At 33.8% G+C, this 71,597-nt stretch overlaps 9 protein-coding genes across 11 annotated transcripts; 5 read left to right on the top strand and 4 right to left on the bottom strand.

Annotated features, from left to right (window-relative positions):
* Window positions 1–2,020: 2,020 nt before the first annotated feature.
* dup (chromatin licensing and DNA replication factor double parked) lies at window positions 2,021–5,750 on the top strand. Its single transcript, XM_073091196.1, has 3 exons — window positions 2,021–2,668; window positions 2,921–3,050; window positions 3,789–5,750. The coding sequence occupies exons 1-3, from the start codon at window positions 2,160–2,162 to the stop codon at window positions 4,965–4,967; spliced, it is 1,818 nt and encodes a 605-aa protein (XP_072947297.1). The 5' UTR covers window positions 2,021–2,159; the 3' UTR covers window positions 4,968–5,750.
* Window positions 5,751–5,888: 138 nt separating this feature from the next.
* On the bottom strand, window positions 5,889–8,307 carry LOC140755857 (pyrimidodiazepine synthase). Its single transcript, XM_083059029.1, is given in 6 exon segments — window positions 5,889–6,048; window positions 6,413–6,655; window positions 6,771–6,928; window positions 7,272–7,439; window positions 8,061–8,144; window positions 8,147–8,307. Coding segments are annotated over 6 exon segments (843 nt in total). The 5' UTR covers window positions 8,202–8,307; the 3' UTR covers window positions 5,889–5,913.
* Window positions 8,308–8,710: 403 nt separating this feature from the next.
* LOC140755759 (glutathione S-transferase omega-1-like) lies at window positions 8,711–12,262 on the bottom strand. 2 transcript variants are annotated; one of them, XM_073091071.1, is made up of 5 exons: window positions 12,127–12,262; window positions 10,580–10,747; window positions 10,060–10,217; window positions 9,481–9,723; window positions 8,711–8,884 (listed from the first exon to the last, which is right to left on the bottom strand). In XM_073091071.1, the coding sequence occupies exons 2-5, from the start codon at window positions 10,701–10,703 to the stop codon at window positions 8,750–8,752; spliced, it is 660 nt and encodes a 219-aa protein (XP_072947172.1). In that variant the 5' UTR covers window positions 10,704–10,747; window positions 12,127–12,262; the 3' UTR covers window positions 8,711–8,749. The 2 variants fall into 2 exon arrangements, with proteins under 2 accessions (XP_072947172.1, XP_072947171.1); XM_073091070.1 differs by lacking the exon at window positions 12,127–12,262 and adding an exon at window positions 11,832–12,120.
* A 313-nt stretch (window positions 12,263–12,575) lies between these two features.
* On the top strand, window positions 12,576–18,137 carry GSTo1 (glutathione S-transferase omega 1). The gene is made up of 5 exons (XM_073091072.1): window positions 12,576–12,877; window positions 13,090–13,257; window positions 14,971–15,128; window positions 17,077–17,322; window positions 17,861–18,137. Exons 1-5 carry the CDS (start codon window positions 12,853–12,855, stop codon window positions 18,026–18,028), a joined length of 765 nt encoding a protein of 254 aa, XP_072947173.1. The 5' UTR covers window positions 12,576–12,852; the 3' UTR covers window positions 18,029–18,137.
* A 2,648-nt stretch (window positions 18,138–20,785) lies between these two features.
* LOC140755913 (RAB11-binding protein RELCH) lies at window positions 20,786–32,996 on the bottom strand. 2 transcript variants are annotated; one of them, XM_073091268.1, is made up of 16 exons: window positions 32,511–32,996; window positions 31,549–31,719; window positions 31,030–31,190; window positions 30,335–30,559; window positions 29,737–30,056; window positions 29,104–29,274; window positions 28,273–28,435; window positions 27,479–27,644; window positions 26,696–27,067; window positions 26,025–26,373; window positions 25,250–25,534; window positions 24,588–24,706; window positions 24,068–24,221; window positions 23,410–23,615; window positions 22,924–23,050; window positions 20,786–21,813 (listed from the first exon to the last, which is right to left on the bottom strand). In XM_073091268.1, exons 1-16 carry the CDS (start codon window positions 32,737–32,739, stop codon window positions 21,588–21,590), a joined length of 3,444 nt encoding a protein of 1,147 aa, XP_072947369.1. In that variant the 5' UTR covers window positions 32,740–32,996; the 3' UTR covers window positions 20,786–21,587. The 2 variants fall into 2 exon arrangements, with proteins under 2 accessions (XP_072947369.1, XP_072947368.1); XM_073091267.1 differs by having other exon boundaries at window positions 29,104–29,277.
* Window positions 32,997–33,237: 241 nt separating this feature from the next.
* On the top strand, window positions 33,238–36,993 carry Cep135 (Centrosomal protein 135kDa). The gene is made up of 2 exons (XM_073091269.1): window positions 33,238–36,579; window positions 36,685–36,993. Exons 1-2 carry the CDS (start codon window positions 33,433–33,435, stop codon window positions 36,826–36,828), a joined length of 3,291 nt encoding a protein of 1,096 aa, XP_072947370.1. The 5' UTR covers window positions 33,238–33,432; the 3' UTR covers window positions 36,829–36,993.
* A 79-nt stretch (window positions 36,994–37,072) lies between these two features.
* Window positions 37,073–39,965, bottom strand: LOC140755916 (transmembrane protein 170A). The gene has a single exon (XM_073091271.1). The coding sequence runs from the start codon at window positions 39,707–39,709 to the stop codon at window positions 39,311–39,313; it is 399 nt and encodes a 132-aa protein (XP_072947372.1). The 5' UTR covers window positions 39,710–39,965; the 3' UTR covers window positions 37,073–39,310.
* Window positions 39,966–40,331: 366 nt separating this feature from the next.
* On the top strand, window positions 40,332–45,017 carry LOC140756139 (craniofacial development protein 1). The gene is made up of 4 exons (XM_073091579.1): window positions 40,332–40,401; window positions 42,823–43,330; window positions 43,598–43,775; window positions 44,924–45,017. Exons 2-4 carry the CDS (start codon window positions 42,823–42,825, stop codon window positions 45,015–45,017), a joined length of 780 nt encoding a protein of 259 aa, XP_072947680.1. The 5' UTR covers window positions 40,332–40,401.
* Window positions 40,449–42,690, top strand: Ns2 (nucleostemin 2). Its single transcript, XM_073091270.1, is given in 1 exon segment — window positions 40,449–42,690. A coding segment is annotated over 1 exon segment (2,067 nt). The 5' UTR covers window positions 40,449–40,590; the 3' UTR covers window positions 42,658–42,690.
* Window positions 45,018–71,597: the final 26,580 nt, after the last annotated feature.

Genomic DNA, 71,597 nt, shown 5'->3' on the forward strand with positions numbered 1-71,597 from the left:
TAAACATATTAATGACCATCATAGTTTTGAAAAGATTTCTGGACATGATTTGTTCAGACCTGCTCTACATGCTCAATTTGATCCTTTTGAAAATATTTCGGAAGGGTCGGCCGTATGGGCCAATGATGATCAATGAGATTTGCATGTAGTTTTGAGTAATACCGTGAGTACTGAACCGCACCAACGATTGTGTTGATAAATAAAATAATGATGTTGTTTGTTGTTCCTTACTAATATCCCCTTTACCCTATCCAAATATCCTATCCTTAAACACGAGGCTGGCCACCTTGTGTATCCTTTTCCCGGTCTTGGTTGGCTAAATCCCAGGATGGGTGATGCCTGTTATGGTTGGCTAGAGCCCAGGATGGGTGATGCCTGTTACGTTTGGCTAGATCCCGGGATGGGTGATGCCGGTTATTGTCAGCTTGATCCCAATATGGGTGATGGTTGTTATGGTTGGTTTGATTTGGATCCTGGGGTTACTGGTACCATATTGCAACACTGTTTATCTTATCTCTAATTTAATTTTACAAATATTTATGTTCAAAGAAATGTTTTATTGTTATTTTTAGTTTAAAATGTTTTATTATTTTGTTTTCTCTCTGTATATGTTCAAAGAAATGTTTTATTTTTGTTTTTAGTTTAAAATGTTTTTATTTTTTTTATGTTCAAAGAAATGTTATATTTTTGTTTTACATGTAAAATGTTTTATTGTTATTGATTCTCTTTTTTTAAGTTCACAAAAGAAATGTATTATTTTTATTTCATTTGTAATAAGCGCCGAGAGCGCGCTTGAGTCAGTTTGGCCGTATGGGCGCATGGGTATAATAGCGCCATCTAGTGGCAAGTTTTGTAAATTGTAAGTTTGCAAGTTTATCAATCTATGTCTTTTGGTTCCAAATATTATTATGGTAACTTAATATAATTATTTATATTAAAGTAAATTTTAATATAATTATTTATATTTAAAACAATGTTAAACGTTTTATAATTTAAAACTTAATAATTATAATTTCTTTGCCATCTATAAAATATCCTTGTTGCAATTTACGGATGCAATTTATATGAGACTCAATAAACATGTTATTATATGTAATTTGGATTGTTTCTGAATGTTTTATAATTCTAGAATTCATTTAAAACGTATTGCTAATTTTATATAACTTATTTAGAACATAATTCATTAGCAATAATTCTGTAATAAATATTAAATAATATATAAATAATACTGTTTTGATTTTGCACGTTTATCGTTGATAGATGGTGCTGATCAATAATGCATCCATTTTTATAAGTTAAATTAATATATCAGTAACTTACAAAAGCCTCTTTATGTTAAAAACTTATTTTGCTAATATTATATCTTATTCAATTGCTTACTGATTTTTATACGTTACTCTTCTTTAAAAACGTTCATAAAAGATTGTTAATCATATTATGGCGCCAATGTTCATATTTTTCACAGTATTTATAAATGATCAAACCTATAACTTAATTTATGCAAAAATGTAAACAAATTAGTTGATGACGTTTTAATGTTTTATATATTGCTAATTATTTTTATTGTAATAATTACTTTCATATGGGATTTGAACTTACTGTATTTTAAATTAATAAAAGCACTCTTGATTCATATTTTGGTTAAAAACGCTACTTCCTTTTTGAGAGGATATGATGATTGTAATAAAAAGGAGGGATTGTAATGTAGCATTATTAAAACGTAATTCTGGTGAACGGTGGTATTATTTTTAATTCCATAAATAATCAAGTTTTAAGTAAGTTGCATAAGTGTGAAATATGGATGAGAGCTCGGGAATCCCCGGCACTCCCAGGGGAGCGCCGATATATACCTAGGTAATGAATACTATACTTTTATGATTAAATTCAATTTAAAATTTATAATATCTAAAAACGAAGGCTAAAATACAAGAATCCAGGCATATCACCAACACAGATTATAGAATAAGCATTTAGTTTAAAAAAAAATACGAGTTTACACTTTACTTCGTCGCTTCCACCGTTTTTCGCGCGCATTTATAGTTTGTCACTGTCACTGGACGCTGATGTTCTGCTCGACCAAACCCAAGCTAAAAATTAACGTATTTTTAAAAAGGCATACTAATAAACTGCTTTTACACATATTGTGTTCGTAATTCAAAATGTCACAGACGACAATTACTACGTTTTTTAACAGCAGAAAAAGACCAGCTTCAGATGATATTGTAAGTTCAAAGAATAAGATTGCCCACATTGATCGTACTTCAGAAACTAAGTGTGGTTGGAAGATTCCGGCTCCAGTTGGCAATAAACTTAAGTTTACTCAAGCAAAAGCATTAAAGGCTGACATTTCGCGAGTTGCTGAAACGAAACCTGAATCATGTACAAAACAAGGTGCAGATGTGAACCAAAATGTAGGACCGTTTTCAAAGAAAATGAATGCTACAAACGTTGTAAAGAATAATGTAGCAACTAAAAGTGAAACAACAAACTCTGCCCGCAAGGAGTTGAGTCTTGGTGACATCAGAAAAAAGTTGGCCGGTAGTTCTAGGTTATCTGAATTGAGGGCTCGAGCAGAGCGTATCAGCAAGGGTATTCAAGAACTCAAGGAGACTTCCGAGAAGCGCAATCTCAAGGATTTCAAATCCATTGAAGTGGACGTACCACAAAGGTATATTTCTTTTTTTTCCTAATATTATGTTTTGCAATGTAAAGTAGCTAGTGATATAAAACATTGTCAACTTGTAATAGTTTCAATATCTTTCAATATAACTTTCAATAACATTTAACATACATGTTTTACTATTAAGAGAAATTTTACAATTAGCCATTCTTGCTTATAATAAGACTTGTTCTGTATTAGGAATCTAGTTATTGTATGTACTTATAAATGTAATAATTCTTAATTTCAATATTTTTTCAGTCCAAGTAAGACATCATCAATTGGTAATGAGTTGTTATCTCCAACTAAGCGACAGGAAAGCCAGGACAACCTTAGATCTCTGATCTCTCCAAGAAAAGTGGTAGTCAGCCCGGTTAAGAGCCCCAGTAAGGTAAGCAGTCTGAATTATATCAAATGTTCTTTATATAGCAGAAAAATGACATCCAATAAGATATTTTGATTTTCTTATATGCACAATTTTGGAAATTCTGAATTTTTGACTAGCATTCAAATCCTACTCATGAATTCAGAACCTTGGACCCCTTAAAAGAAGGGCAGAGTTTCAAGCACTAGACTTATATTATTGTATGTAATTGCATCCTAATGATGAATTTGTATATGGAGTATTACTGACAAAGATATACCCTGTTAGTTAATTAATGAAGTGCTTTAATGTAGTTATTTTTTATTGGAATTTTGAGTGGTCATTAACATAACATCATTAAATACCTTCTCACAAATACTTTAATCTATGTTTCTTAAATATCATCATTAGATTTATTGTAATTATCATAATATACTAATCATAATACACAATTGAATTCTTAATTAATGAAAATTAATTAATTATTCTTTTCATTACAGTTCATGTAACCATTAATTATTTATATACTGATTTAGTATGATTTTTCTAAAGACATAAATTCTTTGAACATGAGCAACTGGTGAAATCTAAAGCAGTGACTTCTATTTTTGCACTCATCACAATGTCTTTGTATGAATAATATTTATTAGGCCTCTAAATGTTATGAAGGTTTCACTTAGAAGAGCTTAAGTGTTTAAATCAATCTTATTGGTCTTATAAAATGATTATTTTGTCTTTTCGTACATGTAAACAATTATCTTGCAGGTACCAGCCTACATCAGACATGCTTCGCTGGCAGCATCACCGACTAGTCTACCTTTACCTCATCAGTACAGATTCCTTGCAGAGATTTTCCGTGGCATGGAAACAGTAGTCTCCCTATTATACAATAGGAATGAAAAAATAACCTTCAACAAACTGAAACCATCAGTGCAAGAGATGCTCAAGAGAAACTTCTCAGAAAAACACTTGGCACAAGTAAAACATTTGGTACCAGACTTCTACAATTTTGAGATTCAAAAAATCAAAAACTTTACAACATCTTCAAACAAAGAAGCGTATGAAATGGTCATCTCTCCCATATTGCCCAATGACATAAAAGTTATGAATCCTAGTGTGCTACTCGAGAGACGCAGATATTTCTATGATACCCTACTACACTTGGTAAAGAAGTATCATGCTCAATATTTATTGACATTGGATCCTCCCATTGAAATACCTGATGAGAAACTAGTTCGTTGGCATCCGGAATTTGAATTGGAAAAGGTGCCAGAGGTTGAGGGTGCTAAATTACCGGAGATGCCAAATGCAGAGAAATTCTCTTCAGCTCAAGATGTCCTTGCGAAGGCAAGAGAGCTATTTAAGTGCAACACAAAAATGGAGAGGGCTCTCGAAAGACTCGCGCAGGCTAAGGCTAGGGGACTGACAGAACAAGAAAAGATTGTAACAGGTATTCGAGAAAACAAAACTCCCTCATCCACCTCTTCGAGTGCAACACAAACAAGCCTGCCTGGAACCAGTGGAGTTACTATTCTGAATCCTGCATTAAGAAATTTGCCTGCATCATTACTAGAAAAAGTAAAGGCTAAACAGGCAGCCAAGGCACTGGAAGCAATGACCAGGTCTTCGGAAAATGAAGAAAAATATGCAGTTTATACCCGTCTGCCGGATCTCGCAAAAACTTTAAGAAACATATTTGTTACAGAGAGGAAGAATGTATTGGCTCTCAATGTCATCCTTTCAAAATTAGATAGTAGCTTCAAATCAAATGTGTCTTCTGGTCAGTTACAAAAAGATATAAAGTTATTGGCGAATGAAATTCCCGAGTGGATCAAATTGCATGAAATAAGAAGTACAACATATCTTAAATTAGACAAAAATGTTGACTTAAAACAAATTACATCTAAATTAGAGGCTGAAGCACAAAAATACAAGACTGATTAAGTTATTGTAAATGTTATATGACTGCTGCATTATTTAAGTATCAGTTAAACTATTAAGCCAAATATAACCTCAAATCATGTAATATGATTGTACAGAGATTGGGTAGTATAATGTTTTTGTTAGACTTTAAGTCCCTAGCAGATATGCTATTTTTAGCATTGGCGATTCTGCTGCGGCTACATCACATTTTGAGGACTTGGCGTATTCGGTCTTGGTATCGAAAACGGGCGTTTTACCGACTAGTAATGCTGCATCGTTTTCAGCGTTCAGTGGCGCAACGGCTCTGAAACGTGTGAGAGGTTTAGCGTTTAAACGCTGCATAGGAAAGCAGCTAAGTCGTCGACCTGCTGCTAAAAGTACCATGTCTGTTGGGGCCCTTAGATAAATTTTGACTTCATATTTTGATATGCAATAGTGTATTCTTTATGACATATACTATAATTATTGATTATTGAAGGTTCTTTTGACATTCTTTTTAATTTCTACTCATATTGTATGGACATAAAAAATATTGCTTAAAAGTATCCCAATGGACGTGATGTTATTCTGACATTTAGTTTGGTATATTAGTATCATGTAGTGATTTCCTACTTTTGTTTTTTATTTTAATTTTTAAATTAGTATTAATTTTAAGATATAAGATGTTTTGTGTGCCTGGTCTTGTGTTGTTTTGTAAATGAAATCAGGAAGAAAGTTTGTTTTGATTTTCATTTCGTAATTTACACAATAATCAACTTTTTGAAATGGTGTGTAAAACAGTTTATTAAAAAATAGTATTAAAAATGATTAATTCTATCATTTCATTCTCCAACAATAACTATAAATGGCCTTTAGAAAATAAGCACTAATTTTATGGCCACAATGCTGATAACTAAATAACAGAAGGGCTGAAAAATAAATTGAATGCAACATTGTAAAGAGTAAGCATTTATTTACAAATTTAATGTTAAGCTTTTAACAGCATACCATAATTAGGCGATTTTCCTTGTCTGTAGGTTTGGAGTAAGTCTATAATATTTTCGTCAGGCACCAAGTATTGGCTTACAGCGGGATCTTGGAACATATGGTTAAAGTACTCGAACTGAAAGCATAAAAAATAAATGAAAATATGTATTATCTACTCTTTCAAGTCTAAGGGTATGTAATGAGTGGTTTGTTACGCTGTTCCATTGCAGTATTGTACAAAATTGGTAGTATAACTCTGAAGTCTTCATCACATATTCCTGCTTTATATCAACCGCATTATATATTGTATCCTGGTCAGTAGGGTCTGATAAGGGATGTTTCCCTTAGGACACTAATACGAGGCATTCCATTTTATAGTTCCCTGGTAAACCTGGTGTTGATTGCAGATGTCTATAGAGAGCACTTGCCCCTTAGTATCAGGTGGACTGCTTGTTTGTTATATATAGATGCCATACATATATTAGGGAATTCTATTTTACCAATAATTTATATTTCTCTGGATCAATGATAGCCCTCTCGTCTGTTTTCTGTAACACCAGCATCTTCTCGAACCAAGGCCATATCATATAATCGACGTATCCAGGTTCGATTCCGGAAAGGAATTTAGTGCCGCGTTTCTTTAACTCTTCCTGGACAAAACCTAGAGCCAAATGGTACCCATCTATGTTTTCTTGAGTAATGGTTTCTGGAGTTTTCAGTACCTTCAAAAACATTGAGTAAATCTGAAAGAAGGAAATAATTTAGTGTTATATTACAAATTCGAAATAACCACCATTTTAAAAGATATATACTAGGAAGTTTAGAAGAAAACTAATTAAAATAGTCGAAAATACTGACTGGTGCACAAACTTCAACAATAATTTTGTCGAAAGCTCTTGCCACAGGATCTTTCGGTAGTAGAGGCTTTTGTGGGTAGGCTTCATCCAAATACTCTGCAGTCACCAAACTCTCGTAGATGCAAACGCCATCCTTCACTTCTAGTGATGGTACCTTACCTATATATGAAGAAAGAGTACGATAATGTTTCATATATTTTGATGTAATCAAGGTTTTAGATCCTTGCCGTAATTATACAACCCGACTGATATTATTCCCATATTTTTATAGGTATAGTTTGATATAAATATGTACATTGGCTAAATGAGCCACATGTAATTTAAAATTGATAGACAATCAATTTCATACTTCTTAATAAGTACGTAAGTATTGTAGTTCGGTTAAAGTTTATAAGATAAGACAGATACAGTGTAAACATTTCATACCTTATTCTGAGCAAATAAATGATTAAAAATATTTTATAATTTGAACTAACTATGGAAGTATTTTTACGTTTCTTACCAAAAGGACTTTTAATTGTTAACCATTCCGGTTTGTTCATCAAATCAATATTCACGACTTCAAAGTCTATTTGCTTAGCATTCAATACCAGAATAGTTCGTTGAGCGTAAGGGCAGTATCTCATGTTGTAAATGCGCAGTTTTCCATTGTACGGAGGCAATGGATCACCTGGAAAGTAGTTTTGTATTTTATTATAAGGCGAAATTCGTTTGTAATGTCGTCGCATTTATTGTATATCTATTTTGAGCAAAAGCCATAATATTGGGTGAAAAACCACAGTTACCTTCTTAGGGCGTAAAAAACTTAAATCAACAATGCTATGCTGTTAGATAGATATTCTCCGAAAATAGGTATCAAATATATTTAAATATTCTAGTACATCGTTTGCAGGCTAAACTTTAGTAAACAGAATTGAAGGATTTCAAATAGTATTTACCAAAATCTTTAAATACCTACCTACCTACCTACACAATACATGGTACAAAAATGCATTCGTCAACTTTATTTTGTAACTTGTACGTTCGTCAACAGGTTGTTAGGTTTTAGACTGGCTGTAGGTTTCTTGTTTTGGTCTATTAAATTTTATTCTCCTACTTTATATGGCTAAAAATCTATAGCACCTATAAGTACTTAAACAATTAACACGTTTCAATGTTACATCAACGTTCAATGAAAATAATTCCGAAGATCGGTTTTAAATCCTCTTATGAATCTATATATTAAATAGGTAGGTACAATTATTATGCTACAAAGTGTTAGGTTAGTTTACTTAAAAAAAAAACCACTTACCTTTGCATAAATGTTTTGTGTTGAAATTAATTTTCGACATTTTTTTAGGATACGGCAACACGTAAACTATTTGTACTACTGGCGTATTCTGAACACTGATACGAATATATGCACAGCTAAACTAAATATAGATGTTATCATTACTTTTTGTTTACTTATTTTTGGCAGCAAAACATTCAATTAATTAGGTACCTCTTAATTATAAAGATTGTTTCTCGTTATGAAGATACATTTAATAGGTTAAATAGGTAGGTAACACTGTTATTATACGATGGAGACAACACAAGCCATGCCTAAATCTTAGTATATTATGAACCTTAATATATCATTATTTTAAGAAATCCGAGGGAAATCGGGAGGTCCGAGGTTCGAACCTCGATACGATAATAATTAGGTATCACTGACTTAAATAATTATGAAAAACATCGTTAAATAATTATGGAAACATTCGTGGAACCCTCATGACTATATATTGTATAAAATACATACAATCTGTATTATGCAATGTGTGTTGCGTTTCGCAGTATTACCTACTTGTTGAAAACTAGTATAAAAGATAAAACCAATGATAACTTCGAGTGCCTAGTACCTACTAACGATTGATTAATATTCGACGATTCATTGTTAACACAATAAATGAAACAAGCAAATTGAAAATTTTATGTGAACATTTATTTCGTACACAAATATTATGCAGTAAGTAACTCGTCATAATTAACTGATTTTCCCTCTCTGTAGCTATCAAGTAAATTGAAGAAAGCTTGACTTGGCACCAGATACTGACTCACTGCAGGATCTTCCAACATGTTGTTTATGTATTCGACCTGAAATCATACAAAATAGGTACAAATATCATACCACACCATAAACGACTGAAAGTCATTGAGGTTAAGAACGATACAATTTTAATTTATTCTTAGGTTTTTTTCAGTCTTGGCGCCGATTTATTCACCTTGGATTATATCTCTTGTTATGAACGCTTAACTGTACAAAGTTGTAATTGGCTCCAAAAGATTGAGACATATTTGAAGTTATGGCTGTACTTTTAGCGTCTTTGGGGAAAATTGTGAGAGAATGTTTACAACAGCGACGTCTAAAATGGCTATTCCATAAATATCTGTAATCAACCTCAGACAATAATCCTACCGGAAAATGGGCCTCTGTTGTGATGCTACTTCCGAAGGCTAATTTAGAACCTTGCGTAAGTGTCATTTACAGCACCACTACTAAGATACTGCCATAGTTCAATTTCAAGAAATTAAGTGTGATATACAGCTATGGATAATAGATATAGTCCGCGCCAAACTGCTAGTCCGCTCTGAAGTTGTGCGAGGAGGTGTAGTCATAAAATTTGCTATGGCGACACGATTTATTTCTATATTCAGAGCCGACTAGCAATTTTAAGCGGACTATAACGTACCAACAACTTGTATTGTTTTGGGTCGATTGCACACTTGTCTTCAATTTTCTCGCACTCCCGCAACCTCTCGAACCACGGCCATATCATGTAGTCTGCGTATCCCGGTTCGCTGCCACCGAGGAATTTAGTGCCACGTTTTTTCAATTCATCCTGGATATTGTCTAGAGCTCCGTGGTACGCACTTATAATCTCAGGCGTAATAGTTTCGGGCTTGTAAAATATCTTCATAAACATAGTGTAGATCTGTAAAAACGTCATTTACCTACTTTTAATTTTGTATACCTCACAAATATGCCGTGATTTGAGCAGCTATTAGTTTGTTATGGGATGAGGTGAGGTGCCAAATTGGATTAATATGTTTAGTTAAAGATTTTTTTCTTAATTTCAATAAATAGAAAACCATAACAATAATCTTTCCTATTAGAAAGCTAGTCTATCTGCGTATGTACAAACAAATAGGTAGTTTTTTAGCAAGACAGACTCGTATTTATTTAGGTCTGTACATTGAAATAATAATTAATTACATTGGGAAGCAATATATAAAGCAATTACTGTAACCAATATATTAAAAATCCTTACTGGTGCAGAGACTTCTACGATAATTTTATCAAAAGCCTTCGCCACAGGATCTTTTGGTAATAGAGGTCTTTGTGGATAGGCCTCATCCAAATACTCAGCGGTGATCAAACTCTCGTAGATACAAACGCCTTCTTTCACTTCTATCGATGGAACCTTACCTGTGTATAAAATACGAAAATCAAAAAAAAATATCTTAAGTCATGAATACACAAAAAAGACGAGCACAAAAGCATCACTTTGTAACCCTTTTGATGTTCCACTGCACTCCCGTGCGTTGCACTTCACAAGCCACTCATGAAGCCTCTGACGAGGTTTGAATATTGCTTTTATTTTTTAAGGACACATGAAATTTAGCTCCTAGCGGCCACCCATACAACTCATTGCATCAAACATTGCCATTTAAACCCAGAACGAAGATTTAGATGCATCATACAAATGTCTTCCTGGCCGAGGACCAAACCTGGTACTCTCCACATTTTAAAACTAATGAACGTAAAAATCTTAATTTTCAAGGACTTACCCAAAGGGCTTTTACTTTTTAGCCATTCTGGCTTGTTCTTCAAATCAATGTTAACGACTTCATAGTCGATCTGCTTAGCATTCAATACCAGAATAGTTCGCTGTGCGAACGGGCAGTATCGCATATTATAGACCCGTAGTTTTCCATTGTAAGGAGGCAAAGGATCCCCTGTAAATAGGATTTTTATTTTATTATTATACAACAGCCTTCCGTTTCGGGCTCTAAACTTGTTACCAGCTCTGTGGTACACATGTTAGGCGATCGCTTTTTGTTTAAGTTTATCAATTCGATATTCTAAAATCTAGAAGAGGCTATATACTGGTCAGTCCTGCATTATTCGTTATTTTATGAAAGCTTTTTTTAAATAAGTTTGAAACTAATCGCAGCAATAAGCAATGGGTAAAGGTAAATAAAAATAATATGTTTAATTCATCGCAATTTAAATTATTTACACTTTATCCATCTTATCTGTTTCACTCTGATATCAGACTTTCAATTAGTACCTATACCTATATCGCTTTCAAGAAATGAGCTAAGCTGATTATCCTCTTTTAGACATAAATGATATACCTACGGATCAAAATGTTTTATATTTAACCATAGATATGTTAATGTTATGTGGATAATATAATATCTAATAATATCTATGTATTTAACCAATAGATATATTATCCTACTGACGTATATCTATGATTTAACCCATTATTACTCTCGTGCGCTATCGCTTCTCATGATTTGTTAATTGGTGATGTAGAATATTTGGACTTAGGTACTATGTACTAGTAACCAATATTTTACACAGTAAAAATTTTTCGATCGTAAAGCACTCTCTGATGCTTCGCATCATGAGTCGTGCAATACTACGTTACGAGTAAATATCAAACGATCTCGATATCTAAAACTATTGTATTATTGATAGGACTGAATACACAAAAAAAATCAATAGTGACAAGTTGACAACTGACAATACTATGTGACAAACTACTTTTTTCAATATCACATTATGATAAACAAAAATATATATATTTATCTGAGATTAGTCATGACTCACGTTAAATTGTAAAAATATGAACTACACTATTATAACAACTAATCAAACAAAAACGTATTTATATTGCTGCCGAATATAACACAGTAAATATTAAAGATTTTAAATAAGTACAACATAATTATTATGAAATCATTCACACCTCTGTTAAATTTTATCTTAATCGTGTTATTATTATAAAATCCGCATAGTTAACACACTTACCTTTCCCTAAATGTTTTGTGTTGAAATTAATTTTTCCTTCGATCGCTTTAGTAGCCATATTGCGATACGGTAACACGTATTCCAGTATTTGGGCGACTGGAGCTAATATTCTGTATGACGACATTAATATATGCACAGCGAAGCCTATCGTAGATGTTATCATACTGGTTTTTGTACGATATTTTCTTATATCAATTTAAAGGGGACTTTGTCTTTTCATTATCATGCGTGGGCAATGTTTTCTTTTATTATTGTAGATATGGGATAGGTTAAAACATTTATCATAGATACATACCTAACCTTTGAATTCAAGTAAATATATCCTAGCCTACGTACTTCTTTATAACCGGTTTTACGTACTTTTGGTAGAATAGTACTTAGTAGTACAGTAGTACATACTACATAATAGTAGTACTACGAAATACTACGAATACAGTACAACGTCGATACATATTGCGGCGATTGACAAATCCATACCATAGACAATAACTTACAAGTTTTAACAATATCTCTAGATGATAGGTTTTTAATTTTACTTTACTATAATATAATATACCTACAAACAGATTTTACTTACACAAATACTTTATTGGAATAGAGCAAATATTAGATATATGTTAGTGCCTATACACCAAGTTATTTTCTTAATGTATCTTTGCAAATATTTGTTGTACGTTTTTAGTATTCCATCTCAAGCCGTTTCTTTGCTGAAACGTAAGTCTTGATAGCTGGTACCAAAGGGTATAGTAATGGTACTAAAATAATGCGTAAATACACATCCCTAGAATGTCAAGGTCAACTGTCAAACTATCACTGTCACTATCGTCTGCTATTTCTATGTTCTAGAAGAGTACGATTTTTCGATAAACTTAATCAAATCCTAACAAGACTAGGCGACAAGCTACTGGTTGAAATTAGTTACCGTCGACGTCTTGGATTCGATATAAACGGAATATTCATTGTTTACTATCTAATTTTAGGTGCTAAAGCCTTTAAACGTTGATTTAATCTATCTATTAAAATGTCTGAAAAACATTTGCAAACCGGTAAGTTAAGTAACCTTATATTTACTTATAGTTTATTTTATTATATTTAATTTTCTATAAGTTTAATTATAACCTTGTAACTATTTAATTATTATTTCTTTTTAACCGACTTCAAAAAGGAGGTTATCAATTCGGCCGGTATCTTTTTTTTTTCTCTATGTTTATATTTTCTTTACAAATACTTCATTGATTTATTGACTATATAATTACAGGCGATGCTCTACCTCCATTCAGCGGGAAGCTTAGGCTTTTCGCTATGCGTTTCTGTCCTTACGCCGAACGATCCGTTCTTGTGTTGAATGCAAAGAAGATTGAGTACGACTTGGTGTTCATCAACTTGGATCATAAGCCGGAGTGGATATTTGACTTCAATCCTAAAGGTATAATAGAAATTTCAATAGAATTTTGATGCATAGATTAGTAAAGATTACTCTCTCCTAAGAAGAAAATGTACCCAGTTTTGAGAATTGAAATAGTTGCGGAAAAAAGTAAGTATGTAAATTACGCAGTATTAGTTATTTATTTGTATATTTTCTCTAAGAATGTTTTTATTTGTCAAAAATTCAAAAAAAGAACTTACTATAATAAGCCATTTACGGCTTCATTCAATTTCAAGACGGCGAAGTATCTTTACTAATCTATGGGTTGATGGTTGTGTAATTATGGGAATTTGTCATGTACTGCCGAAAAGTGCTTGAATATGTAGAGAATTATGATGTCATGGGTTACTATTTATATCATTTCAGAATACAAACCTTGATATATTATGAAATAAACTATGAATATTTTTTCTTATTTGTTATGTCACTGGTCTGCAGATGAATTTTGTGGGATATTGTTAGAAAATTTAATAGCAAATGTAACATGAATGATTCTTAAAAATGACTCAGTTTTAAAAAAAACGTTAAGATTTATTATATTTTCAATTAAATAAAAGTACTTATAAAATATTGCAGTCGGCCATCTTGTCTGAAACACTGAATTCGGGCGTGAATGATGTCATTTTTGAGTATGTCACTGAATTGCTTGAAATTTTGTAGGGCATGTTCTAACGTGACGTCACCAATGGACGCCTTGACACTTGCAAGCGTTTTTGCGCTTAATTCAAAATGGCTATAAACAAATGCTATTATTTCCTTTAATACTGAATGTATTAGCGAAATAATACGATTTTTGGAATCGGTAGACATGTACCTATGTTATAGAAGGGGTTTTCAAAATTAGTCATCATGCCTATTCTAAAACAATAAAAATATATCAGTAAAATCGCAAATCACAAATGTGGTACGACTATTGAGAATTACATTGGAAAACCTCTTATAAATATCTCTCTTATTACAATATTAAAATGAGTATACAGCAATGCTACACTATTGTTATAAGAGAGCTAAATGTGTCAGACTACTCTAACTAGACTCTAGAAGCTTCCAGAACTTTCTACTTCCAGAGGTCTTGGAAAAGAGTTCTACCATTTTTTAATTTTTCAAAAACTAACATTGCAAGATTTAACTTATATTTATAAGTGTAATATTGTGAAACATCTAAAAATTATCAGGACTCTAGTAGGTATTATCTTATCACCACCAAGTCTATCTGAACATACACATGAAAACACAATCATTATTTACACAATGTGTATATTTAAAATCACATTTATTTTATTATCAGAAGAAATATATCTAATTTATACATAATATTTCACTATGCTAAGCCATATGTACTTAATTATGAAAATAATAAACTTGTTTAAACAAATATTGGGCTAATGATATAAATTGTGGCCTGATCTTTACCATATTTAAGGCAAGAGGATAAATTTAAAATGTAGTCATTATTTAATATTTGAAGAAAAAATGAAATTGCATGTTTCCAAATTTTTTTATTGTATAAAGAAACTTTCTGTATAATTATTTTTTATCAATAACCCTATTCATAGATCATAGCTACTAAACAAAAAGAAAAGGTACTGAAGACTGAACTGTCTTGGCCTATTTATATATTTATAACTTTAATGATTCTTAATATCTATAATAAGCCTTTGCAAATATTTTTTTATCCCTTTATCGTACAACAATGGCAATGGTTCATTCTAGGTTCGGTGCCCATCCTCGAATATGAACAAGGCAAGGCTATCTTTGACAGCACCATAATAAATGTGTATCTTGATGAGAAGTACCCTGATGTGAAATTGCAGTCATCTGATCCTCTCCGCAGAGCACAGGACAAAATGCTTGTGGAGCTCTTTGCTGGTGTAAGATCTCTTAAATATCATTACTATGTTATACTTCATTTCATTTATCACAATTAATTTAGTTAGTCATTATTTTTGTTCTGGAAACAAATCATATCAAATCAATTTATTTATTTGTGAATAAGGTAATTGTTAGTTGTTACACATTTTTGTTACATAGTTGCTTAACAATTAACAAACAATTGATATTGAGAGAAACAACAAAAATCTTCACATTTTGCAAAGTCAATGTTTTTTGTCCCTCTTCTCTATGAGTGGTGTTGTCTTTTCTTGAAAAACAATGTGTAATTTTACTAATCAGACAATTTTATGAAAGAAATAGTATCATATTTAGTAGTCACTCATCCAAACCTGGATTGAGATTACTTTGAAAATTGGCGAATCTACACATACTATGATACTATGAATACTTCATTCGTTTTTCAAATTAGTATTATTCATTAAATAAAACGAAACCAAGTAAAAATATTGTCATCATTGATAGCATTGATTTCTTTAATTATTTATAGCTTAACATTTGATAACCTAATTGAATGTGCAGGTTTGTAATACCTATTAAGATAAGCTCAATAAAATTTTTGGGAACATTCATTTTAATATTAAATTTTAATTGGTTTTAATATAACTGCAATTAACTAATTATCATTGGTTGTAAAGTTTTAGGATGAATATTGCCCTAGGGATAAATGCTATTATAATTATTACAACCTGCTAGTATGTCAAAATAAATTTACAATAATTTATACTATTTTTTATTTTAATAAATGTAATAAAGTAAAAATAAAGATAATAAATGAGTAAAGTAATAAATGGCAATTTGCATAAGATTGATTCCTGGTCCCATAAATTTGGCGTCAGTGTCAATCCGACAAAATGCCAATCTATTATCATAGGGGGTTCGAGGCAATTAAATAAATTGGATATGTCGTCGGTCTCACCTGTCACGCTTGGAAACACTGTCATCCCTTTCTCATCTACAGTCAAAAATCTGGGTTTATACATCGACTCAACCTTAAGCTGGACTACGCAAGTTAACGAAATAAGCCGATCTGTCTTTGCAACGTTACGCTCCCTTAACCGGCTCAGGAACTTTTTACCTGTGGCTACTAAAAAATATTTAATTCAGACCCTAGTTCTCCCCATAATAGATTATGCTGATGTGTGCTACACTGACTTAAATGAGGATCTTCTCAATAAGCTAGAACGTCTTATCAACTATTCTATACGTTTCATTTTCTGTCTACGTAAATTCGACCACATTTCCTCTTATCGTCGCCAACTTAAATGGCTTCCAATTCGCGAGCGTAGACAGTCTCGTGTACTAAACTCTCTTTTTTCTATTCTTTTCGATCCAGTTTCTCCAGAATACCTGAATTGTAAATTCAGGTATCTCTCGGATTCCCATGAGCGGCAGCTCCGTTCCTCAGCTTCTCTTGTCCTTGCTTTTCCATTACACCGCTCTGGGTTTATATCAAACTCTTTCACGCTCCAGTCCATCCGTTTTTGGAACTCTCTCCCTGAGGCTATCAGAAGGATGAAATGCAGGACTTCTTTTAAAAAAGGAGTGCATGGTTACTATATGAATCAACTCTTGTATTAATTTTTCTAGTCTTTCCTTCTTATTTATATCTGTGTATGTATTTTAGAACCTTACGTCACTTTTCCTTTTCCTTCTCGTATTTCTTCTTTCTCTTACATATTGTTTCTTATGCTTTTATTTTATAACGTATTTTTGTTTTTCTTTTCTTTTATTGTTGTACCGCTTTTATTATTTTCTGCACAGCCCAAAGGTTGGCTGGGAGATAATGCTTTTAGCATTAAGCCCGCCTTTTGTTCCACAATTATGTTTTGGTTCAATAAAGCATAAATAAATAAACTATAACTTACAATGCAATATTACTTATCTTCTATTTACTTGTATAGTTGTATATAACTTGTTTATTTTCAGGCGCAATCAGCTTATTATACTGCGGCTTTCAACCCTCAAGGGGTTGAACCTAAGACAGTGGAGACTTACCACAAGGGGCTGGAGTTGTTGCAAAAGGAACTACAATCTCGTGGCACCAAGTTCCTCCATGGCGATGAACCGGGCTTCATTGATTACACTATTTGGCCCTTCTTGGAGCGTTTTGAAGCGCTTAAAGTTTTGGGCAAGGATGAATTTGTAATTGATAAAACTAAATATGAAGTGTTGGTAAGTAAATTCATTATTATTTCGATATGTTGTTTAATTAGAATTTTTGTAGTAATGTGATAGTGGAAGCAGTGACCATAGTGGTTAGAAATGTAGGCTTTCAATTAGGAGGTTTCAAATTTAAACCCCAGGTACATCAGATTTTTCATTCATAGTTGTATTAGATCATTTATAGTTGTATTTAATACAACCTTTATTATTAATAATGGTTTAATTAAATAGTGAACAGCCTACCAATTTAGCCTATAAATTTTGTATTTCTTAGACTTAAATTTATGTACATAACTTTTATATTTCACATTGTATTTTTTTTCTCTTTTGTATCTCTTATAATTACTATATGCCCGCTTGCGCCGGGAATATAGAGGCATATGACTGTTCATGTACCTAGCATACCTACATTCCATAATAAACGAATTTGATTTGATTTGATTTAAATATGCACATGGCCAGTACCATGGTTCCATGCACTCTTGTTCCCATAAATACAAAATTAAATTACACATTTATGTTATTTAATTGGTTCTAATTTTTACAGGCCAATTACATGGATGCTGTGCGCAACTCGCCTGCTGTGAAGTCTTATGCATTGGCGCCGGATACCCACGCTAAGTTCACAGAATCGAGAATCAAGGGTGATGCAGATTATAATATGCTGGACAGCAGCGCCGTTTGCTGCATGCGCCCAAGGAAGAAGAAGGAATAAATGTACTTAACGATAAAATGATATTACATTTTCATATAAAATGATATTACATTGTATTGAAAATATGTAAAGCTTTGGTTTAATAAAAGTACAATATTTTGCATTTCAACTGATATTTTTATTCAAGGGATGAATTTTGTGGTGACGGAATTTTGAAGTGGTACCATTGTTTCATGACGTAGAAAAGTGATAGAGCTATTATGGTTTGACCGGACATCTATATATACACGCTTCAAAATGACACTGTTTAAGCAGTGCCGTTAGAAGGTGGTAGGACCCTTTGTGGTTCGACTCTGGCTTCACCACCGCCATACCTATTTCTGCAGTAGTGGCGCTGCTGAGTTCTGGTTTGAAGGATGTGGATTAGGGAGACATACTTTCCGAGGCGTACCAGCTTAGTCCTCAGGGGTAGCGGTGCACCTGAGGTTGATTACAGATGGGCGGCAGTAGCTACTTACCATCAGGTGGATTGCATGCTTGCCTGCAACTCCTATATTTAAAAAAGTGCTATTTCTGTGGCATGATCAATGATCATCTAGCCTGGTAGGATATTCACCTCTGAACTAAGGGTAAATAAAAAAGATTGGATATTTTTCGTCTTTAATTGTAACTGTATTACATATGTAACGATTTTGTATTCCTTAAAAATATATATCATTCTTTCTGTTGTACACAATATAATTCATACAGCACATCCTCTGATACATAATGCCAAAAATATGTATTTTATATTTATGTAGATATATAGAATTAACAATCTAGAATTGCGTTTAGGAGAGAGCAGATAGGAAAAGAAATGTCTTTGTAAATGAGTTTTTCTTAAGACTATCAATTGTTTCGAGACATAACATACATTTAGCGCTCGTTCAGACACGGCGGGAACCGCGCGATTTCAGAATCGCATGGAAATCGCGCGAGTCTTATTTGTATGAGTTATTAAGTAATCGTTCTGACATAACCGCGCGGTTAATCAAGCCACGCGGTTACGGCAACCCAACCGCCAGAAAATAGAATCGCGCTGCTCCCGCGCGTTTCTGTTACTGTGGAGTCTTTACTTCGCGTTCAGTTGCGTTGCGGATACCGCGCGGTTAGCACGTCACAGCTCGTGAGTTTATTAAAATGCGTTTCAGAGCTTGAAATATCGTGCCTGATCAGTTCAATTAGTTCATCAAAAGATTTTATTGACATTCTCAAATAGTCAAAAAATTTGTTATCATACATTCTTAAATTGGGATATAACGTTACGAACTGACCATGTACTGGTCGGTCACATAATATTGGATGCACCCAATACAGCCTTTTTCTTTTCTTTTTTTTAAGGAGCAACCACAGTAAACACACTTCTTTGTCGACCTCCATTTTCAAACTGACGTTATTCCTGCACGACAATCGCATAATAACCGCTGGTGTCTGAATAGCATCACAATTTTGCGGTTTGAAACCACGCGATTCGTGAACGCGCGGTTCCCGCATGTCTGAACGAGCGCTTAATTAACATTTTTTGTTTGATTCATGTAAAACAAAATAAAAAATTAATTATTTATATTTTGTAATATAAGCTCACTTATTTCTGCTGAATGAGAATATTCAAATACCCACATATTTATGACCTTTAAAAATATATATTGGTCCTGCATACACTGTGATGTTAAGATGCAACAAAAGTCCAGATAGTATTAACAATTATAACTTAATATTTTTGATATTCGAGTTAAAATATACACATTAATAAAATAAAACAAATCAGTTAAACATAACCCTTATAATATTATATCACCTGAATAAAATAATTTCTGTCATTACATAAGCATTTTTCCAAATAACATATATAGGGAGCACCGCTGAGGTTCATCACATTTTTTACTGATATATTATACAATATGTTATCTATTCCTACTAATAATAAATATTGTCAGCAAATTTTGGATAATCTGTGTTGGTGAGTTATTTCTAATTTACAAAAAAAAACCTGTACCTACTAGGAATTTGTGATTGATTTACCTGTAATGCATCCAATATAACCTAATGCGCTATTATATTTTGTACTATCTTAATTTACAAGTAAAGCATGGTTTTAAGTACAATTTTACATTAATTTTAAAATAAATCTAGTCAAGGTTGAACCTGTTGTATTTTTTCTAACAATAATAGATTAATTCTAGTAGCAGCTAACTCAGATATAGCATGGAAGCAATTCGAATTTATCTAAATTAACAAGAATGAAGTCGAAGTATATCGAAATATTTCACAATTGAACATAAATGTAATAATACTTTTTTTAATTTTCTTACATAAGCAATTTATCCTTGCATTCCCGCCAGACAAGCTTACCAACCAGACAAAAAAATAGAATAGATAGAAAGAGGTTTACCTTCGATGTAAACTATTTTTGACAAACACGATTACACACAATTTTATATGCTCATTTTCAGTCTAAACTTTCGTAGTCGATGAAATTCAATTTGTTCAAAACATAGATTAGTAAAGATACTTCGCCGCTTTGAAATTGAATGAAGCCACAAACGGCTTATTTTAGTAAGTTCTTTTTTTGAATTCTTGACAAATAAAATCATTTTTAAAGAAAGTTTACGAATAAATAACTAATACTTCGTAATTTACAATTACAATGTACAATTTACATAATAAATAAATAATTATTTACAATATTTTAGAGGCATTTTAGCACGAAGACGGGGCAAAACTTTTTTACGCAACTATTTCAATTCTCAAAACTGGGTACATTTTCTTGTTAGGAGTGAGTAATCTTTACTAATCTATGGTTCAAAAGCAAAAAAAAATGGAAGTCGAATCACAACCTTGTCCTGATATTAAGAAATACCTAAAATAATAAAAAATAATGCTGCTCTTAGGGACGTTTACATATAGAACTAAATATACAAATATAAATACACATGAAACTTTAGATAAAATATAGTAATTATTTTAAATCAGAGTAATTATCACGAATAAAGTGTTTACAACTTTACAAATAAAATTAAAATTTGTATAAAATAAAACTTGTCACTTGTAAAATTCAATCTCGTAGGTGGAAGATAAAATTAAATTAGGAAACTCATTTATTTTTCTATATATTTTTAGGACTTGAATGTAATGCATTCCACTAATTTTTTTTTTACATTCACCATATTAGCCCGTTTAAAAATTGTTATTGATATTTAGAAAAAAAAAAAAAACTTTTTGATTAAAAGTGACATCTTTTTGAACAATGATGTATTCATTGAAATTGAGTATCATAGAATTTTAATCTCGAATAAAGCGCTGATTTTTTTTTAAATGGAATGCCGAAATGGGTATCTTTACTTTTTCCTTCTAATGGAACACGATGTGTCCGAGATTTACTACAATATTGGGTTCATTTACAATTACAGACATAGAACGTGTCAGACGCGTGTCGTGGCAGACAAAATAGTGTTCTCGTATCCATTATGTATTGACATATCTAACGAACAGCGAAGGCACGGGGCGTGTCTGTTAAAATATTGTGTAGAAAAATATGATTTAGTCTGACACATTCAATGTCTGTTGATATAAATGGTGTCTAAGTTTTCTTTTTGAATATATTCTGCAAGTTCATGTTAGATTTCGACTGCTGGAACATCTGAGTGACTCGCCTGCCGACTTCCTGAGCGGCTTGGAGGTTGGAAGCGGGTTTGGGCGGCGGCTCTCGCTGGCTCTCCGTAGAGCTGCCCACCACGTGTAACAGCGCCTCTATCGCTGGTTTGTATTGAGATAGAGAGGGCGCTTGGACAGCTTCTTCTAGTTTCCTGAAATGATCATACTATGTTAATAACAGTTAATACAGGCATAAAAGTGTTTAACCATTTACCATTTGAAATTAAATCACTGGATGTCCGTAATTTCAAATCAAGATTAAAAGTTTGGCTTTTTGAAAATTTTTTTTATAATTTAAACGAATATTTTAAATTTTAAACATAATACTGAGACTAAGAAATATTAAGCTATCTGCCTATATAATATATGATCTCATTAATATTTCCTGTTTCAAAGTTTACTTTAAAAAATTGCAATGCCCGATATGGGTAAACTGTTATGTCGCTATGTATCACAAACGTCACCATTGTATTATAATTGTAACAGTTATGGCAATAAAATATTATTATTATTATAACATTACACAAATTTTTATATGAATAATTAAATTATCCGTCTGTCATTATCAATCTATTTCTGTTACTTTTCATAATTTTTCATTGTATTATAACTACAAAAACACTTTATTTATTCTTGAAATATCATAATTTCTATGAATATAATGTATCGGAATCAAGTTAATAAGCAGGTTTTTATTTAATTTATACGCATATTTTTTACCCGATTTCATGTCGACAATATTTTTAATTGCCAAACTTTGTACGCGTGTATCTCTGAGCATTTGTATGTGTGTGTAGTTGAACGAAGGAGTGCGCGCGTATTTGTGTGTATGTGTTGATGACCAAGTACAGGTGTGCGCAAGCATGTACATATGTGTATACTAGCTAGCTATATGGTCGTCCTATGCCGCGGCGTGACTTCGCCGCGTGGCGCAGGGTTTTCGGGCCTCGAGGGATCCCTCCTTACCCGGGCAATCTCCTCAGTGGGTACACTGCCCACCGGTGCTGTGAACTGCCGTGAGGGAACGGTGCAGCGTTCGGTCCTCTATGCGACCTGTGCCAGGCTGCGTGTGCAGATTTTCAGTCCTCCAGGTGGTCGGAGGACACCTGCCCCTCGAGTTCACGAGGGAGCGGGCGACCGTCAGGTGGTCGAGCGTGGAGGAGCGCGAATCCTCTCAAATGGACAATATGTGTATACCAGCAGTTGTATGCATGTGTGTATTTGTGTGTGTATGACGGCGGGAGTGTGTGTGTGTGTGTTACCGTAGCGCGGGCAGCAGCGCGGGGTGGTGCGGCGCGCGGTGCGCGGCGAGGCGCAGGCCGGGCGCGAGCGCGCCGAGCGCCTCCGCCGTCGTGCTGCGCTGGCTCAGCGCGCACAGCAGCGACACCGCTGAGGACATACGTTCATAATTATTATAGTTTACAGTTTAAAAATGAAAGGTCTGTTGAAATGAAAGTCAGTGTCGGCAGTGGCGGACTAAGGTGGTCGGAGGCCTGGGGCGGAAAGTTGAATGGCGGCCTTCAAAAATGTAAAAAGTTTATTAGATTTTACAAAATGACAAATATGTCATAGAATTATTCGCCTGTGATTCGGTGACCTTCTTTTTCTTTTCGCTGACTGATACACATTTCATATATTGTTTGGTTATTACGACCTTTTTTTAGCAACTGTGTTTGGACGCCCCCAGGATCGGGGGCCGGGGGGCGGACCGCCCCTTCTGTCCCCCCTTAAGCCGCTAGTGCACACACCTTTATCGGACACAGCCTGGCTCTCCACAGTGGGAAGCACGAGCATGGCGAGCGCGTCGGCCGCGCGCGCGCACTCCCGCGGCGACAGCGCGCGCCCGAGCAGCGCCTCCGCGGGCGCCCAGCACGCCGCCTCGCACCCCAGCCCGCGCACGGAGCAACACCGCGCCACACTACCCCACGCTGTGATCGCCACCTCGCGCACCGACCTGTGAATTGACAACACCATTATACGGGGCACGTGACCGATGACAGATGATGTTCGTTTGTTACGCTTTCATGTCTAACTAAATTTTGGCACACGTTGTCAGGGTTCCTTGTTATCAGGGGTCCAGAAAAGATGTTTAATAAATATAATAATTAGACATCGGATTATATGCACTATCAAAATGCCGAATGCATGCAAATATGCACTAAGATATTTTAAAAAACTCTTGATTCAGGTTTAGTTTTTACCAAAATCGGCCTCGTAACTCCTTTCAGCATTTTTCGCTAATCTTTATAATTTCGGATTTGGCCCTGAAGGCCTATTTGAAAAATTCACCCTGTATATGTCATATAGTCCGCTATAAAAATACAATTCAACTATTGTCTTTGAGCTCTGATCGCGAGTGAAGTCGCTGGTAATGCTAGTATTCGAATAACGAAGCAAACTACTCACACGTCGTCGTCGTAGAGGAAGGCGGTGACGGCGGGTAGCAGCTGGCGCTCCACGCACGGCTCGCTGACTGGCGCGTCCAGTAGCTCCGTCACTAGCGTCGCGATGTGAACACGAACTGCTCCACCACTTGCACTTGCGCAACTGCTGGCTGCGACTGTAACAAAATATAGTCGGTTATAAAAATATATTGAATATAATGATAATTATTCTCCTCCCAGCCTGAGAAGATTTTAGGCAATAGTCCTCTACGCTGATCAAATGCGAATTGGTAGATTTGTTTGTTTTTTTTTTTAATAATTCTCAGGCGTCACATTTCTTTATGATATTTTCCTCCATCGTTATAACAAAAGATAATTAATTTCTAAAACTTACAAAATTGAAGAATGGATTTGTATCTCAGACCCGTCAATTAAGAGGCGCAGTTTTTAGTGTAACACTGCCTTATCAAGATAATGAAATGATTTTCTTAATTTCCTATTAAGTTTTAGTAAATTCAGAAATTATTTTTTATGTTACTTACACTCTCTCAGATGTTGTAAATAGGAGTTGAGAACATCTGGCTTATGTTTGGCGAGCCATTTTAGAGGTAGTGAAAATATTTTAGCTGGAAGACTTCTTACACTACTGTATACAACCCATCTGAAATATAGTCATCGTTTACAATTACTTGAATTATTAGACCAACGAGAATGCAGTCCACCTGATGGTGAATGGCTACTGTCACCCATGGCTTACCCATGAGCAACGCTCAGAAGGAACGCCTCAGAAAAGTCTGTCTCCCTTACCACACCCTTCAAACCGGCACACAGCAGTGCCTAACACTGCTGTTATAAGGTAGAAATAGGTGTGGCGGTGGTGCCGCCGGAGTCGAACCACAAAGGATTCTACTACCTTCCTACTAGAGGTCGAACATAGGTGACCAGAAAATAAAAGCGCCATAACACTGGCGTTATTAAGGCGGAAATATGTGAGTCGATCGATAAAAGGTTTTATCATTTTCAAACGGTACCTACATACAACATAGAAACATACATCTCACAGCAATCGCTGATATGTTATGGCAAATGTTCTAACTAAGGTCTTCAGGGAAGTATTTTAGGTACAATCATGTCATACAAAAAGCTACAGCAGTGGTATCGCTGCAGTGGACAAAATAACTTTAAAATTGTAAATTTTACTTACTTTTGTAAAAATTCCCCCTGTTGTGCGTTATCTTCGACCGCGACTAATATCGTAACTAAATAAATGCCGACCACTATAAGCCTGTTAATATCGACCGTGTGCAGTTTCTCCAATTTATTTTCTAAGTCCATCATTATTTCCGTGAAAATTGGACTTAGTATATTCGAAGCAAAGTGAGTGCCGAAGTTATCAACGTAACTACTAAATAACGTTATAAGCAGCTCATATATCGTCGGTTGGTTAACTGCCTTACTACTTGTTGCTAATTCTAGAATTTGTGTTACCCTAAAAAAAGAAACACATTATTTAAAAGACATTCGTGTATTAAAACTCTTTTTTATTTGTATAATAATTGTAATTTGTAGAATACAGGTCTGTGATTAAAAGTATAATACATTGATGTGTATAAAAATGAAACGTTATTATTCTTTATGATTATAATTTATTTTATTAAAGAATCATGCATAAATGCAATACGTTTAGTATTGTATGTATTGCATTTATTTATTAAGGTTTTACGAAAAATTATATTCACAAGGCCCGTCTGTAGGTTCGATATAATTATATCAAGAAATGGGCATAGCAGGCAAAGGTAATTGAACCAATAGTCAATTTCATGTTCAGTAATTATAATTTATTTTTCAGTTTATGTATTTTTCACATACTTTACTTTAGGCAAGATTTCTTTATATTTTCTAGCGAAAAGTACGCTTTGTGAATAACATAACTCTGAAATTAAAAATAACTTTTATTATTTAATACCTTGTGTACTTACATATTAATAAACCACGTCAACTCCGACCACCTGACTTCAGAGTTCCTCTTGACTAAGCTATTCATTGCCAACAGCAGCGTTTTAGCGTCTGCACTGTCCGTCATATAACACTGTAGATCTAAGAACTGATCGCTTTCCAGCGGCACTTCTTGTAAATTTATCATCTTTGTATCACAGTTGCTAAGGGTAATATCTCTAACTATTTGTACATTAATAACATAGGCCAATTTGGCCAAAACTAACACTCTCATCACATCTAAATATAACAAAACATTCTTCCACTCATTGTCGGCGCTTGATTTCAGTAAATTTGTCATTATGCGACTGTATAAGTCTGTTGAAAACTTCCCTGAAAAGATACAAAACTATACTTATATTACTTGTCTATTATACTCATATGTAGCATGTGAAGAGGGTCACCAATAGTATGAGGGAGGTAAGGAACTTAATCTAGAAAATGGACAGTACTTTTACAAAGTTATTCATATTGTGTGGTCACCAATATGTACAGTCAAACATTTTTGCTCATTGTATTAATATGTACCACTAATTAATCCTTCTAATAATTAAATCATTTCTGTCACAAGATGTTTTTCAATGCACTATTGAACATTATGTGAGGCATATCAAATTGTACTAAACCAGAGAGACTACAGATTAAAAATACTAACCTGCAATTAAGGCACTCCTTGCTAGCACCGGAGCAAAGATACTAACTGTGTCCTTTACAATTTTATCCACTGGATCTTTCAGGAAGTTGAACATGAGATTCTCTAGTTGAGAGTATTTGTGATCCGCCACTGGACATATGAGACACGCAGATTTAAGACCTAGGCTCCTTACATCTCCCTCACTGGATTCACACATGAGTACCACTAAGCTTAGTAGTAGGGATGTGCATAGTTCTATAGGTACGTATGGTGCTATTGCGAGGCATATCTGACTGGCCAGTATCCGTCGCTCGGAAGACCTGGATGCTAGCAGCTCAGCTATCGTTGATAACACCTCTCCGCTTCCACCCCACTTTACTACTAGGCAGGTTGCTGAAATAGAAATGAAAAGAAATATTCAATAGTGTGATTCATGATGCAAACAGCGCTATTTTATGATAAAAAATATTAGAGATTACAGTTATGAATTACAGACAACAATAGCCTGCGTTAAACTTCTAAGTAAGTCTGGAGTTGCACCAAATGCAAGTTTCTCCATACGCAAAGCGAAACTAGCCTTCTCCTGTTCTAATAAATATTATAAAAAATACCCAAAGAGTGACTCGACCGGGAGTTTAGGCGCTGCGTGTGAGGTAGAAACTGCAGAGGCTTCTTCTCTTGTATGTTAGACCTCAGTTTAGGGTTCAGGTTCAGTTGAGTAGTGGACTTCTGACTTTGTAAGTTACGCACGCGTCGTTTGTCAGCAGGTTTTTAGTATCTTACGTGTGTAAAAAATTATGTTACCTTCGCATATAGCCCTTGCGTCCCCTGGCGGCGGCTTCTTCACCAGCGTCAGTAGGGCATGCAGCAGCCGCGCGCGGCGGCCGTCGCCCGCCGGCAGCAGCGCCGCGCCCGCCGCCAGCAGCGCCGCCGCCTCGCCGCGCCGCGCCACCAGCGTGTGCGGGACTATCTGTACACACACACACACATGTACACTGGTAATGTTTGGGAATCATCTCATCAAGACATTAATGTGCATGCGACTATGTGCGTGTGCACACACACACACACACACACACATACACTGAGTAATGTTTGGAGAGATATCAACGTGTGCGGGGGCTATCTGCACACATGCATACATAGATGCACTGGTAATAATTGTAAGGCTACTAGCGTGTGTGGGATTATCTACACACACACCAATGCACATTGGCATCAAGACATCAATGTGTACTAGTACTATCTGCACACACAGTTACATGTACACTGGTAATGTTTGTAGAGATATCAATGTGTGCGGGGTCTATCTGTGTACACACACACACACATTTGTACTGGTAATATTTATAGAGAAATCATCGTGTGCGGGATTATCTGTGTACACACACACACACACGCCCACACATACATGTCATCTATAAATCTTTAATACACTAGTTACTCATTGTAGGACCACCAGCATAGGAGACTATATGTAGGTATACACACAGCATTCACACCCACACATACGCACTATGAGTCATCTAAAAACAAGTAAAAAGCATTAATAAATACGAACATAGGTTATGTATATTTAATTAATAAAACATAGTTACTCTCGGCAAAGTATCAGCAACCAAAGTCAGGAGCCCTGGTAGTGTGATTGGTTTGTCATTGTTCACTAATTCTGATAAGAGATCATTCGCTAATGGCTCGTTGAGATTCAGACTTTCACAGCACCAGCTGAGAATTGACTCCTTGAGGGTGCTTGGTAGATTGCTGTAAAGATAATGGAATAAAATGGTAAATATTTTAGAAAAATAGAAAGCTATAGTCATCATAAATTCGAGTGTGAATAAGTATGTCTAAATTTGGAAGCCTTTCAAAAAGTGCAATACAAAATTGCATGGTAGAAATAACTATTGTTTGTCCAGTTAGGGCTTAATAGCATGAAAAGCTTGCTACTATTTTTTGTTTTGAAGGGTGTAAACATACACGAGGCATTTCAACATGTCCTCAAGGGGAACAATGCATATGTATGTAGATCTCTATGAGGCTAGAATTATAGATATTCAATAAGTACAGTGTTCACTTTACATCAAGTCCATTAGCCTGGTGGGAGAATTCCCATCAGATGAGATGATCATGCCTGGGACACGGCCGTGCTTAGTTAATTTCAGTTTGTAGCTTACATTTACAAAATTGATAGTAAAACAATACTAAAAGCGCCATCTATCGACGAGTTGCGGAAAGTCGCCAAACCGGGATCTGATGCACTAAATCCACGTAGAATTATATACACTTACGGCCATCAATAATCAATCTATGCATTTTTAACTTACCATACATCAAAATATGATAATTTCTAATATGAAGAACTTGTTAAGTGTCAATCTTTTGTATACAAAACATATGACTGATCGATTATGAATAACGATCGTTACAACCTGTCAATCCACATCTCCTTGTTGTTGTCGACATTGTATTCGTAGTGCAGCCGCGTCCACTCCGCGGCGTCGTTGATGCTGAGCGTGTCGTCGAGGGTAGCGGCACTGCCGCGGCGCCGCGGCGACTCCAGCACCGCCGGCTCGAACGAGCTCGTGTTCGAGCCGTCCTTCCTTCTGTGAGAAAGTTATCTGTATAGCTAGAGCTTTCATTTCCCAGGACCAGTAAATACATTTATTATAGCCGCGTGTCCATATCCGCGTGTATAGTAAATATATGTACCGCTACTTCGGCGCCGTCATCTCGTTCTCGGTGACGGTCCGGTAACGGCGGCGGTGGACAAACGCTTTAGGGGACGAATTTAAAAAATGTTATGTAGGGAATGTTGTAGGACAGCATGAATTATTTAAGGTTCTGCATCTAGTGGGTCTAGACTCTAGACCCAATATAGCTTAAATGTTATAATGTCAATTACAGTACTACTTAGTGATTTAGCTTTGTTATGCATAACATAATGCAATCATCATTCTAGAAAAAAATCTTACTTAACTATCATGCACATCTGATATGTATGTGTGAAGCTACACAAGAAACTAAAATATACATATATATATGTGTTACAGTGCTATACTTACGTGACAGAATTCTTTTCATTATCAATCATCTCAAACTGATCAGGTGTAGCACTATGGGTTGAATTGCCACTACCATAATGATTCTCTGAGGCTGTACAAGTTAGTGGCTTAGCGTCTAGTTGTTCCAACGTCGTCTGGACGGAAGAAAGTTTTTCACTCGGTATCTGGAGGTCTATTCCTTTGTTCTCCGACATTGGACTCGTTAAAGAGTTAAGGCTGACAATAGCTGCATCATAAAGTTTCTGGAAGTTGAGTTTTTCTGTCTCTAAAGCGATTATTTTTTGTTTCAATAGATCTATTTCTTCCGCTTGAATTAAGAGCTGAAAATAAACATGTTTATTAATACATAATTACTTTTTTCTTTTAACTTGTAGGCATATATTTATGTCTAAGAGACATTGTAATTGACAATGCAGTGGAGTCATTTTAATGTTGTGTCATTTAAACATAGTTCAGTATGAACAGATGAAGACAAAAAAAATAAAGGTATTCTTAGATTAAAAATATGGAATTCATTCAAACTAATATTTTGCAGTGATTTTTAGAATACACGTAACAAATAATTTAATAACATACATTTTTAATGAATCATACAAACCTCATGATTCCAATCAGTGTCGTTATCAATCGACGTCTGACAGCTCACACACACACTACTCTCATCAAAGTCAGTCTGACATGTTGTATCCATTCCATGAAACTCAGTTTCGGTGGATGCATCCACTTTTGGTACGTTCATCACAGCATTACCACCCCAGAACAGAGATATGAGACCAGCTGGTCTTGGCATGTTCAATCCAACGTCATCCCAATCTTCAAATTCCTATCATACAATAAATTACAGATATAGTATTAAGAGAAATATATGTATAAGTGGCTATAAGTTTGTACTAAATGACTTATATAAACTTATAAGTGCTCTGTAAAGGACCTATTTTGAATAAAAAATTTTGATTTGATTATACTATAAATACTACTTATAAATACTACACTACACTACACTAAAATCGCGTTTGGACAATCGTTAATCCTGATGATGAGAATGGGACAAAATTATAAAGTGTTCACAATTCTATATTAATCGGACCATTTGATGTTAGTAAACATCGACTTCAAAGATTCCGTTACATACATACATACCTACATACAAGTGAGCATAATAAAAGAGTTGTAATAAAACCAAAGGAACATAAATTTACATATGTGAACTAGTGGAAACTTCACTGATTTACATATTAATTTTATGTATTTCTTTGTTTCCTAAATAAAAATAAATAAAGCAGTAAAGATTACCTGATCAGGATTCTCGTCAGAAAATGTAATTGATGTGAGTTTGTAGTTTTGCAGTAACAGATATTCATTAATAAGGAAATTGAGTGCTCTTTTCTCATGCGGTTTTAATGATCTCTGGTTGAATTTGTCTTTTGAATTTTTATCTAAAGCTGAATCACCATCTGAAACCAACATAGGTCTAAATTATACATACATAGACAGATCCAAATTTGTACATCAAGTCTATTATTAATACTGAAACTACTCCATTTCTGTCTACGAAAGATTGAATTTGACAAATTCTAATAATCAGATATTGTCAAATGATCTTCGGCAGGCAAAACATTGGATAGATCAATTGTAAATGACAAGAGTTAATTTATGAAATTCCTAGACACAGATCTACACATATAATCGTGAATTAAAAATATATGGAATTTTAAAGCCAATTCTGAGTATAGATTAAACAAATTTCTTTCACTATGTGCCAAATAAGCAATAATTATTTGTTAAAATAGAAATAATGAAAAATATATTTACCTGCAAATTGAGTAAGATTGGCTCTTAAGGCATTGATAGTTTCTTTTGCTTTCCTCAGCTCAAACTCTAGAACCGCCACATCCCCTCCACTGCATCCCCTGTCCCCTCCACCATCCTCGGAGTAACGAGCTGTGTCTAATGAATCTAAGGTTGCTTGACTTGGGGAGCGATCTATTAATATTATCATAACAAGTTAATTTCTTTCTTTTAATTTTGAACTCATATAATATTTCATAAAATGTTTCATTCATTCATTATTGGTATATTTATATAAATGTAAAGATAAAACTATCTAATATCTTTTTCCAATTGAGCAGGGTAATGTTTTTTGAGTATAAATATGTATGTATGTTGGTGTAAATTATTGGTGTGAGGGGTAAGTGTTTATTTAAATAGTTGAGTTTTATATATTTCCAATAATTGTTTATTCCCTTTTGGTTATCACCTTTACTATGTATTTGATTGTGTGATGATTATGTTTTAATTTTTACAACTGAGTGTACTATTTCAATACAATAATTATGTTAGCGAAATGAAATAAAAGTGTAGTGTTACCTTTCCTGACTGTACTTTTATATTCAGTATCAAAATGAAAGGTTATTGGGAGGACCTTGAATTTATTGAGCAAAGAGGTTTATTTTAAAATCTTTTAGTAAGTAAAGTATATAGTTTTATATAGTTGTAACACAATGAGACATCATATTAAATTGTAAAATACCATAATACTTTTATTATTTTGAAACTACATGATGTTTTTGGTGTTTATAAAATTTATTTCTTATAGCTTCTCATTTCATAGTAATCCATCAACATAATGTACATTGTTCTGACATGAAATATGCACATAATTTACACTTTAATTATAGTTATTAGTATATAATTGTTTAGCTGGAAACTTTGTTAAAACCAAGGTTATCTATTGTTTTTATTTTCTATTTATGTGAAAGTAAATAGGTACGTACGCATCGAACCCTGCTCTGCAGGTCTTGGGACATGCTGCTCAAAGTTCCCAGGGTTCGAGAAGAACTCCCTCAGCTGTGGCAGCTCCCGCCCGCCTTCCACCAGCTCTGTGTGCAGTTCCAGAGCCGTCAGGAAGTAATGGTCTTTCAACAGCTTCGTTGCTACATCCTCGTAACTTATGTGGGAGGAAGTAGCGAACGAACTTTCCTCCACATCCTTGTATGGATTCATGTTCGTAATGTTTTTGCGTACTTATACAATTCATTCGTTTAACACAGATTACTCAGTCCTATTCTAACAATACATCTTGTTCAATTTTCACATTATTCAGTAAGTAAATATGTTGAAGATGACAATGATCAACATCGGTTTCGCTTTTTCCTTCCAGGAACGATGAAAAAACAGATAAAATATACAAAAACATTAAAATTGTGGTGGTCTGGCAGCAATCAGTTGACGTTATCTCACTTGTCAATCTTGTCATGTTGTCATTTGTCAATATTTTTTTACATTCATGAGGGAGAAGATTACGAACATCGAAGATGCCAAATTTCCCTTGTATTGTTATTATAAGATGACTTAATAAAATCATCACAATCAAACGCATTGCTCTAATAGGGAGTAAAACAGGATGTGGGACGATAGATATCGTTATACAAATAAGTAGGTCGAATAGACATAATGTGAAAACACCGTAAAATGTAACTGATTTTAATCAGAGTCAAAATCTGACAGTGACAGTTGCGTGCAGTTAGACAAATAAATTGTCATATCTATCGTGTTTACTAATTTTTTGTTTAAATTCGCAACGTTTTTCAGTTTGCTTACCTATCCATGGCTTACCTAATAAAATGTAAATATGTGTACTATGATTAAATTTCATAGCACATAAAAAATATATAACTGGCAGCACGTGGAAATTATATGAAAATGGGGGAACAATACTTCAACTTAAAACGAAAACTCGAAGAACTGGGCTATAACAACACATTGCCTGTAGATGCGGTGCCTTTAGTGGAATGTCTTCTAGCCGATTTACTCCAAACCACTCGTAGTTTACAGCATTATATGAACCTATCTAAAGAGGCTTTGATGCAAAGAGATGCCTTGATGTTAGAGGCTGAGCCTTACAAGTGTGACAATGCTAAACTTATTCAAGAGAATAACAAGCTGCACATGGATATCCTGCAACTTCGAGAGGAAAGTTTAAGAGTAAATAGGGATAATAAAAGAAAAATTAAGGTCATGTCTGATGAGCTTGCTAGAAAAGATGTTACAATAAGTAAATTACAGCATGAAGTGAGGGATCTAAGTTTACGGGGTTTATGTGCGGATACACAGAGCAGTCGTAATAGAAGCAGAAGAAAAGATGGTGGAGATAATCACATATCCAAAACTTGTATTTGTAGTGAAAGGAATGGTCATATAGAAAATGATGTTGCAGAATTAAATAAAAAAGTCCAGTTGCTACAAGAAAAAAATGAAGAGTATTGTGATGAGATAGCGCAGCTTAGTACTAAAGTAGAGAACAGAGATAGTGAAATAATAAGATTAAACATAATGCTTGAAGGTGGCCGGCCAATGCATGCTTTGAAGAAAGATTTCTCTAATGAGAAATCAGACCCAAAAGTACAAACTTTGCTAAAACAGTTAAGTGAAATGGAAAAACTTAATAACGATTTAAAAAGGGAACATGAAAAGAGTTTAGAAAAGCAACATGAGGCAATGATGCGTGCATTGAACCTAGCAGATAAAAATAAAAACTTACAGGAAGAACTTCAAAAAGTAGATGCATTAGCATTAAAAGTTGAAGAAGACTGCAATAAGAAACTAGCTACTCTGATGAATGAGATGAATTTTATGCAAACAAGATTAGAAAGTCTAACAATTAAAAATTCTGAATTGGAAAGAGAAATTACCCATCAGTTACCAAGAGAAAATTCTTCTAGACTACTTAAAATTCAGGAATCGTTCAATGTTACAGTAAAAGAAAGAGATTTATTGCAAAAAGAGATAAAAGATCTGGTTGAGTTAAACAAAACATTGCAAGATAAAATAGTCTCTTTATCTCAAGTTAATAGGAGTTTTGAAAGTCAAGTGGCATCACAATGTAAGCATTTTGAGAATCCAAGATGTATTGTTAAGGATGAACTACAAAAACTGCTTGAAGATGAAAGAAGAAAATATGAACAATATATGGCGAGTGTTCAAGAAAAATTAACAGATACCATAAGTGTTTTTAACAATCACATAAAAAATAAAGACAGAACATATAGTTCCAAATTAAATGTATCATCTGAAAACTCATTTATAAGAGATTTACATAAAAAGTTATGTGAGAGTGAGCAAAAAATACTCATGCTAAAAAGAGAGAATGATGAAATAAGGTGCAGGGTAACAAATAAAGATGAATGTAATAAACAGGGATATCAAGATCTTATTAATCATTTAAATGCCGAAAATGCCGAGCTATCCAAAGAAAATATTGCTCTCTCCCAACAACTGAGTCATTATAAAGCAATAAATTCCGCAAATTATGAGAAAACCAGTAGTGCTAAAGATAATGTTAACAAACTTAAAGAAAACATTGAAATGCTATCTAATGAAATTAAGTTTCTAAAGAAAGATAAACAGGAATACTGTAACAGATATAAGGAGGCTATGGAATTGGTAGATAAATTGAAAAGAGATCTTGCATTTAAACAGAGGGAAGTTGAGCATTTAGAAGAAGAAAATTGTTCTTATAAAATGACCAATCGAACAGGAAAAGCTTCAGTTGATCAACTCAAAGACGAGTGCAATTTTCTAAGGGAACAGCTAAAAAGAATACAAACAGATGTAGTCAAAGAAAAAACATTGGCTAATCAAATTAAAAATATTCAATTAGAAACAGAGAGAAATAATAATGAATGTACAAATGAATTATTGTCTGTTCAAAAGAAACTTAGTTTATCAAAAGATACAATTGATACTTTGGAAAGGAGGTGCAAGGATTTACAATCAGAATTGTTAGTTGTAAAGAATGAGAAGAGCAGCTTAATTGATAACATTAGAGTTCTAGATCAAGAGCGTGATAAGTTGGTTATGGAGTTAGATAATAAAACTGAAACTCTGAGTAGTCTTGAAACTAAGATTAAATCTCAAACTTATGATATAAGTAAGTTAGAAAGTGAAATTGCTGATCTTAAAAGGAAACTTAATATGACGAAGGTTACTGAACATAAAATAGCAGATTATGAAACCCAACTAACATTTTTAAATGGCGAGATTTTGAGATTAACTCAACAGCTAGACACAGCAGTCATGGAAAATAAACATCTGCAAAATAGTTTGACCGATGCGAATGGAGCATTAAAACTTAATAAAATAGAGTTAGATAAATCCAAGAAAAATGTAGAAAGTCTTAAGCAACAGTTACAACATTATGTTGCTGAAATTAGGCGAATAGAAGAGCTTCTATCACAAAAAGAAGCTGAAAGATCTGATATGTTGGAACAATTCGCAAGCTTGTCAGTAGAAGCAAATATATTAGAAAATACTAACCATTCCTTAGAAAGTGAGTCTGCTTCAAAATCTATACAACTCCAAACATATGTTGGACAAGTTCAAGACTTGGAATCAAAACTGATTGAAAAGGAAAATATGATTGATAGCCAATCTAGCCGCATAGCATCTATGGCATGTAAAATAAATGCATTAGAGAATGAAGTGAAATTAATAACAGAAGAAAAACAAGTCCTTGAACAAAATATATCCTATCTTAAACAAATGTGTAATACTATGCAACGGGAAAGCAGTAGTAAAATGGCAGGGGTCAATGAAATGGATTCAGAGTTGAAATTATACGAAAATCGAATTAAGAATCTCTCTAGTACAAAGGCTAAGTTAGAGGTTGAAAGAGATGAGATGTTAGAGAAGGTGAAAACAACAGAGAGATTGCTATCAAATGCCAGAAGAGAAATAGTAGATCTTAAATTAGCTTTACAAGATGCAACAGCTGAAACTAAATCACTACAAGGACAGGTTGACCGGTTAAGTAGAAGAGACATTGATAGTTATAAGGTTCATGAGGTAACTAACTTTAGTTAACTAGGGAATAAACAAATAATGTAATTTTTCTTATTATTTTATTGAGATTACTTCCGCATAATTATGTAATTTCTTTTATATTTTTAGATTTCTTTGTCAAGAGAAGAGTTGGAGCTGCCACTGATGTTAGAAGAAACAATTCATGAAGTGAGCCAGGAAGATGATGATAGTATCCGGTATGAAGAGCTCCATACTAAACATTCTAAATTTTCACACGGTAGTACTCTGTGATACACTTTTTGTGATTTTTTGTGTAACATAATGAACTTACGATTTTATATTTTATTTATTAGAAAATTATAAGGTATGGCCCCAGTGTACTTAATACTATTTTAATGAAAAATAAAAACTAAGTAGAATATTGTTTGAAATAAATTAATATAATTGTACAACAAGTGACATTGTTTTATTAGAAAAAATATTCAATTATTAGAGGTTAAAGCTTTTTAACAATAAATTACAATAAAACAAAATATCAAATCCAGTTTTTATTACCATTGTATAGATATTGAAAGGTATCATTTTATATATTACCAAAAACTACATATATCTACAAAAATTGTGATCTTACAATAGTAATATATACCTACAATATATGTTAACATGTTTACAGATACACAGACACTATAATATCAATTTTAGCTACATGGATTTGATGGAATCATCAACATCATCATTATATGTCAATCACAAAAACATTCATATAACTTCAGTGTGTGACACGGCAAATTAAAAAGGAATACAATTCCCCCTATAATAAATTGTGCTTATTTTCATTGTTCATACTACACTGCAGGAGTGTGATCATAATTAAATGGCATAATTTAATAAATAATCAAGGTGCCCTATATTTTTTATAAAGAAACTTATAATGAATGGGATCAATGGAAAAATAGGATTGTGTGTTTAAGTTTTTGTATATAAAGATATATGGAGATTTCATATAAAATGATTTTTTAAATATTATTCAGGCTAAGACACATAAGGTATAATTTACAAACTAGATAATAATATTATACAGTTTATATTGATAACCATATTAAACCCAATATTAACCCATTAACCAGATTCATTATTAAAATTATTCTAGTATTACCTAGATGTACAGTATTTAATTAATGTTTTTAAATTTTCCCAAATTTAGTTTATTGATGGCAATGGTCTGTACTTGTAATTATCATCTGCTTCAATCCAACACCTTTCATTTATTTTGTACCATTTCCCTAATAATCTAGTTCATAAATAATATTAATTAACTACACCAATTGAAATAAAGCCCATATACAAAGTAATTATACGTAAGCAAAAACATTTGCTCATGATTACGCTATAAATAAATAAAAATCATCAAATTAATTTTGATAAGTACAATTATTAATTTATGAGTATACACAATTTAATTATATATTACTAATGTAAAAAAATTGCTTCCTTTTCTCATAACAATTGATAAGGTTATTAGAGGTAATATCGGTGGCGGGGTAAAATTGTATGATTGACGTTGTTGGAGAATTTAATTGGCATAAATTGGCAAACAGACTGCCTTATAAATGGTAATGATATTGCAACATAAGAGTGTGTGTATTTATGTATGCCTATAAGTACACACTCTTGGTAAATTTAATTTAAAAAATATGTATGAATATGTCATGTCAATATATACTGTATACATGCAAAAAGAAACACTATTACAATAAAAAAAAATAAAAAATAATATAACAAATTGTATTGTATCATATTATAACCCAATAATAAAAATATATGCAAAACTTGAAATGTTAACTAGTCAACTTCGGTGTATCAACTTTTTCAAAATGTCAGTTTTGTAAATAATCATTTGTTATTATTCTCAAACACACTAAAAGTAGGATTTTAAAAGGCCCAACAATTTTGCAATCACCGTACAAGTTGCAATTGTATCACCGACATTACATCAACTAACCTTAATATATTTACATTTGCAAAATAACACAGTTGCAAGTATCCATGACCTCCAGTGTTTGCAGCTAATTTACATTTAACAAGTACTCGGTGGGCCTAATTAAGTCTATTAGGAGTCATTACCACATCACATTTTAATTAAACAATAATTATATTACTGCTGTAATGAATAAATATTCTAATTTAGTATGAATTACCTTGAGTAGTTGAACCCTTATGCAGTTCAAAGGATATTAACAGAATGGAATGCTTGCAATTTATAATAAACATGAATTTTTGGAGCTAATGGAATTTTTGAACATATAGTACAAATCAATTATCAATTACAGAACATGTATTTACAATTATAAATAAATTCTCACATGTTATTTCATTTTAAATATTACACCAATACAATATTTTTCAGTCGCATTGCAAAATTATCTTTATTATTCTATTGACATAGCAAAATAAATTCACTTTTATACACGTGAAAGCTCTATACCTATCTACACAATACAGTATTATGTAATATATATAATCTTTGTAACTATGTGCATCAATTGTTATTTGATATACCACTGTAACGAGTATTTATTGCTGTAAGGAACTGTGTAACAAACGAGTCGTCACACAGTTACATTTACATACAATTCCAAACATTTCTTCAACAATTTACTAACAATATTCTAAGGTAATTGACTTCAAACTTACTCAACCATATATTTTACGCTTTTAAACACTTTTAGGCTATAACAATACAAGGATAGATATACAATGTTAAGGATTATAATTACAAAGTGGCTAGAACTCTTGTGAATCCAATACCGGCACCCAATATAGTCTGTCCTATGCCCCATATCATGGCGTGGATGGGTGGCATTGCCAAGTTCGCAGCACGATATATGAAGGCAACTGCCGCACTACTTGCCACTCCTGAAGTCACCGGGCCTACCACACCCATAACTATTAATAGGACGGGAAAAAACTTTCCATATTTATGTTTCCTAAGAGTTCCAAACGCCACTAGCGCGGCACAAGTATGCACAAACACTGACGAGCACAGTGACCACAGAAACACGGGGTACCACATCTCGCCGAACGTATCTAAAGGATCGCCAGGAGTCAATTTCAATATATCAACAAATGAATCAAACTCTGACACTCGGAACTCCGACAACATGTCGTACATGTTGTCTTTCGCGTTCTGATGCTTAAAGGCATCGGGACTGATTTAGTTCTATGCTCAAAATTTTTGTACCACCAAAAACTAATTTGGAAAGCAAGTCGCTTTTCGAAAAACCTCGACCACTGGTTGTATTGTGATGGCCTACATGAAGAGAAAAAGTGTATACGTTTATTTTTATTTGAGAAACCACTTTTTCTAACAATTTACATTTGCGTCGACCACAAATCCACAATTCGATGGAACAGAACAATACAATTGATTGACAATTGACATTGACATTAGACGATAGTGACTAGTGACAGCTCTATTCGAGTTCTATTTCTTTTCACAGTAAAATCGTACACGTACAAAGACAAAGTATAAAAACTTTTTGTCTAGATCCGGTAATCGGAAGAATAAATAATAACAGAATACGTAAAAACGTAAATATTATAACTATTCGTCATGTTTTCTTAAATTTACTTCATTTTATGTGATAAAAATTAAAATAATTCAACCTGTACGTGAATTCGAACGAATATCAATACAGATGATTTTACTGTGTGAAGTTAGGAATAAATACAAATAAATGCTTTGAATTCAGCGTCAATCATTGTATGTTGAAATCTTATTGAAACGTTTCGTAATTTCGTTACACTTTGAAACTATCGTTATATTGTAAAAAGTATATAATTAATCGCAGGAAATAACCCAAGGTACGTGAGAAAGTTGATGGTATTTTTTCTTTTGTTCAATTTATATGAGTGTGAAGTTGGTACGTTTAGCCTTCTGTCAGATGTTCTATCGATAACCTAATATTGCATTGTGAGATTACCGCGTGTTGCGTATTGCGTTATTATTTCTATTTATTTCAAGAAGTGGTTTAGTTTTAATAACAACTTACGATGGGTAAAGTGCGATCTACGCCGGGTGCGCCCCGGAAGCAAGGTTTCAATAAGTCTGGGCATTCTATGAACCCAGATCGACCCACAGAAGGCCTGAAGGGTGTAGGGAAACCCAGGACCAAGGGAACAATCAAACGTTTGCAGATGTACCGCAACTTTAAAGCTAAACGTGATAAAACTGGTAAAATATTGACACCTGCGCCATTTCAAGGTTGGGTGCCTTCGGGTACGCAAGCTAGGGTCGAACCTAATCAAAAGTGGTTTGGAAATTCACGGGTTATATCACAAAGTGCGCTACAGAAGTTTCAAGATGAATTTGGAGCAGCAGTAAGGAACCCTTACCAAGTTGTCATGAAGCCAACAAACTTGCCCATCACATTATTGAATGAGAAAGCGAAGCACGCGAGGGTACATTTACTCGATACAGAAGGCTTTGATAGGACATTTGGTCCCAAGAAGCAAAGAAAAAGAGTCAATCTTAAAGTCAGTGATATACACTCATTATCAAAAGCAGTGGAGGAAAGTGTAGAAAAGTATGATGAAAATAAAGATATTGATAGAGTTCGTGAAGATACAGGTGTTAAAGAAGGACAGAGAGACTGGGTGTTTGGTGCTGGTATGAGCAGAAGAATCTGGAATGAACTTTACAAAGTTGTTGATTCCTCCGACGTACTGTTACAAGTGTTAGATGCCAGAGATCCAATGGGTACAAGAAGTCCTTATGTTGAGAAATTCTTGCGAGAAGAAAAGCCACATAAACATTTAATATTCATTTTGAACAAGGTGGATTTAGTACCAAATTGGGTCACTCAGCGTTGGGTAGCTATTTTAAGTGCTGAGTACCCGACTATAGCTTTTCACGCATCTATGACGCACCCATTTGGAAAAGGTTCCTTGATTAACTTACTGCGTCAATTTGCAAAGTTACATATAGATAAAAAGCAAATAAGTGTAGGTTTGATTGGCTATCCAAATGTCGGTAAATCCTCTGTTATAAATACTCTACGGGCTAAAAAAGTATGCAAAGTGGCACCTATTGCCGGTGAAACTAAAGTGTGGCAATACATCATGTTGATGAGAAGAATATTCTTGATAGATTGTCCAGGCATTGTGTACCCATCTGCTGAAACTGACACAGAGAAAGTTCTAAAAGGAGTTGTAAGAGTAGAACTAGTACAAAATCCAGAAGATTATATTGAAGAAGTTATAAAAAGAGTCAGAAAAGAATATCTAGTAAAGACATACAAAGTAGATGGATGGGAAACTGCCACAGAATTTTTGGAAAAAATGGCTGCTAGGTCTGGAAAACTACTGAAAAAAGGTGAACCTGATATTGATCAAGTCGCTAAAATGGTTCTTAATGATTAGCAGAGAGGGAAATTACCGTTTTATGTTGCCCCAGAAGGTTTTGAAATACCTTTATCCAAAAAACAGAAAGACACAGTTCCAAGTGAAACTCAGAATGATGTTGCAAATAAAAATGAAGAGGAGAAAACACAAGAAGTTGCTGAATCAGAATCAAATGAAGAAGTACCCGATAAGCCCTCACTAATTGTTAATAAATTATTAATTGCTCAAGATTTTGCAAAAATAAGAGTGGGATTACAATTTGATAATGATGATGATGTTAAACCACTAGAGGAAGTTACCATACCTGAAGAGCTTAAGGATATAGATGTACAGAATGATGATCAGAAATCACAAAATGGGACTGAAAAGGATGATGAACAGAGTGACAGTGAAGCTTCAGACATTAGTGATTTCTATGGAGATGATAGCAACAAATGCAGTGACGTAGAAGATTATTTGACAAACGATCCTGAGACGGTTACAAAATTAAAGCGTAAAAAGATCGAAGAAGCTAGAAGTGGTGCATTTACTGTGGAAGATTTACCACAGAATCAAAAGAAACGTAAAGGAAATCCGACTGACGGGCCTGTAAAGAAAGTGACTGCGAAACAAAGAAGGGCAATAGAAAGATCACAACGCCGTACAAAGACAGGAAGCAACTTCTATGAAGTAGCCAATGTTAAAAATAGAAATAGAAACAAGAAAAAGATTGTGTAAATTTTACGTAAATAAATATTGACAATATGAAATGTTATGTGTGATTTTACTTACCTCATTTTATAATTTTAAGGTTAAACATGAAACCCAAAAAAGGTATTAGCAAATTTTTTTTGTGGGATATTTTTTTTACGCAACATGTTTGATTGATTTCTATACTTACAGATGTCATCAGGAAGCGAGAGTGACGATGAATATGTACCAGAGGAGCCTGAAAAGGTTTCGGAAGAAGAGTCGGCCGATGACGAAACTGATTTACAATACGAAAAGGAACAGGAACAACGTAAAAGTCAAAAACGTAAGCCAACACAAAGTAGAAAAGGCAAAAAGAAAATGAGACCCTCAAATGCAAATAATGATATAGATGAAGAAGAAAAGGAGTCGACTGAAGCAGTTGCTAATCCAGAAGAAGACAAAAAACGGGAAGAAGATCTTTGGGCGAAATTTCTAGAAGGAACTGATACAAAACCTAAATCTACTACACAAAACACAACTCCGTCACAAACTACAGCAGTAACTCCGAGCAAAGCTGTGACAGCTACGAAGAATGACACTTCAAAAATAGATGATAATAAAGAGAGAGAGAAAAGGATATTTGAATTTGCTGGTGAAACCATTGTGGTGGAGAACGACGTTATAAAGGAGAAAATTAAGTCTACTGACAGTTCATCAGGTAATTCTTTTCTGTTTTGTGTTTACCACTTTCACCAGAACTTTTTTATCATATGTATGTGGATATGATAAAGATATGTTAGCGTTAACTGTTAGGTGTCTGGAAATGTTTTGGAAAGTAATATGTGTACAATCATATGATATAAAAAATACTCCCAAAAACTATGATATGCAATTAAGTGACCAGCATTTATGAAAGTACTGAAGATGAACACATTTCGTAATTTCCAATAATGATTAAATGAAAGTATTTTTCTATCATTTTCAGCTACTAAGGAAGTAGGACCATCGCGAAGTCGTGGCGCTGGCCTGTCAAATGTGCTGGAACAGTTAAATAAAAAGAATAAGTTATCCACACTGGAAAAATCTAAACTTGACTGGGTCACGTACAAAAAGGAAGAGGGTATTGAAGAAGAAATTCACAGTCACAATAAGGGAAAGGATGGGTAAGTTTACATTTCTCAGATACATGTGGCTAATGGACTGTATTGTATTAGCATGTTTTTTAGGATGACATGTCTATGACAGCCAAGTGTATCTACATATTTGTGTAGACCTCATTGTAGTGATGTTGCAGGCAGGTTCGAATAAAAGGCGTCTTTCTTAGTTAATAGCTTTATTATGAGTAACTTAATATTACCGTAAACCTATCTTATATTAAGACGCTTTACCTCCACATTACATCATATTAGCGGACCAAAGAGGGAAAGGGGCTGCCCGCCCCGAAGCTCTGGTCCTGGGGAGACCCAGATGTACAAATTTACAAGTTTCCTTGTAGACCTTTGTAAAAGCTTGTAAAACTTCATAGCTTGTGTTGCCTTATTCAAGTTTCTGCCCAGGATCTCGTTCAACATTTTCTCCCCAGCCTCCGGCGAGCTTAGGCGCCACTGAGACCTCACATATCTTTAAGAACATTTCCTAGGATGTGTTCTTTTGCTGCTAATATATGGCTTATTCATTTCGTTTTAATTTACATTCGAATTCAAGTTTTCTATCCAATTCAACCTGGAGTTGGGAACGATGAATTTCATATCACTGGATTAAAGTTAATTGTTATAAAGTAATAAAGTAAAAGTAAAGGAGGTGGTAGAACCCTTTGTGGTTCGACTCCGGCGGCACCACCGCCACACATATTTCTGCCTAATAACAGCAGTGTTAAGGGCTGCTGTGTTCCGTTTTGAAAGGTGTGGTAAGGGAGACATACTTTTCCGAGGCATTCCAGCTTAGTCCTCAGGGGTAGCTGCGAATTTATGGCCGACCTCAGGTAGGATATCTATATCTAATCCTATCTGGGGTTCAATACAGATGTCCATGGGCGGCAGTAGCCACTTACCATCAGGTGGACTGCATGCTCGTCTGCTACTCCTATATTATAAAAAAAAAAAGTAATATAAATAGTATTATTATATAAAAGCTCAGATCAGCTTAATTCCGGGACAAAAGTTAATCAGAATACAGTATCATTTTTGATAAACATTCTTTTTGGAATATATAATAAAAAGTTACGTTGACTATATATTGTATTACGTCTTTAAATGTTACATTATATTAAATTCCAAGGGGTTTTATTCAATGCGTTTTTTTTTATTTTTAGGTACTTGGAGCGCCAGGACTTTTTGGAAAGAGCAGATTTACGTCAATACGAAATTGAACGAGATTTGAGAATGAAGCGTCGTAGTAATCGATAATTTACGGACAGACCTCTCTCTTAATAAGTATATTGTTGTAGTACCAGTGTAATTGAAAATACACTTTTATGGCCATATTTATGTGTTTTTATTATTTTTTTGTATTACTTTAAAATTTGTATTATCAATTGTCTCAGTTTATACTTCTTAATAATTTTTAAACGTGTTAAAACATGTTTTAAAGAAATTGTAATTGGGCTTTAATTATAATTTTCATAACGGTAAGCTAAGTGACAAAAGAGCTTCGGTAGGGCATCCTTAAATGAACTCGTTTCACGGACTCTAAAATATTGTTACAACTGAATTGAACACTCTAAGTCGTCGTAATGTCCTCTATACTGTATAGCAATGTTGAACTGGCAATCAAGTCCTTACATGCATATATTGGAGTCAATCGTTCTAAATTAAAACGCAAACAACGATTACGTATCCCACGGTAGCCAGAGTCAACGTGATTGTTTACTGTCGCACGTAATATGTACGTTCTGATATTGATAATGATAGCAAACAACCTCGCAAGGTCCATTTCATCCATTCTCCTCAATCATGTCAATGAATGCGACTCTTAGCGGGCAATCAATTTCAATCTGCGTGAACAAGTGCCTACGGGCTGGTCGGTCGAACGATTCGCAGTTTGTGCTAATCAAGCACTAAATAGTTGTCGTCAGTGTCACATAGCACAGCAGTTGTGAACTTGCGTCCGTGGTGGCTTGACTTTGTTAGGACTATTTTAATATTAACAGAATACATGGTTCGTTAATGAAGCAATCGTGTGTCACGTGATCATTATTAGACTATAATTTAGTAATTTTTAAAGTAGTGCAATCAAAATGACGACCTACGGAAGGTGGACGCTTATGGAAGGCGCCATGGATGGTGTTCAGGTATGGCATTTTATTTTAGTTGTATATCGATTAACATATTTGTCATAACTCTGCGCGTTAAGTTTGCTTTCACAATATGCATACATTAAAATTATTTACCTACTAGAAATTTGTACTTGTTGTGCCTATTCAGTAAGCAAAATCGTTAAATAAAAATTAATTTAAAGACACGTAGAAAAAACATTGACTTAGTTGACCGGATGCTTTCTCAATTATGAGTAAGATTGAGGCTATTAACAATTTTAATGTTTATCGGAGAATCATGCCCAGCAGTGGGATGGTATTGGCTAAATGATGATGGACTATTCTTCCTTAAAGTCACTAAGTAAAGTAACTAGGTACCTACTTCGTGCCTCCCTTTACGGTGTCCTTTGTATCTCCTATTTGAAATAACGGTTTGTCTCGACTAATACCCGACTGCCAAGGAAGGGTTATATAAAATGTAGAGCTTTTCAAAATATCGGCGAATCCTTGGCCATAGTGCGTAGAAAATTCTTACAGTATTATTGCGAAACTGACATTTTCTTCCGTGTATGTTAGCACGTTATGCAAATATAGCACTTTGCATTGCACTTGTGATAGAATAACATATATCTATGATTCATGTTTTCGATTGTAAGTAATAACTATAAGAGATGATATCTATATGAACTACGTAAGGAGTGAACGATGTGTGGTCATAGTTTTAATGCAGTTTTTTTGTAGAATACTTTATTACATCGGATATTCGAACAAAAAAAACTAAAGTGGATGTTTAAGAGATGCCCAAACAAGAAACGTGTTTTTTTTCAAGGCATGGAACACCCAGTGCGTGATCCTGATCTAGTACAAGATTTTTTCAAAATAACTAAATAATAATGAGTAAATAAACGGTTCACCAGTTTATAATTTGACGCTTTGTAAAAATATTATAAAAAAAAAGTTGTAAGCAGTTTTGATTTAAAGTAGTAGAATAAAATATAATTTTCATGCCTTAAAACAAATACTCAGAAATCGAAATTGAAGAATTAGAATATTTATTGGTAATAAAATGTTATGAAGTTTCATTTCAGTCCCGTAATTCACAATCATGACCCTATCTATTCACCTCTTACTAAACAATACAGTTGCAGCATGATTTGAACGTAACATGAATAACTATTGCAATGATACTTATCACCTGTTACGTAATTAGCTACAGTTAATAAGGTTGGTAGTGAATACTAGTTCCCTCCCACGTCTCTTTGGAGTTAGTGAATGACCAGCCCAAATGGTAATCCTAGACCGAGGAATGAAACCTACGCGTCCTACTACTATGAATTACTTGAATTTAGGAATAAAATAAAATACAAAATGCATGGAGATAAACCAAAATAAAAAGTAAAATAAAAACTACACGGGAATGTCGTATACCTACGTACTGCGAGACTGGCATTAATAATATTATAGAAATTATTTTAAAATTGTCTTAAAAACTCTTGTATCTGATCATGTTGTTTAAACCAAAACAGAGTCATGTGAGGACTGTGTCATATAAAAGGAATAGGTACTTATAAAAAAATTGCGCTGATTTTCTAAGAGTAATGCAATTGCAATCAAGTTACGAATAATAATTATAGTTCAAAAACTAAATACCACGCTAAAATCGCTATCCTGACGATCCTGGTGAGGAGAATGGGACACAATTATTAAAATCATGTATTGTCATCGGTTCTTGATAAGTGTTCAAAATTTTAATTAATGTAACCGTTCGAAGTGGGTAAAAATCGAGTTCAAAGATTCCATTACATACATACACACAGGTCAAGCTAATAAAGGCGTGGTAAAAATTGACTTATTTAGATTATTTTGGATAAAGTAATTTTTGACAATTCTGACTCTTGGTCTAGGATAATGACGTAATCTGGATCGGTGAACGTAGCGGAAAGGAAAAGTGGGCGAGCTACCGATTAAGTTCGCAGCCTCGAGTTGCGCCCACGCATCCACGCCTTGCACCCTTCCAATCTGATTAGAAATCCTACCGAGAAATCTGTCTAGTCTTCTTGCAATATGCTTCTTGTACTTCAATAGCATTTAATATTGACATGAATTTATTATTTATTTTTATTGATTTATATGTCCACTTTATGGTAAAAAGAAAATTTCTACAAATTGTTGGCATAATGCCAAGGGACTCTACAATCTCTACCATTTCGTAAGCTAATCATGATGATGGAATATTTATTTCACGATGAAAGTGAGCTATCTAAAACATGACTAGGTATATCTAGGATCCATTCTGTTTTGTTTCAGAATAATTAGTTTTTCTACTGGCATCTTTTTAATTTAAATAGAAGCATAAAAACCTCTTGATGTGATAAAAGTAAATCGATTAATGGTTGTCCTTGTATTAAAATTTGTAATTTACGTTATTTTATTCAAGACGCGTCTAAATAATATAGTTCACACCGATCTGGAGAATCGATATTATAATCATTTTTAAAAAACGTTGTATTGTTATGGGTTTCAAAATATTTATTCAGGTGTGTAGGTAACTGTGTACCGGGCGAAGCGATACAAATGAATGAGCCTCGGCGGTGATAGTGGTGTGCATTGCGCATGTGTACTCGCGCTCGATAATCGCACTACGCCCGTGGCCGCGGCACGTGTCCGTATGATCAGCCGGAGGGCTTGAGATGAAGGAGGCTGTGCCGCGACCCCGAACTGCGATCGCGGCATCATAGTAAAGCGCCGGGCGATCCGCGGCGCACGAGGGCCGCTGGAAGGCGTGGGGTTGGCGTCGGCGAGTGGGCGATGCGCGGCCAACGCGCCAGTCGCACGCTCGCGCGTATCGGGACCGGTGTCACTCGTGTGCCGCCGTCGAGCCGTCGCTCCACGCACGCCTGTTCCCAGCTGTATTGTTTTATTTACGAGTGCTCCCTTATCGCGTGCTTTCAATGAAAATCGATACGTGATGTGGGGATAATTTGGAATTGTCTGTGAAGTGCTGGATTACGTCGCTCGGTGGAAAATTCGTGTTCGGGAAAGTGTTTTTCTTGGTGTACGAGGCATCGACGGAGCCGGCGGCGGCGCGGCCCGTGGCGGCGGGTCGGTGGATGGTGCGGCGCGGGCGGGCGCCGGGGCGCGGCCGGCGGCGCCGCTAGCAAAATGTCGATACCCCTGGGCCGGGAGACTGTGCTCCCCACGCAGGTGAGTCCACGCTTTTCTCGCTTTTCCGACTGGCGTGAGTAGCCGCGCATGCAGCCCGCGAGCGCAATCGTTCCCGTGAATGATGTAGTGGTGGGAATCATATGGCAAGTTATATTCTCATTCAATAATTTTGTTTACATTGTACATAGAATTGTGTTAGCGCATGACAAAAGACAGGTGTTCTAGGCGAAGAAATTAGTTAGTTTTGACTTGTAGATTCCTTAATAACGGTAACTGTTTTAGTGAGATTTTATAGAGATTTTATCAACCATCTATAAGATCAAAATTTTCTAAAAATCATTCACAAACATGAATCACTAATCCACTGAATCATCCGCGACCTTTTACATTTAGGTAGAGTCATTGGGTATTTACCATTTTCTTATTCTTAAATGAGAACAGTAGGTCTACTGTGAAACCGGATCAATAGTAATAAGTACCTAGAAATCTGAAGAGTTTCTAATATTACCTTACGATAACGTTATCAGAGTGATTGAAAAGCAAACGGAGCAAACAAGGTGACCAATCATATGCCTATCGTAGACTTATCGCAATCGTGATTCGCGGAACAACTTTCATCATCGCAATGCATGAAGTAAACATACCTAAAAACTAATACTTATCAAGGTTCACATGCCCGAAATTATGATAAGACTAATGACGAAATTTTATCACAGGTACTTGGTATCTATGTATGACACTTGTATAGACGCACTTTAAAAACTCTACATTTCTTACTCTTTATGCCATAGATTAGTAAAGATACTTCGCCGCCTTGAAATTGAATGAAGCCACAAACGGCTTATTTTAGTAAGTTCTTTTTTTGAATTCTTGACAAATAAAAACATTTTTAGGGAAAATTTACGAATAAATAACTAATTTATGTAATAATTACGTAATTTAAGTAATAAATAAGTAATTATTTCAGATATTTTAGGGACATTTTAGCACGGAGACGTGGCTAAACTTTTTTACGCAACTATTTCAATTCTCAAAACTGGGTACATTTTCTTGTTAGGAGTGAGTAATCTTTACTAATCTATGCTTCATGCACTAAGTATTTAGTTTCCAATAAATCATTTGTTATATCAATCTTCTATTTATTTTTAATTAAAATATAACATGTTATTAACGCCTTACATGTCTAATTTTCATTTCCTTTACATTTCGCAAGAAAAACAATTGAATGTAGGTAAATAGAGGCCTGGATGATTTTGGATTAATAAATCTTTGATATTTTTCTGTAATAATGTTCCAATTTTTTTGAGCGTATTTAGTTCACCTTTAGTTATACAGGGTGAATTTTTAAAACGGGCCTTCAGGGCCAAATCCGAAACTATAAGGATTAGCGAAAAATGCTGAAAGGAGTTACGAGGCCGATTTTGATAAAAACTAAAACCGCATCATTAGTTTTTTAAAATATCTTTTACCCTAGCCGGGAATCGAACGAGTTAATTTTAAAAAAAAATACACCCTCTATATTATTCCACCATCTGATAGTGTCGCTTATAAGGATCAAATTCTGGGAAGTAATGTTATGTGACAAATTAAAGGAAAAGGAAAATTTTGAAGAAAATACATATTTTTCCATACATTGCCATACTAATCCTTAAGGATTATACATAACAAATTATTTATGTGTAATTCTTTAGAAACATACGTAAGTCATTCCATTGAAGAATTTGTTGGTTAATCAACTAATTATTCGATGTTATAACCGTGACATACGGCTTAGTATGAGAAAGTAATAGTTTGGCAAGTAAATTACCGCCGTTTTTAGGATTTATTTTTTAATAAAAATAGATAAGTGATTAAATAGTTCCCGGCTAGGGAAAAAGTTATTTTAAAAAAATAATGATGCAATTTTAGTTTTTATCAAAATCGGCCTCGTAACTCCTTTCAGCATTTTTCGCTAATCCTTATAGTTTCGGATTTGGCCCTGAAGGCCCGTTTTAAAAATTCACCCTGTATATTGCAAAATATCGACTAGTATTTTACAGGTAGTAGTTACATGCAACAACTAGCAGATGAAAATTAAGACCGTCTTTATAACACGGAATGAACTGAATCGTGGAATTTGGCCGTGCCGATTCTGCCGAGTTCAAGGCTTTATTGATCCAGAAAGAAAGGACAAGGTTTCATTGATTACAAATATATTGATCTTAAACTTATATTTATATGTCTGTAAGTTTCGTTCCAAATGATAACCTTATTAATAACGTTCTTGAATTCTTAATTGAATGTTCTACTCGTAAATTCTTATTAGAAATATAGTTTAGTGTTAAAAATTAAGCATGTTATTAAGCTATTCCTAAAATGTAGGTAAGTAGGTAATGTAGGTAAGTAAATTCTGTAGTCATCACAAATTATATTATTTTTATATTTAAACCTTTTTTGTCGTGTTATATTTAAAAGTTCAGTTCGAAATAGATGGAATAACAAATACGTCAAGTTACACCTACATTTTTTGACATCGTCAGACATCGATATACTACTAATAACGTCTTTAATAGTAGTATATCGATGTCGTCAGATAATTTATTTTCCAAAATTGTTCATTAGCAACATGGCGAGGATAAACGAATTTGGTGAGCTCTACGGTCGTTGGAAAGTTCAAGGCTCTATTGATCCACGAAGCGGGTGCAAGGTTGGGTAGAGCTATTTCCGACTATTATTTTCAGTTTTTCCGCACAACAACGTCGTAATCACAAACATTTTCACGTACAAACGCTACCTTAAGTTTATTTTTAGCGGAATAAAGTTAAATAAGGACGTGATTGATCATATAGGTCATATGTATACGGGTAATCCTGTATAAGGATTAGTATTCGCCTAGTTGTCGGTAATCTACTATAATCAGTAGGTGATGAAAATTTGAGCAAATGTAATATGGATAAATTCATATTGTGCGTTTCTTCAATTTGTGTATTTCCAAAAAATGATAACATTGAATCACGTTTTATACATCTTACAAAACACAGAAAATAGGTTGACGAACAAACGAAAAACCATTTATATAGAGATACGAATATTTATTTGCTGATTAGTATTTACTTCTATAAAATTCTAGGTATGTATACAAACAATAGATTTGATGTGTTTGAAAAATAATTACGTATAATTATAATGCAATAATGTGACACTGCTTACACCAGATAAGTGTCCAATTACGGTCAGTTTTGTACGATAGGTACACTAGAGGTTCCGTTTTTATTCTACAAGTCGTTAAAGTAGAGATAAAAGTCTTAACCTCGTCCTGGTCGCCTAGATACCTTGACGCAGGGCTGGCAAACCCAGTCTGAATTAAAACTTTAGTTTATCAGAAAAATGTACATATTTGTTGTAAATAAAAATGTAAATCTTATCAAAGTAAGATAATGTACGTACGTCTCTACCTACTGTGTATCGCATATTGTGAATTTCTAGAAGGAATCAAATGGTATCACATGTTTTGTGATTATGATACGTGGGACGTACAGTACGTAGATAATTTTGGCAACAACGTTGTCTTATAAGGTAGGTTATATTAAGTGTACTAGTTAGTATCCCGAAGGACACTACGAAGGGTGTCACCAAGAAGCGGCTTCCCTACTCCTGCCGAAACTGAAAAACGTCTTACATATTGGCATTCTACCTGTTGGCATCAACAAGAGGGGCAGTTGCCCCTCATTTCAACTACATAATAGCTACGGAAGCTATATAAAAAGGAGAGAAAGGGATCAAAAGAAATTCCTTACATTTGCAAATTCATCTGCAAAAAATATCTAATAAGCAACCCTGGTTCCGCGAAGTTCATCCAGCATTTCTTGCGTGGACGCGAGGCGGTGACGGCGTAACACTTACATTGCTCTCATATGACTCACTAGGCACGGGATTCTTCAGAGAAACGCGCACTTTCACGACCGTTAACTTCACTTCACTTCACTTCACTTGTGCAAACACTCGCCTTCGCATTTACTGGTTCAGAGGAAAATACTTAGATGAGAAAGAGTAAATTAGATTGATCACTCCTAACAAGAACGTGTTACCAGTTTTGTGAATTCAAACTGTTGCGTAAAAAGTGTTGCCACGTCTCCCTTCGGTAATATCCCTAAAATGCTTGAAATATTATCTTTTTATCACGTTAATTTTTTCTAAAAATGTTTTTATTCGTCAAGAATTCAAACAATTAATGATAAAATTATCCTTTTGTGGCTTCATTCAATTTCAAAGCGGTGAAGTGTCATTCTATTTTACTTATCAAAGAAAATAGAGTAAAGCCAAATATCTGCAATATGTACGCTTAATCGCACATTGTCTGGTCATTCAACTCGCGTCTGAAAAACTAAATTGTAGACTGCATGCAGAATTTTACGTCTAGTTAGGTCTTGGCAAATAGTTGCATTTATTTCGATAAAAACGTAACGATTTTAGTTTCTAGCGAAATAAAAACTTTAGCTAAAGTTTAACAAAAATATGATTTATGTTTGTTATTACTAACAATTCCAGATTATCAACGACCCTAATAATAATTATAGTTAAAAACTGAAAACCATGCTAAAATCGCACAAGGAAATTCGTTAATCCTGACGATCCTGAGGAGAATGAACAAAATTATTAAAATCGTGTATTATTGTCGGTTCTTGATAAGTGTTCAAAATTTTAAATTATTCGGACCTTTCAAAGTGGGTAAAAATCGTGTTTAAAGATTCCGTTACATACATACATACAGGTCAAGCTAATAAAATCGTTTTAAAACGTTTTTTACTAGTTATATCAATGTGAACGTCGTAAATTTACATGTATTTAGTTAGATAAGTAAAATGATGTAGGCATAATTGGAAATTATGCAAACTAGTATCTACCCTCGAGCAGCTTATCGCTGGTACATTGTCTGCATCTTAGCTGTGGCCTTATTGCGTTAATGGAAGGCTTTACCTTATCCCGAGTGTATGGAGCGTGAGAGGTAACAATACACTCTTTGATATCGTTAGCTCGTTGCATATAGTGTAACGATATCTATCGAAACCAGTGCTTTTCAAAGTGTGTATCGATTATCTGGGGGAACGCAGTCAATATAAGGGCATCGCGAAGGCTGCGCACACTCAGTGAAAACATTAACAATATAAAGTACAAACAGATATTTTAGTAGGAAAATGTTAATAGACTTATGTTATATGAATACGTTCTTAATTTTGTATTTAAACGATAACTGATAATAATAAATTAAAATGTTGGACAAATTTAAAGCATATCCAAAGCATAATAAGTAAATTAAGCTGTGCATTTAGCAAATAAATAGAGATTAGAAACAGCGGAGGTTAGGGGGTCGCGAAATATTTTCAAATACCAATCGCCATGCCATAAGATCGAATACCTAGGGGGTCATGACAAAAGGTTGAATAACACTGACTTAAACTATATATATAGCAACGTTACGATTCTTTGTATCACATACAACTGATACGTGCGGCTGTTTCCCTTTAGGATAAGATCCAGACGTGACACACTTCCCACGCTTCCCTTAAGTCATTAATCTTTATGTAACTTGTCTTTATGGTAATGGAAAAGCGGCTTTTATGTAATTGAAAAGATATTTATTATCGAGACAGTATCGAAACCTATTACGGCCAATTGTTTTTAGGTTTAGGTTGTTTGCACATGTCGAGAATCCAATACTGTCCCACTGGGCACTGGTCTAGGCATAGTCCACCGGGCTGGCCAAGAACGTACTTATTGGTAAACTCACATTAACAAGTTTTTTTAAGATCACTCAGGTATGCAGGTTTTCTCACGACGTTTCCTTCACCATTAAACCAAGTGACAATTAATTTTTAATACGCATATAATATTGAAAATCAGTGCGTACCTGGGATTTGAACCTCGGACTCCTTGATCGAGAGGCTTGGTTTTAACCGCTAGGCTTAAAACTAAGAAGTTGCAAGCAAGGGACAATCTGCACCGAGCCGTAATAGACGGTGTTGTATGGTTCAGGCCATTCAATTTGATATAGGGGATGTGATCCTAAGAAATACTGACTATGCAGCTAGTTATATGCGCTACTTTCTTAGCCCAAAAATATAGTGTTAATGATTAATCCGAAATCGTGAGCTGCTTAAAAGGAAATTACAAAATATTTTCCAGTCATAAGTAGGTACGCTCTGTTTATTTTAAATTTATCTTTTATCAATGTCGATACTGATAATCAGATAAAGTTATCTATAGATTTCGAATGTAGACGACAAATATTAAACTTTTTGGCAATGACGTACACCGATCCAATTTTAATATGTAGGTAAAACACGTAAGAACCACCTTTATTAATATGACCCAGATATTACGGCCTTATTGAATTATTTACCTAGACATATTGTCACAATAATTATGCATATTACTGTAGTTTTATGTAAGTTAAGCATTTAATTATTTGAGGACTTGAGCGCTTCATTTTAATGACGTTATTGATAAATGTCCAACACAATACTTAAAAGATTATACCATAATTACAAAACACTTTAAATGATAACAATATATACGTTTTACATTTATCGCTAAAAGGACGCCCGTATGTATAAAACAATAGAAAACGCTAGATACATAATATTATGTACAAATATACCATATGTTCTTATAAGCGAAACGGTTCTAATCGAAAAACATCAGCAACTCCAGAAATGCAATCGATTCCCAATCCAGGGCGAACAATCGATTCCACGGGGATACGAAAGATGGGTTATTTTGTAGCCAAATATGGTCCGCGAGAGCATTCTCCAAAAGTGGTTTAAAGGACGCCGCCGAGGACGGCAAACAAGAAGTTGTATTTCAACTGGTTGGTTATTTAAGGAACTTATAGTTCCAAGAAATCACGCACGCGATGCTTTACTACCGCTGAAGGAATTTGGATGCTCTCGATCTTGTTTTGCTAATTGCGCGGAACCGGCTTTGGTGGGTATGAGCGCGATTTAAAAACTGCAGTGTGGGAAATATGTGACACTGTCTAAACTTTGTAGTTTGTACGTATTTAAGAAAGGTCTGTTCTCAGAGCATGCTAGTATTGTTATTTTAAGAGTCTGTTTTTGTTTTATACTTTATCTATACAAATGAAATATAATTAAATATCTGTGTTTTCAAAACAATGCTAAACCTAAATAATGTTTATTTGGATGCAAATAAAATCAAATTTTGCTTATTGTTACGCTTGTGCTTATGCTAATTTTTTTACAAAAAAATCTGAGTTTCATTCATACAAATTCAAAGAAACATAATAAAATAACGAAAATTAAAACGATTTCTTGTATTAACTATCAATCTATTAGAAATTAAACGAACTTACCTAAGTGAAGTTCCATTTCAATTGTACGAACTGCATAGTCTCGAAATGATAATGTTGACATGTAGTACACCGCCAGTCGCCAGCCTTGTGTCACGTATATTCAGAGCTAAAAACCTCGAATTCAAATAATTTAAAACAATATCCAACCTACTTATAGCGCCCCCTACCGGTAAATGTCATTAAGTTTAGAGATCCTGGGGTCAAGATGTAAGTTCATTAGCTCGATTATTTTACAACATAGATGATATTATGGGTAATACTTATCGTATATAAGTATGGGTGGGTGGGTTATAATATCATTTCGAGACTATGCAGTTCGTACAATTGAAATGGAACTTCACTTAGGTAAGTTCGTTTAATTTCTAATTGTACTTCACTGCATAGTCTCTTCAATGATAATGTTGACATGTAGATGTTTAGAGATTTGTAAAATAACGGGCATATTAAACAAAATACAAAAACATTTAAATCCTACTATTTTTAAAATTCCTAATTTAATATATCTATTTAAATATTAATTACAGTTATCAAGTATACGTTTGATGTAACGTCTCTACTACAAAATTGAACTTAGATCTGATCCATTCAGCTATCCTTCTAAGAGGGTCTTAACTGACACTCATATGTTTAGACGTCAGCGTAGCAGCGTGGTAATGCGTGCTCTCTAATGGTATGTATTGTAAAAAATGATATATCAATGCCATCATCTTCCGTGGTTGATAAAATCTAGAAACTGTCGTCTGGAAGGTCACTGTATTATAAGATTACATAAAAGAAATAAACTTATTCTTGCAACTCTCAAGTGTTACTAGGCCTATCTAGGTAATTTTATTAAGGATGTGCTGGACAAATACTATGATTACTATGAAATAATGGTAATACTAGATTGTTTGAACACTGGTTATAGTAAGGTTTAAATTCATGTGGCAATTTAATATACAATATCTTCCGACAAGCAATTTGGTTAATATACAATAATGTTATTATTATGTTTATGTATACTTTTTAGAAGTCTCGACTCAGATGTAGGCGAATCGGTAGTAATAATGGCATTCACGGGCTTACACCAAGTGAACGTCATAATATATACGATATCTATTGTTTTTATATATTACTTATATATATATATATATATTACTTATATATTATTATTGATTTTTTTTTTTTACTATATGAGTAATTACAATAACCAAAAAAAGTAAATAGTATTTTTTCTTCATCTCCACTAAATAATATATAATATTTTACACTTAACTCGTTAAAAATATTTATACATCAGATGTAACTATCCCAAGTAATAGCATACTTGGGATATGGAGGATAGAAAACCTAAATATGCATTTTAAGAACAAAAATAATTCTAGATATATATATATATCTATATCAAAATGAAAAGAATATTGTAACCAGTCTACAGATAGATCTAGTTATTTACACTGTTTAGGCCAAAATATTATAAGCACCAGCATCACGTTTTCATTATTGCGTCTAACATTGCTTGTAGAGCAACAAAATCTTGAGATACGTGTATAGAAACGAAACGCTCCTCGAGGAAGCGAGTAACATACAGGGTAAAGCGTTGACGAAAAACAATTGGATTTAGATATATTTTTTTTTTTTTTTTTTTTTTTTAAATTCATATGAGACCCAAAATGCAACCCTTCCAAAATGAAAGGTTTATTTATTTATTTATTTATTTTTTTAATACTATTTTTTAGGACTGTCTGGACCAGTCTGGTACTACCACAAACTCCCCAACCGTTCAGAGATAATCTTTAACAACAATTATTTTATTAGAAATAAAATGAATATTTCCATTTAAATAGTATAACCTTAGTCATGACATGTAAGTCATACTTCTTGTAGGTTTCCTAGTAAATAAATCTATTTAAAAACCTTCAAAGTGTTAATTCGCAATGTATAATCTTGATTTAGTGATAGCAAATTCATTATGAAATTATTGAATGTATTATGGAAATAAAAACATTTTTTGGGTATTCAATAAATCCAATATGTGCCTTGATATTACGGTTAAATGTGGGTATTAAACACCATGCTGTATCTATATGAAATAACTGTGGAGTTGCCTACAGGTATTAGGGTTTCACCGTGTTGAAGATGATTATTGAAAAAATATCTTTAAGCACAAGTAACGCTGCATTTAACTTTAAATAGTTGATCGGATTTGTTATTTAAATCAAATAACAAAAATACTGAGAATAATGACCATATGTTACATAACTGATTGTGTCCCGATAATAAAAATAATATGACAACTACCACCTGTAATTATATCTATGTGTAAGAGGGATAGTATTTTGATAAACATTATTAAAATTGTTATATATATATATACATATCTTTGCATTTATTATAATTTTTATTTTTTAATATTATTATTATATATTTTTTTATTTTTTTTTCTTTTTATTTCACCCTTGTGTTGATTTTTAATCTTTTATCTAATGGTAAAGCAATTTGATTTTTTATTTATTTATTGCTTGTATAATACAACCTTAACAGTTGTATTATTTCCAATTATCAAACTATCTTTTAAATAACCAATAAATCCTAAAGAATGATATAGCTTATTATGTCTATGATCCTAAATTACTAAGTGTCGTTATTGTTCCTTGTCCATTATTATGACATTTCAAATAGGAACTATGTTATATAAATATATAACTGACACAATGTCCCTAGATCTTAATCAGTTATGTATGGTCTTGTATCTTTTAAAAGGTTAGTAAAAACATAAATATAGTGTTCTGCTCAAACCAAAGGAAAGAACTTGAAATGCATAGAATTTCCATTTAACCATAGACATGTAAACACTGTTTAAGGTAATCATGAATTAGTATCCAAATATGCTTTCTTGAAAACAATAGTAAGTAGTGAGTGGAATGCCAGGCTTTATTTAAAGCTCAAGATTAAGACCAAGATATTCAATATAAACCAACATCACCATCATCAGGTGTTGGTAAAGTAAAAATATTGTAAAAAATTGGTTAAGAGTAAACAATATGTTACCACTGATGTGAGAAGTCTTTCTACACACATACCGAGTATATTTTGAAAAAATCTTCATTCCTTGAGAATAATGAGTTTAAGTGTTTATACAAATAGACTCTTAAAGCTAACCACTTGCAAAGCTTGGGTCAATAGTTATTTGTTACAACTGGTCTTTAAAATTATAATTATAATAGACCACATTATTAACCACTCCCCTAAAAATCTGTTGTGATTGAAGATTTATTCTAAAGGAAACTTCGATCAAGCCTTTCTGTGACACAGGTATTTGTGCATGAGGCTTGTTGTAAGTCAGATAATGACCCTATTTGGTATGAGTATCTCAAACTTTTGGATGAAGTTTATCATAGGATGAAGTGTAAATATCTTCGTTATATTTGTTATTATAAAATATTGTACTATATATATATGAATTGAACAATCATTGTTTCTTAAACCATTTTTCCGATCATTTGTTCCAGTACTTGTACTATGAAATTTCTTCTTATTATTTATTATACATAATAAATGACCAGCACCAGTAATAAGATAATTGATAGCAAATTATCTTTATAAAGGCAAATAATTTAAAATTATTAAGAAACAATCATGTCATATGCTCGAGAGCAGTAAGCATTCGCCTGATGTGGCATGGCTTTTGACTCTTTACAGCTACAATAGTAACTGCGACTTGTGCAACTTTTAAAGTCTAATCATGTGTTATCCGTCCCACAGTTTCCTAGAGGCTAGTGTTCTTCCTTTAAACTATTTTTTTTTCTTTAGTCTATCTATCACCATCTAGATAGATAGATAGTTCCTTTAGTAAATTACTCTTTAATAGGCTGATCAACATAGATACCAAATTCTTATGAATGGTTAAACCAAATTTAGGTTCTTCTAGAGTATTACAAAAGGATATAAATTGTCATCTCTATCCTGTATCATATACATTATTAATCTGAATGATTCTTCAATAAAATGTTCATTCATTAAAATCATTACATCCACTCAATGGTAATAGTTGTGTCTATCTACTGATTATTAGTATTTTGTTATATAGGTTATTTACCCAATGTAAAGGACATAATACCCTATTAGAATGGGTGAATATCCGTTGTATCCGTCTACTTAATAGTAGTATCTTGTTATAGTTGTTATATAGGTAAATATCCAATATGTAAGGGTCCCTTATTTGAACGGATGAATATCCATTAGGTATATTCTACTCAATAGTAGATTATTTTATGTGAGTAAATACTCAATATAAACAGGTTAGTATCCACGAACGGGGCTAAATAGCACCCTATTTCTTGTAATGTAGGTAAATATCCAATATGTAAGGGTCATAACCTTATTTGAACGGGTGAATACCCATTAGGTATATCCTACTCAATAGTAGATTCTTTTATGTGAGTAAATACTCAGTATAAACGGGTTAGTACCCATGCACGGGGCTAAATAGCATCCTATTTGTATGTTCATAGCTTTATATAAGAGAGATTTATATAAGGATTTAAATAAGCGAGATCACCTAAATAGGTGACAAGCTTAGTTAATGAACATAAGACGTCAAATTCCTTGCTACAGAACAATATGGTAATCTAAAAATCCTTTGCTTGGAAAAATATATATGTAAAAATTTACCTTGTCATTCCTCATTAATATATAAGATTATCATCTTATCTTTAATAAATGAAAATAATACATTTTCAATTTGCGACGGCATTCGTAATGGCCGCCTAGTACAAATCTTCAGAATAATTTCGTCAAAATTCTTTATTTTCCATTGTAACTTTTCTGCACAATATATCACACCTACGTCTTTTATAAATTATTAATTGAAATATTTGTTATAAATTAACAATTTTTACTATAAATTACTTATTTTATTTCTTATTTTGAAAAATCATAAATGTACACAGGCTGCACGAAAAACGATAATGACATTTACCGGTAGGGGGCGCTATAAGTAGGTTGGATATTGTTTTAAATTATTTGAATTCGAGGTTTTTAGCTCTGAATATACGTGACACAAGGCTGGCGACTGGCGGTGTACTACATGTCAACATTATCATTGAAGAGACTATGCAGTGAAGTACAATTTAACATAATAAAAGCGCAAGCAATATTTCAGTACAAAGGGTCTTGAAATTAATTTATGATTTAATTGCTTAACCTCCATGTAGTTATCGAGATTTATTCGTTAATCAGGCGCCATTTAAGTGTGTGCAAATCACTCGTAAACAATCAGGGCTCAGTAAACCTGCGCTTGATGCCGTGTTGCAAGTGGTGCCCGTCGGCCCTCGGCGCCATATACGGCGGTTCCACATCGAGGCCTCTCTAGGGCAAGCACGATTAACAGCGAAAGAATTACTATTCGACATTTTTATGGAACAGATTAATGAACAAATGTTCCTTCTTATACCCGCTGGGATTTCCTATTTAACGGACTTCCCAAAGAAGTTAGGTTGCCTATTCGACGCGTTTTTTGTACTATTGGGTTGATTTGTGCGTCGTCGACTGAAACACAAGTCTTCCTGATACTGATATGTAACTTCGTTTGTGATCTTGCCTATAACGCAACCTATAAGAGTAAATCTGATATAATTACCTGCGCCATCCACTTGTAAACAATGAAGAATGATCCTGTGTTACGCTATGGACACAGAAACATAAGTACTGAAATATTGCACCCTAAAATAGATTGTCACGTTAGGGTCAGGACGATCACCAGGTCTTCACCAAACCCAGAAATCCACTGTAGGTACAGTACACTGGAGAGTTTGTAATTTATCGTCTTGGGCCGAAGTTAGAGATATAACAATGAGTTTCATCTCTTCATACAGCACTTCAAGTTTTAAACTTATCAAAATGTATTTGACTTCGAACTTTAAACAGCCGCGTCGGCGAATGTATACTTTGTTTCGTTTTCGATGATGATTTCACGATAGTGACTCACGCTTGCCCTATGCACGTCAACAGTCATACATCGTATTCTTAAAGGCTAGTTCCTAGTGCTTTGTTCTTTTTGCTTCTAGAAATAATAATACAGTTTTTGCCTTCTCATAACTCACTGCAGGTTCCGTGTCCCGTGTCCATGTAAGGGATAAACGAGGAGTAAATATGCCTTGAAGTAACAATTAACATCCAGTTATTGTATTGTACGTGGTTAAATATTGGACTGTTCGTACGAGGCATTCAGTGATTTTAACCATTATCGCTACAAAATTTTACGGTTTAGTCACCTTCAATTATTTCCACATTACATAGTATACCATTATCGACAATTACGAGGGTGAATAAACTTTACATAATTTAGTCTATTATGAAACCAATGTTAGAGTTTATAGTCGTCACAATTTAATAGGCCGATTTTAACACATGCCATTGGTAGGCACTAACCATGTGATATACAGATAGATAACCAAAGAAACCTATTTTACGACAAATCGATTACAACCCCACATCGTATTGTATAGATTACTTAATATTTTATAAACAGAATATTTATTAAATATTTTTCTAAATCATCTGAATATTTAATAAAAATTAGAAAAGAAAATAAATTCAGGTGTTATTTAAAAATTAATTATTATAAAAAAAATATTATATTTAATAAAAAATTAAATAATTCCATTATTTCTTCCGAATGCTTTGAAGTCGCAAGCTCTAGCTGTCACGTGGTTGTAAACAGCCTACTAAAAATTTAGTTTAATAAAAAAGTTTGGAAAATCCAAAAGTGCACGACTCATAATGCTCATTTAATTATGAAATATAAAAAAAAAAAAACTTAAGTCGTTCAAAATTAATTGCCGAAAAAACAGCTGTAGTAGGAAGAAGGTACTGCACAAGCGCCCCTGGTGGAATAAATGTACATAATATCTATAGATATACAGTCTTGTAGTTTTCGTTTTTTATTAATTGCAATTAAACGACACTGAATTAATTAATCATTCGCATTCAGTGACCTACAATCGTCGATTAGAATTTAAAAAAAAAAAAACTCAAATGATGGATTTTTTCACAAGTTACAGTGTTTTCAGGTTTCACACATGACGGACAGGAAAATTTTTTGACCTATTTTGGTGTTTTTTTCCAATTCTATTGCAGTAAATCAATTTTTAAAAAGTATGGAAGTAATCTCCATTAAATTATCTCGACAATAGTATGCAAAATATCTTGATTCCGTGAACTATCAAGGCTATAATAATAAAAATAGCCGCCAAAATGAAGCGAAAAAAATTTTTCGATCGTAAAGCACTCTCTGATGCTTCGCATCATGAGTCGTGCAACATTAATTACATTAGAATGGCATATGTCAAAATGGGCCTATTAAATTGTGACGACCATAGCAAAGAATTGTTTTTTCTGTTCCATGGTGACGACTATAACTTGTTTGAATATTTGAAAACTCGATATCTTTTAAATACATTATTCTACTCAATATTTATTTCTTTCAGACATATTGTATAGCATAAAGTCTTGAGTATATTGCTGACATTGATAATTTCTTACGACTACCATATTGCATATATTCGAAGTCTACAAACGTGTTAATATTCCAACATTGGTAGATTGATTGCTATTGTTGTAACAGCCTAATTAGTCTCATTAGTTAATGTAATAGTTTAAGTGTTACGTGAGGTTCTTATTTGATTAGTTTATAAACGGTTGACTTGATATATGACCAAATATGTTGTCTATTTAGTCACATAATACGCAAAATTACATCTTACAAGAGTTACAAGTTACAACAACGTTGTTAACCTTTAAAATTGGCGCAATTCTCCAGAGGTCAGTAATTATTTGTCGTGTATGATGACTGCGAATAAGTTTTTGGATTAATTTTTTTTGTATTATTTATTCCATTAATTTCAGATTTATTTATGTTTACTTTTTTCTTTTTTTATAACATAGGTGTAGCAGACGAGCATGCAGTCCACCTGATGGTAAGTGGCTACTGCCGCCCATGGACATCTGTAATCAACCCCAGATAGAATTAGATGTTCCTACCTGAGGTCGGCCACAGATGCGCCACTGCCCCTGAGGACTAAGCTGGAACACCTCGGAAAAATTTATCTCCCTTACCACACCCTTCAAACCGGAACACAGCGGCGCCTAGCACTGCTGTTAGTAGGCAGAAATAGGTGTGGCGGTGGTGCCACCGGAGTCGAACCACTAAGGGTTCTACCACCTTCAAGGTTTACTTCGCTAAAGGTATTTTTTTATAAATATTTTGGGTCCAGAAGAATTTTCGGCTTTTCAGGGTTCACTGTTCTTCTAAATAACGTAACCAAAGATTCCTTCGACTTTTTTGGAAATAAAATACAATACTTGATTAGTAATTCTACTTATGCTGTGCATTGAATGTTCAATAAAAAAGTATTCAAAGTTACTTCATAATGTAATGTGATACTCGTATATTGTAAAATAATCTAGTGACTCAGCAAAAAATATCTATAGTAACGATTAAAAGTATATAACGATAGTTGCTCCTCGCGGTCATCACCTTTAAACTTTAAATAGATTCGCCAAAAAAGATAGGTATCTTTGACGTGATACTTATCTTACATCAATTGCTCTTAAAAGATAAAAGATATTGGCGTGACTGGCTCATATAGATAAGCCACGCGTATAGTGCAGATCAATTTTACAACACTAGACAATCTTGACTTCCGTTTAGGGCAAATTGGTATTTATCAATAAATAAAATAACAAATAATTCTCTAAAACTTAATCAGAATTATGTGATGTAAAAAGTTTGTCTATATTCACGATTTTTAAGTTTGCCTGACAATGTAATAGAAAAACTTTTGTTGCTCCCTAGAAAAAATAATATTTTTTAACATCCCATTCAGATTGGTTCAGCAATTTCTATGAGTGAGCCTGTACTAAAAAACAAAACAATGTTTTGACATTGTGAAAAGTAGAACCTAATATAATAATGATATAGACACATATTTGATGTAGAGCCTAACATATAATATAATTATATAGGTACTTACCTTAATCGACAAGACGTGTTAGACTAAATCAATTTGGTTCTAATAGCCCGTAGCACTTACAGTTCATGAGTCTGAAAGCTTGTATGCTCTGGAAGCGTAGTTAAAGGCCATCATATAATTATTAATATTATAATATGAGAAAATTCGCATCGTATTATATAATTTCTTAAAAAAAATTTGTTTCTTCGAGTAGTTTAATAAAATAAAGCTACCGGATAAAATATTTTTAGTATATGAATTGTAATAATGGCATTCAAGCTTAGCCCTCAGGGGTAGCATCTGAGCTGACTTAAGTAGGCCTCTATTTTTGGCTGGATTGCAGATGTCTATGGGCGGCAGCAGCCACTTACCATCAGGTGGAATGTATGCTCGTCTGCTACACCTATATGTCTTATATGATAAAAATATAATAGGGAGATTTAAAAATAAAAATAAGGTGAGGAAATTGGAATTCAATAAGAACCTCTCCGACCAAAACTGCGGGTAAACACTAGTGGCATTATAAATACATAATATGATAAGGCTTTGTATCTTCAAAAAAGTTAACAGGTCAGATAATAAAGTTCGGTTTACGATCTGATTTGCATTTTGAGTTTGGTCCCGTAAGGCTTTTAGCCTTAGTGGTGATATAAATAGAATTTTAATGATATTTATTTTATCTGTATACAGCAATGTATTTTAAGTAGTCATAAAATGTAAGTGGCATTTTGCAATCAAATGTTTATGCATGATTTAGTTCAGTAGCTTGTAGAAGGAAATAAGTAAGTGATTAGTCTGTGGTAGATCTCTGGTGGACGTTGCCTACAGTGGCTCTATCATCACCACACATACTTCTGGTCTACTAGCAAGAGTGTTCGTATTGATTCTAGTTTGAAGAGTTGTATGAAATGATTCGACATTGTCTTCAGGTATTGCATCTGTGATCATCCTTTAAAACAATTTCTATCACGATACTTGAGAATTGAGCGATCACCATTTGCTAATTTTGTATTTTTGTAAACACGAGAAGAAAAAAATCAATAATAATTAATATAATGATAAAGGTTAATATACCTAAAGGAACATTGAATGATAGGGATTAATAAACTTGTTTTGGAGTGGTGTGATTGCATCAGATCGGCGATAGATCCAATCGAAAGCATCAGCTACTGACGTCGGCTTCTTACAGCAAAAAATGCCTTTACATTTACACGTTGAAATGAAATCAATTAGTGACCTGCTCGTCATCAACGACTAATGATTGCCATGGCGCTGCAGTTTTTGTGCATATCTTGTTTTATCGGTTTAATGATGAAGGGAACATCATTACCTATCTATGTAGATAATAAATATGATAATTTAACGTTGGTTCGATCGAAATTTGACTCGAATGTAAGCAGGAATTGTCAAACTTTGATCTTTTGGAGGCTGGAAAACGTTGCATAGATTAATTTTAGTATAATTTACAAACCATCGAAAATCCGACAGTTTTAAATATATGTAAGTTATAATAAAATTATTCCAACGATTTCGATTGGATACATGTCTTATTTTTATTTGTATTTATTTGGTCAATGTAACTTAGTTATCTAAACGTTGTTTTTATATCTATAAAGTATAGAGTATTAATATTTTTTCTACATCTATGAGTAGCGCAAAAAAGTGCTTAAACAAAACAAGTTTAAGAACTGTTAACTGTCGCATGTAAATAATCTCCTTAAGTACCTAGTTCAGTAGCCTTAGTTTTTGTTCGACTCTACATTTTGTTTCTAGTAATATTTAATCAAGTTTAATAATTAAGTTTCTGTTTGAACAACCTTTTTAATGGCTGACGACGATGTTTATTTGAACATCATCTTACTTCTTACGAATATTATAAATGCGGAAGTTTTTGAAGATGGATGTATGTTTGTTACTCTTGAATGAATTTGAATGTTGAATTAAATTAGGCACAAAGATAGTTAATGACTAAGATTAAGACATAGGATACTTTTTGCCATAATAAAAAAGGTCTATGCGGACAGACCCGCCGGCATATCTTTAAGTGCCGTTGTATCTCGGAATCAAAGTGAAAGAACTGGTAATCGATTTGTTCTCCACAAATTGTTTAAGCCGCGATCGCAAAAACCGACGATTAGGCGAGTCACGAAACTATAAGATACATCTATTCATCAATCTCTGAGATTAACGGGTTTTCTGGCCTAGCTCACATCCACACGAAAAATATATTTCGTAGACAAATGGTGACAGCATATACTTGCGAATTTTGTAGGTAACTCGGCCATATGTGTATGTACAGATTATATAGATATGAGTACGGTTATTTGAGCTTGTTTGATCTGTTACTTAAGTGAGTCAATCGCTCGCAAAAAGTGAATGACTCTAATACATTTTTTATAGTTTGAAATTAATATGTCTTAAAGTGTCGGTTGGATATCCTGCAATAAGATTTAAATTTTATATATGCATAAAAATAACTTGTTATCTTAAGTAGGACGTGATGTGTGAGTGAGATTGGAAATAAGGACATGTTGTAGGTACATACATGGTAATAGCCACCTATGTGATGGAAGCTAAGCTTTTAGGAGAGTTGGCACACAAATTACTTGCGAGTGATATTTTAGAATTTTATTTGGTTATGTGCGAATCAAAGTCAAACACAGAGGGTTTTACACCACTACCGTATTACGTTTTAATTGATAAAATAAACAGGCCGAGAAATATCTTTTTCTTGTATAGAAACCACGTTTTATTTTTAACTTACTTATGGCTATAGAAGACCACACTATTTGAGTCTCTATCTATAACAGTTTAAGCAATTAAGCCTAAGACAGATGCGGGATACACGGCGGAGGCTTAGTAATAGTGTCCTGTTTTTATCCTTCGAGTACGGAGCCCTAAAAACGAGGTCCAGATCTTATTTTTCGACAGGATAGTGACAACCTGGTGTAATAAGACTGACCACGTAAGAGAAAGATAAATCGTAAACGCCTGTCACCGACGGGACACTTGGAGCTCCTTATCTGAACCTTTCCTTCGCTTATCGTCTTAAAGCGAATTCATAAAAGTCAAGCCCTTGGGAACAGGTGCGGCTGAGCGAACTAAATTTAACGCCTCCGAGCCATTCTATCTGCAAGTAATTCATGTCACGTAGTCTACAAATGTCGGCGTCAGTTCGTATGCAAATTCTATCATTGTATTGGGTTACATAGCCGTTCATATAATTCGACCAAGTAGACGTCATTGCGCAAAATACTTATTGAAAACCTTGGTTCTGTATTAAAAAAATACCTCTTTTCGAAATAGCGCCTCATCTTTTTCTTTTTAAAGATAATCACAAGGACAAGGTTAATAATTACATTTACGACAGATAACAATATTTCCCGGTGCAATGACATTTTGCAGTATTGTCGTGTGTTGTTTAGTACCGAGTCAATGACCTCGGGTGTTATAAAAAGTAACTTGAAGCTGCCCGCCGCATTACTGCAAATTGACTCCTTATCGGACGGAGCTACGTAGTCTTGCCTTCTTACCTCACTTGTATGCTCTTGACACTATATCATTTATTTTATTTTATTAGACTCTGGCCAAAGAAAAATACAAAAAATCCTTTATAACCATTGGTTTGCTAATGATGTAATAAAGAAAGCAAAACAGTCAAAAGTACTTAATCATAAATAATGAGTTTGAAATGTTATTACGCAGTGAATATTGATGACGGAATAATGCGCCATATTCCGTTTGTCCGTTCCGTTTCATCGTCACTTGAAATGTTCATAAGTCTGTTGATGACTTCCATCTCCGAAGCGGTATTGGGTGGTCCGCATTTGTTCGAAAATTAATTGTCTTAAATCCAAACGATTTTAATGAGGAATAAACTCCGGCGATTAAAGCCGGGACATAATTGGATTAGTAAGAAAAATGTCTCTCGAGTGAGATTAATGCGAATTAATGGAGATTGAAAAAATAAGCTTTGAAAGAACGCGATATGGCTTGAACATGACGTTTTAATAGAAAAATTATAGAAAGTGCACGTTGCTAAAATAAAGCAAAAATTTCGTTCGTACCTTACGTATTTTGTGGACTATAAATGAACTTTCTCTATAACTTATAAGCGAGAAATTTCACTTATTTAATTTAAATAATGGTTAGACTTGAGAAAGAGAATTGATTAAATTAATCGTGCTCCCTTCGAGGCTCCAGTGTATCACTCTTGACTTTCACTGATCAAATTTTTGCTAAAAGCCGGTCCATGTTTTGCGAAAGTGGTTGGTCGGGTGAAGGCATTATATATTGGTGTTGGTGGTTAGCACCGGATAGGCTAGACATGCGCTGTTTCATTCTACGTTTGTGTACGCTCTTACTTTTGTGCATCTATTTAGGTAAAAAATATATGGCAGCTATTGTTTTTAAGGCAGTGATAGCCTAGTGGTTAAGAAACTCGACCTCTCCATCGAAGGGACCGAGGTTCAAATCCCAGGCACGCGCCTCTGATTTTTCAAAGTTATGTGCGTATTAGAAATTAATTATCATTTGCTAAACGGTGAAGGGAAACATCGTGAGGAAACCTGCATACCTGAGAGATTTATAAAAAAAAATCTCTAAGGTATGTGAAGTCTACCAATGTGTACTTGGCCAGCGCTGTGGACTATGGCCTAATCCTTATGAGATATGCCAATATAAGAGGAGACCCGTGCCTAGCAGTGGGACAGTAATGGGTTTATGATGATGATGATTGTTTTTATTACCGTTAAATCTAAATTAATAATACATTTTGTTCATCCACTAGACTATTTACGGTAAATGTATTTTTATATTTTTTACTTAACCATTTTCTAAAGTGCAAATGAATATTCTCGTTATTTTAAAAGACTGCTAAAAGAAGTCTTTCAAAAAGGATTCCATAAGTCGGCGTCATTCAAATTAGTCTGAAATTCTTTATACTAATGAGCAATGTGTATCATTTATCTTTAAACAAAATAAAGAATCTCATTTTATTTCAGCGTGCATTTTGAGATGCGAGCGGTAACTCGAATTTAAAATAATGAAATTAATTTATTTTGAGCTCTGAATCGTAACTATTGAATCTTTTGTCTGATCAAATCTAAATCCAAATAATTGTCATTATTAAGAGCAAGTACGTTCTTTACAAAATTATTTGTAAACGCCCATAAGACTTTATCAGGTATTTCGGTTCGAGTATTTCTATTTGTATACACGACACGGTACAGAACTAAAACACAAAACTTCTTATGTATGATTTATATATTAAGTTAAAGAAATCATATGAAGAATGTGTTGAATAAAGCTAATAAAATAAAGAAATTGAATTGATAAATTGAAGTGTATTCAAATCAACATTTACCTTGAAACCTCAAGTCAACATTTAAATTTTTAATTTAGTCAGTTTTAATGAACGCAAATAACTGGCAAATTGAAAATAATGAAATGGTAAACCGAATAATTCGGCCAAATATCCGGTTCGGTTAAGATTAAACCGAATAGTATTCGGTTATTCGGTGAAACCACTATTCGGCGCATCTCTAGTATAAATGGTATAACGTTATGTAAAAACTTGAAATATTAGAGTAGCCTTTTTTTCAAATTAACCATACGCAGCGAGATAACAATACTTACCCTTATCAGGCTCCCACAATAGTTTAAATCTCAATTCCGTATTGCAATCACATCACGAATGATAATATGCCTTTTAGTGATATGATAGCAAAGGGACACCCACACACGTGTCCCTCATTACCGACCCTTTGAAATCTTCGCACGTTTCAATGTACTTGTCTGCGCACGGTTTTAAAGTATGACTTGTAATAACTTATACGGCATAAAGGACTGACTGACAATGTTATATTCTTAGAATTGAATGTATTTGAAAAATAGGAGTTAATATTGAGTCTGCAACCTCTATTGAAGGAAGGTTGTATAAAGATAATTTCTGCATTGAATACTTACATATTCCTTGGTATGATAAATGCAGTAGCTAATCTAAAACTGCATATTGTTCCATGTTATAAAATATTAAATTATCTAGGATAAAAAACATAACCCTTCTTGGCAGTCGGGTAAAAATAATGTAAGCATATTTTTATAACAAGTAGCAAACGAGCATGCAGTACACCTAATCCTTTGAATTGTAACCACAACCAAATAGAACAGGAGTTCTATCTGAAGCTATTTATTTATGCTTTGCCACTCCTGGGTACTACTC

Source organism: Epargyreus clarus, unplaced genomic scaffold (assembly GCF_041222505.1).
Source record: "Epargyreus clarus isolate Ecla_fem2 unplaced genomic scaffold, WU_Ecla_fem_2.2 ptg000034l, whole genome shotgun sequence".
Taxonomy (NCBI): Eukaryota; Metazoa; Arthropoda; class Insecta; order Lepidoptera; family Hesperiidae; genus Epargyreus; species Epargyreus clarus.

What these genes read in the sequence shown, in the direction of transcription:
- dup (XM_073091196.1), top strand. Translation starts at nt 2,160, where the DNA reads ATGTCACAGACGACAATTACTACGTTTTTTAACAGCAGAAAAAGACCA. An exon ending in GAAGTGGACGTACCACAAAG is followed by an intron (nt 2,669 to 2,920) that starts GTATATTTCTTT and finishes ATATTTTTTCAG; the next exon opens with TCCAAGTAAGACATCATCAA. An exon ending in CGGTTAAGAGCCCCAGTAAG is followed by an intron (nt 3,051 to 3,788) that starts GTAAGCAGTCTG and finishes ATTATCTTGCAG; the next exon opens with GTACCAGCCTACATCAGACA.
- LOC140755759 (XM_073091070.1), bottom strand. Translation starts at nt 11,994, where the DNA reads ATGATAACATCTACGATAGGCTTCGCTGTGCATATATTAATGTCGTCA. An exon ending in AAAAAGTAAAAGCCCTTTGG is followed by an intron (nt 10,218 to 10,579) that starts GTAAGTCCTTGA and finishes TTTTATACACAG; the next exon opens with GTAAGGTTCCATCGATAGAA. An exon ending in TCGTAGAAGTCTCTGCACCA is followed by an intron (nt 9,724 to 10,059) that starts GTAAGGATTTTT and finishes ACGTTTTTACAG; the next exon opens with ATCTACACTATGTTTATGAA.
- GSTo1 (XM_073091072.1), top strand. Translation starts at nt 12,853, where the DNA reads ATGTCTGAAAAACATTTGCAAACCG. An exon ending in ATTTGACTTCAATCCTAAAG is followed by an intron (nt 13,258 to 14,970) that starts GTATAATAGAAA and finishes GGTTCATTCTAG; the next exon opens with GTTCGGTGCCCATCCTCGAA. An exon ending in TTGTGGAGCTCTTTGCTGGT is followed by an intron (nt 15,129 to 17,076) that starts GTAAGATCTCTT and finishes GTTTATTTTCAG; the next exon opens with GCGCAATCAGCTTATTATAC.
- LOC140755913 (XM_073091267.1), bottom strand. Translation starts at nt 32,739, where the DNA reads ATGAATCCATACAAGGATGTGGAGGAAAGTTCGTTCGCTACTTCCTCC. An exon ending in TTGCTGATACTTTGCCGAGA is followed by an intron (nt 27,645 to 28,272) that starts GTAACTATGTTT and finishes GTGTGTGTACAG; the next exon opens with ATAGTCCCGCACACGCTGGT. An exon ending in CAGGGGGAATTTTTACAAAA is followed by an intron (nt 24,707 to 25,249) that starts GTAAGTAAAATT and finishes ACTATATTTCAG; the next exon opens with ATGGGTTGTATACAGTAGTG.
- Cep135 (XM_073091269.1), top strand. Translation starts at nt 33,433, where the DNA reads ATGAAAATGGGGGAACAATACTTCAACTTAAAACGAAAACTCGAAGAA. An exon ending in ATAGTTATAAGGTTCATGAG is followed by an intron (nt 36,580 to 36,684) that starts GTAACTAACTTT and finishes TTATATTTTTAG; the next exon opens with ATTTCTTTGTCAAGAGAAGA.
- LOC140755916 (XM_073091271.1), bottom strand. Translation starts at nt 39,709, where the DNA reads ATGTACGACATGTTGTCGGAGTTCCGAGTGTCAGAGTTTGATTCATTT.
- LOC140756139 (XM_073091579.1), top strand. Translation starts at nt 42,823, where the DNA reads ATGTCATCAGGAAGCGAGAGTGACGATGAATATGTACCAGAGGAGCCT. An exon ending in GTCTACTGACAGTTCATCAG is followed by an intron (nt 43,331 to 43,597) that starts GTAATTCTTTTC and finishes TATCATTTTCAG; the next exon opens with CTACTAAGGAAGTAGGACCA. An exon ending in CACAATAAGGGAAAGGATGG is followed by an intron (nt 43,776 to 44,923) that starts GTAAGTTTACAT and finishes TTTTATTTTTAG; the next exon opens with GTACTTGGAGCGCCAGGACT.